Consider the following 66,132-nt stretch of genomic DNA (forward strand, 5'->3'; position numbering starts at 1 on the left):
GCATGGATCCGAGTTTGAAGAAGTATATGATTCGGATAGCCGTAGTTATATAATCTGGACCGAATGAACGGTTAATTAATAAATTGATTGAATTTCTGCCAAGGTTGATAAATAATTGTAATGATATAATTCTGATGCCGGACGAGGCATAAATAATTCGGATTACCTTAAAGTAATAAGATAATTCTGATGCGGAACGAGGCATAAATAATTGTAATGATATAATTCTGATGCCGGACGAGGCATAAATAATTCTGATGCCAAACGAGGCATAAATAATTTCGATTTCTGACCAAGGTTGGTGAATAACGTTGAAGTTATAATTCGTTATATATTCTGGCCGAATGAACGGTTAATGAATTAATAGATAATTAGGATGCCGGACGAGGCATAAATAATTCGGATTACCTTAAAGTAATAAGATAATTCTGATGCCGAACGAGGCATAAATAATTCTGATTACGCTAAAGTAATAAAATAATTCTGATTCCGGACGAGGCATAAATAATTCTGATTACATTAAAGTAATAAGATAATTCTGATGCCGGACGAGGCATAAATAATTCTGAATAATTCTGATGCCGAACGAGGCATAAATAATTTCGATTTCTGACCAAGTTTGGTGAATAACGTTGAAGTTATAATTCGTTATATATTCTGGCCGAACGAATGTTTAATGAATTAATAGATAACTAGGATTCCGGACGAGGCATAAATAATTCGGATTACCTTAAAGTAATAAGATAATTCTGATGCCGAACGAGGCATAAATAATTCTGATTACGCTAAAGTAATAAGATAATTCTGATGCCGGACGAGGCATAAATAATTCTGAATAATTCTAATGCCGAACGAGGCATAAATAATTTCGATTTCTGACCAAGGTTGGTGAATAACGTTGAAGTTATAATTCGTTATATATTCTGGCCGATCGGACGGTTAATGAATTAATAGATAATTCGGATGCCGGACGAGGCATAAATAATTCGGATTACCTTAAAGTAATAAGATAATTCTGATGCCGAACGAGGAATAAATAATTCTGATTACGCTAAAGTAATGATAATTCTGATGCCGGACGAGGTATAAATAATTCTGATTACCTTAAAGTAATAATATAATTCGGATGCCGAACGAGGCATAAATAATTTCGATTTCTGACCAAGGTTGGTGAATAACGTTGAAGTTATAATTCGTTATATATTCTGGCCGAACGGACAGTTAATGAATTAATAGATAATTCGGATGCCGGACGAGGCATAAATAATTCGGATTACCTTAAAGTAATAAGATAATTCTGATGCCGAACGAGGAATAAATAATTCTGATTACGCTAAAGTAATGATAATTCTGATGCCGGACGAGGTATAAATAATTCTGATTACCTTAAAGTAATAATATAATTCGGATGCCGAACGATGCATAAATAATTTCGATTTCTGACCAAGGTTGGTGAATAACGTTGAAGTTATAATTCGTTATATATTCTGGCCGAACGAACGGTTAATGAATTAATAGATAATTCGGATGCCGGACGAGGCATAAATAATTCGGATTACCTTAAAGTAATAAGATAATTCTGATGCCGAACGAGGAATAAATAATTCTGATTATGCTAAAGTAATGATAATTCTGATGCCGGACGAGGTATAAATAATTCTGATTACCTTAAAGTAATAAGATAATTCGGATGCCGAACGAGGCATAAATAATTTCGATTTCTGACCAAGGTTGGTGAATAACGTTGAAGTTATAATTCGTTATATATTCTGGCCGAATGAACGGTTAATGAATTAATAGATAATTCGGATGCCGGACGAGGCATAAATAATTCGGATTACCTTAAAGTAATAAGATAATTCTGATGCCGAACGAGGCATAAATAATTCTGATTACGCTAAAGTAATAAGATAATTCTGATGCCGGACGAGGCATAAATAATTCTGATTACATTAAAGTAATAAGATAATTCTGATGCCGGACGACGCATAAATAATTCTGAATAATTCTGATGCCGAACGAGGCATAAATAATTTCGATTTCTGACCAAGTTTTGTGAATAACGTTGAAGTTATAATTCGTTATATATTCTGGCCGAACGAATGGTTAATGAATTAATAGATAATTAGGATTGCGGACGAGGCATAAATAATTCGGATTACCTTAAAGTAATAAGATAATTCTGATGCCGAACGAGGCATAAATAATTCTGATTACGCTAAAGTAATAAGATAATTCTGATGCCGGACGAGGTATAAATAATTCTGATTACATTAAAGTAATAAGATAATTCTGATGCCGGACGAGGCATAAATAATTCTGAATAATTCTAATGCCGAACGAGGCATAAATAATTTCGATTTCTGACCAAGGTTGGTGAATAACGTTGAAGTTATAATTCGTTATATATTCTGGCCGAACGAAGGGTTAATGAATTAATAGATAATTCGGATGCCGGACGAGGCATAAATAATTCGGATTACCTTAAAGTAATAAGATAATTCTGATGCCGAACAAGGCATAAATAATTCTGATTACGCTAAAGTAATGATAATTCTGATGCCGGACGAGGTATAAATAATTCTGATTACCTTAAAGTAATAAGATAATTCGGATGCCGAACGAGGCATAAATAATTTCGATTTCTGACCAAGGTTGGTGAATAACGTTTAAGTTATAATTCGTTATATATTCTGGCCGAACGAACGGTTAATGAATTAATAGATAATTCTGATGCCGGACGAGGCATAAATAATTCGGATTACCTTAAAGTAATAAGATAATTCTGATGCCGAACGAGGCATAAATAATTCTGATTACGCTAAAGTAATGATAATTCTGATGCCGGACGAGGTTTAAATAATTCTGATTACCTTAAAGTAATAATATAATTCGGATGCCGAACGAGGCATAAATAATTTCGATTTCTGACCAAGGTTGGTGAATAACGTTGAAGTTATAATTCGTTATATATTCTGGCCGAACGAACGGTTAATGAATTAGTAGATAATTCGGATGTCGGACGAGGCATAAATAATTCGGATTACCTTAAAGTAATAAGATAATTCTGATGCCGAACGAGGCATAAATAATTTCGATTTCTGACCAAGGTTGGTAAATAACGTTTTTTTTTTTGCTCAGCAACGAATAAATATAATAAAGATGAACACTTCAGGGATGTCCAAACCCTTATACAAAGATAACATAAAAACAAAAAAAAAAAAACAACACAAAGACAAGGAGAAGCTATATAAAGGACAAGGAGAGCTCAAACCAAAAGGTACATACCTCCCTACACCAAAACTATGTGAAACATAGAAAGACCCACCTACGTGGTATAAGGCACCGGCAGAATGTGCTGACTCGCACATTCTAGGCTGCCACTTGTGCGCCATCCCAACACCCCACTTACCACATACCCCTAAGCCATATTAGCATTGAAAACTCTCCCCACTCCACCGCACTTCCATACAGAACAGAGAAGTCTCTCTCGTGATCTCCCTTTACGCCACGCCCTTGCTGCATTTTATGTAGCTCACCACAACCCTTCCATCCACACGCATTAACCAGAAAACAGAGGAGCAGTTTACCACCCCCCGTAACAGCTTGTGTGCACAGTAGTACTTCATGTTTGACCGCATAAATCACCGTGCCACAGCCTGGGGTACCTACATGATAACTATCCACCAGCACACCACACAAGCACTCCCGTGATGCTATAGTAGTCACCCTTCCACATTAAGTCTGCTAAGCATTGGACCCTCCGAGACAGAGTCGGCACCATACAAAGACCACACTGCTGATATCAGCCCTGGTTGACATAACAAGCACTCTAGGCAGTTGAGTCAGAATAAGTAGCACACATCGTGCATCCTCCTTGGCCCACACTAACACCCTAATCTAAGTATCCTTACTCCTTTGTAGTCATCTGCCCTTGACTCGCCTAACTCTTAAGGCACATAAAAGGATTTAGGTGCCATTCCGCCAGTGAATAGTTAAAGGAGCGCATTCTATGTTTCATCCACAACCACACTTTGATTTGGGCTAGGTGGAGAATTTCTTCCTCATCAGCTACCCCTTGCTGGAAAACTATTAAATTCCTTTGCTCCCAAATACACCTTACCACCGCCACCCACACTCCTTTCCACAGCAGGTTCTGTTTGTAGTTGATACCGAGAGTTTTGTAGACTTGGCCGAACGACAGAGATGTCGAGACCTTTGGAGACTTAACCAAACGACCGATAGGTTTGTAGACTTGGCCGAACGACAGAGATATCGAGACCTTTGGAGACTTGGCCGAACGACGGCCGACGGCCGAACCCCATTTCAATTTTTTATTTTTTTTTTGATCAGCAACGAATTAATAGAATTAAAAGAAACACTTTAGGGGTGTTCCAACCCTTATACATAGACCTCCTAGTTAAGCATTGAACGATTAAAACAAAGTTAAGCGGCTCACCACTTAGAACCCCATTTCAATTAACGCTCAAACCGAGATCAGTGAAGTTAATCCATCATTAAGAATTAGGTAATGCAACCCTAAGCGGTACCCACCTCGATAAACAAGCGGTACCCACTAGAATACTATAAATAGCGCACATCCCAGGGAGTAAGGTATGTCATTTATCACCCGCTTTACTGACTTGAGCGTCGGAGAACCTTCGCAGGTACCCCCACCATCCGGTGTTCAGCCGAGGCCGAGGGCCGAAGGAGAAGCAGGAGGGCGAAGAGAACCCCAGCTCACTACCCAGTCACCTGATCGACCGAAGGAAGGAGAAGAAGACTTCAATAGTTCTCTAGGTCCCATCTCCCTAGCAGGAACAATTACTATTTTAAGTCTTAATAGTGTTGGAAATTTCTTTTTTGTAATTTTTCATTTTTAAAACTTATAAACATAATATTTTGTATGTGTATGTTTCCTTCAATATTTTAATGTATTTTTTAAGTTAATGTTTCTATTCATTATTTTATATTTATAAATCTTCAAAATAGTATATTTTTAATAAATTAAAACAATGACCTTTTTTAAAAGATATTATGAAATTTATCATGGTAAACAGGTATTTCTTTCTTTGAAGGTTAAGAACTCAATGGTCATGATTTGCCACTAGGAATTGGCAAGGTATTTCACCTTCATTTGATGAAGCCATGACTATAATAATGGTATGTGTACCTGTATGGATATTGGGGACTGAGTAATGTTGATCCACGTCGATACAAGGTGTCTTCTTCACTCTTGGTTGTCCTATTCTTAAAGTCTTCTTTCTCTTCGCGTGCTGCGGTCTGCCGGCGGGGGTACCTGCGATTGCACTCCGACGCTCAAGTCAGCGATGGTGCTCAAGTGAGAATTCTCTGATAGTATGGAAACGTACCTTTCCCCCCTTTTCAGAATTCCTTTAGTAGGTTGACCTGGGCCTTTGCCATGTGTGCCAATCAGTTGATGGTTAGAGACATGCTTAGTGGTCTCTGGGTCGTGCCTGGTGGTTTCCTGAAAACCAGGAGAGTGGTCTAGAGAACGTGTTTTAACTTCGTCAATGGTTGTTATAACTGCTCTCTTCTACACGTGTAACCACGTTCTGGATTAAATTAGATTTATTCGACATAAACCATTCGAGGTCATGGAAGGACGAAGAGTCGTATGAGACGCAGGGGTTTTTGTGATAATTTTACTATGAGTATCCTGCGGTCGTCCGGTACCGACCGGTACACTTGCTCCCCAGGCTCGAGGTCATGGAAGGACGAAGAGTCGTATGAGACGCAGGGGTGTTTGTGATAATTTTACCATGAGTATCCTACGGATACTCAATGTCGCACCGATACAACTGCACACTAACTCGAGGGCGATTTAACAAGCCTTTCGAGTTATTTGTCAGATATTTGGACTCGTGTCGACTGCCGAAACATTTTTATATTATTGAAACACGTACCTGAGTATCCCGGTAGGTTGGTTGTCGTTATCCAGTCGTCCGGAGAACGTACGCTTTGCTGCTTTTACTGCCTTTTATAAGAATTTTAAGGATTACTTTTTTAAAGTGTTTGTCGAGCCGGACGGCCGGAAACTATTCTATAATGCCGCTGGAAGCACAAAATTTCCATTCTACTGGACGGAGAATTCGGATAATAGCGTATCTGTTTCTTACTTTCGTGTTTATGTTGCAGTTGTGAGCATGGATCCGAGTTTGAAGAAGTATATGATTCGGATAGCCGTAGTTATATAATCTGGACCGAATGAACGGTTAATTAATAAATTGATTGAATTTCTGCCAAGGTTGATAAATAATTGTAATGATATAATTCTGATGCCGGACGAGGCATAAATAATTCGGATTACCTTAAAGTAATAAGATAATTCTGATGCGGAACGAGGCATAAATAATTGTAATGATATAATTCTGATGCCGGACGAGGCATAAATAATTCTGATGCCAAACGAGGCATAAATAATTTCGATTTCTGACCAAGGTTGGTGAATAACGTTGAAGTTATAATTCGTTATATATTCTGGCCGAATGAACGGTTAATGAATTAATAGATAATTAGGATGCCGGACGAGGCATAAATAATTCGGATTACCTTAAAGTAATAAGATAATTCTGATGCCGAACGAGGCATAAATAATTCTGATTACGCTAAAGTAATAAAATAATTCTGATTCCGGACGAGGCATAAATAATTCTGATTACATTAAAGTAATAAGATAATTCTGATGCCGGACGAGGCATAAATAATTCTGAATAATTCTGATGCCGAACGAGGCATAAATAATTTCGATTTCTGACCAAGTTTGGTGAATAACGTTGAAGTTATAATTCGTTATATATTCTGGCCGAACGAATGTTTAATGAATTAATAGATAACTAGGATTCCGGACGAGGCATAAATAATTCGGATTACCTTAAAGTAATAAGATAATTCTGATGCCGAACGAGGCATAAATAATTCTGATTACGCTAAAGTAATAAGATAATTCTGATGCCGGACGAGGCATAAATAATTCTGAATAATTCTAATGCCGAACGAGGCATAAATAATTTCGATTTCTGACCAAGGTTGGTGAATAACGTTGAAGTTATAATTCGTTATATATTCTGGCCGATCGGACGGTTAATGAATTAATAGATAATTCGGATGCCGGACGAGGCATAAATAATTCGGATTACCTTAAAGTAATAAGATAATTCTGATGCCGAACGAGGAATAAATAATTCTGATTACGCTAAAGTAATGATAATTCTGATGCCGGACGAGGTATAAATAATTCTGATTACCTTAAAGTAATAATATAATTCGGATGCCGAACGAGGCATAAATAATTTCGATTTCTGACCAAGGTTGGTGAATAACGTTGAAGTTATAATTCGTTATATATTCTGGCCGAACGGACAGTTAATGAATTAATAGATAATTCGGATGCCGGACGAGGCATAAATAATTCGGATTACCTTAAAGTAATAAGATAATTCTGATGCCGAACGAGGAATAAATAATTCTGATTACGCTAAAGTAATGATAATTCTGATGCCGGACGAGGTATAAATAATTCTGATTACCTTAAAGTAATAATATAATTCGGATGCCGAACGATGCATAAATAATTTCGATTTCTGACCAAGGTTGGTGAATAACGTTGAAGTTATAATTCGTTATATATTCTGGCCGAACGAACGGTTAATGAATTAATAGATAATTCGGATGCCGGACGAGGCATAAATAATTCGGATTACCTTAAAGTAATAAGATAATTCTGATGCCGAACGAGGAATAAATAATTCTGATTATGCTAAAGTAATGATAATTCTGATGCCGGACGAGGTATAAATAATTCTGATTACCTTAAAGTAATAAGATAATTCGGATGCCGAACGAGGCATAAATAATTTCGATTTCTGACCAAGGTTGGTGAATAACGTTGAAGTTATAATTCGTTATATATTCTGGCCGAATGAACGGTTAATGAATTAATAGATAATTCGGATGCCGGACGAGGCATAAATAATTCGGATTACCTTAAAGTAATAAGATAATTCTGATGCCGAACGAGGCATAAATAATTCTGATTACGCTAAAGTAATAAGATAATTCTGATGCCGGACGAGGCATAAATAATTCTGATTACATTAAAGTAATAAGATAATTCTGATGCCGGACGACGCATAAATAATTCTGAATAATTCTGATGCCGAACGAGGCATAAATAATTTCGATTTCTGACCAAGTTTTGTGAATAACGTTGAAGTTATAATTCGTTATATATTCTGGCCGAACGAATGGTTAATGAATTAATAGATAATTAGGATTGCGGACGAGGCATAAATAATTCGGATTACCTTAAAGTAATAAGATAATTCTGATGCCGAACGAGGCATAAATAATTCTGATTACGCTAAAGTAATAAGATAATTCTGATGCCGGACGAGGTATAAATAATTCTGATTACATTAAAGTAATAAGATAATTCTGATGCCGGACGAGGCATAAATAATTCTGAATAATTCTAATGCCGAACGAGGCATAAATAATTTCGATTTCTGACCAAGGTTGGTGAATAACGTTGAAGTTATAATTCGTTATATATTCTGGCCGAACGAAGGGTTAATGAATTAATAGATAATTCGGATGCCGGACGAGGCATAAATAATTCGGATTACCTTAAAGTAATAAGATAATTCTGATGCCGAACAAGGCATAAATAATTCTGATTACGCTAAAGTAATGATAATTCTGATGCCGGACGAGGTATAAATAATTCTGATTACCTTAAAGTAATAAGATAATTCGGATGCCGAACGAGGCATAAATAATTTCGATTTCTGACCAAGGTTGGTGAATAACGTTTAAGTTATAATTCGTTATATATTCTGGCCGAACGAACGGTTAATGAATTAATAGATAATTCTGATGCCGGACGAGGCATAAATAATTCGGATTACCTTAAAGTAATAAGATAATTCTGATGCCGAACGAGGCATAAATAATTCTGATTACGCTAAAGTAATGATAATTCTGATGCCGGACGAGGTTTAAATAATTCTGATTACCTTAAAGTAATAATATAATTCGGATGCCGAACGAGGCATAAATAATTTCGATTTCTGACCAAGGTTGGTGAATAACGTTGAAGTTATAATTCGTTATATATTCTGGCCGAACGAACGGTTAATGAATTAGTAGATAATTCGGATGTCGGACGAGGCATAAATAATTCGGATTACCTTAAAGTAATAAGATAATTCTGATGCCGAACGAGGCATAAATAATTTCGATTTCTGACCAAGGTTGGTAAATAACGTTTTTTTTTTTGCTCAGCAACGAATAAATATAATAAAGATGAACACTTCAGGGATGTCCAAACCCTTATACAAAGATAACATAAAAACAAAAAAAAAAAAACAACACAAAGACAAGGAGAAGCTATATAAAGGACAAGGAGAGCTCAAACCAAAAGGTACATACCTCCCTACACCAAAACTATGTGAAACATAGAAAGACCCACCTACGTGGTATAAGGCACCGGCAGAATGTGCTGACTCGCACATTCTAGGCTGCCACTTGTGCGCCATCCCAACACCCCACTTACCACATACCCCTAAGCCATATTAGCATTGAAAACTCTCCCCACTCCACCGCACTTCCATACAGAACAGAGAAGTCTCTCTCGTGATCTCCCTTTACGCCACGCCCTTGCTGCATTTTATGTAGCTCACCACAACCCTTCCATCCACACGCATTAACCAGAAAACAGAGGAGCAGTTTACCACCCCCCGTAACAGCTTGTGTGCACAGTAGTACTTCATGTTTGACCGCATAAATCACCGTGCCACAGCCTGGGGTACCTACATGATAACTATCCACCAGCACACCACACAAGCACTCCCGTGATGCTATAGTAGTCACCCTTCCACATTAAGTCTGCTAAGCATTGGACCCTCCGAGACAGAGTCGGCACCATACAAAGACCACACTGCTGATATCAGCCCTGGTTGACATAACAAGCACTCTAGGCAGTTGAGTCAGAATAAGTAGCACACATCGTGCATCCTCCTTGGCCCACACTAACACCCTAATCTAAGTATCCTTACTCCTTTGTAGTCATCTGCCCTTGACTCGCCTAACTCTTAAGGCACATAAAAGGATTTAGGTGCCATTCCGCCAGTGAATAGTTAAAGGAGCGCATTCTATGTTTCATCCACAACCACACTTTGATTTGGGCTAGGTGGAGAATTTCTTCCTCATCAGCTACCCCTTGCTGGAAAACTATTAAATTCCTTTGCTCCCAAATACACCTTACCACCGCCACCCACACTCCTTTCCACAGCAGGTTCTGTTTGTAGTTGATACCGCACAAGGTGAACTGTTCAAAGTGACTATGTATATCTCTATGCTGGGTTGACAGTATACCCACCCATCTGAAACACCGATCCCATATGCGTTGTGCCACAACACACTCCACAAACAAATGTTGCGCTGATTCATTCTTACTGCAGCACATCACGCAGAGCGGTGATGTCATGACCACCCCTCTCCTCAGTAGGCACGTTTTTGTTGGTAGTCTATCCAATAAAGCCCTCCACGCTGTTGTCAGTACGTTGGGGAAAGCCTTGACCTGCCACAGAAGTTTAAACACTCGGTTTGGACTTCCCCTGGTGCGATTGCATAGGCGCTCATATGCTGACTTCACTGAGAACAAGCCTGAGCTATCGCCATCCCATAACTGGGCATCCGTGGACACCTTGCACAGGCGAGCACTGCCAACAAAGCTCAGCAATTCACTTTCTTGTTCAGCTTCCCATTGGAACCTAGCTCTTCTCCACTGCAGCCTCCAACTCCACACATCTTCCACCCACACGCCTACCTCGTTCACCTTTCTATCCTGATCCACAGATACAGAGAAGAGCCTGGGATATTTTACACTTAGTGGGACACTACCCAGCCATGCATCCTCCCAGAACCTCACCTTGTCACCCTTGCCTAGCTTCCATTTGGTTGCTTCATGGAACCAGCTACCCTCTTCCCCCTCTCCACAGCTAATACACAGGTCTTTCCACCACCATGAATGTAGCTTCGTCCTTCTGTTGTAACGTTCATTGCCTAGATTGTACTTAGACAATAGTATGTCCTTCCACAGCCCCTTTTCTTCAGACAAGAGCCTCCACTTCCATTTAGCCAGGAGAGCCTCGTTAAAATTCTTGACGTTTTTTATCCCCAGTCCACCCTCTTCCAACGGCTTACACACATTCTCCCAGCTTACCCATGGTATCTGTTTTTTCTCCCTCCCCCATCCCCATAGGAATCTTCTTTGTATACTAACCATTCTATCACACACCCCTCAGGGGGCCTTGAAGAACGAGAGATAGAAGAGTGGTATGGCTGTAAACACCGCCTTCACCAAGCAGATCCTCCCAGCCAGCGACATTAATTTTCCTTTCCAAATGCTAAGCTTAGCGCTTAGCCTTTCGATGATGGGTTCCCAAAAAGACTTCTTTCTAGGATTACCTCCAACTTCAAGTCCCAAGTACTTGAATGGTACCCTCATTAGAGTACAATGTAGCGTTTTTGCATATACTTCCAGCACCTCTCTTCTAACATTAACTCCTGCCAGCTTTGACTTAAGGAAGTTAATCTTCAGCCCCGAAGCTAGCTCAAAGCACCTGAGAATGACTTTAATAGTGAGGACGTTAGAATAGGAGTCTTCACACAGGAACAACGTGTCATCCGCAAATTGTAGAACGCTAGCCACGACCTCCTTCCTACCCACCTTGATGCCCCTTAGCAAGTTGGCTTTGACCGCTTGCCTCACAAGGCCCGACAGACCTTCTGCAACCACAATGAATAACGTTGAAGTTATAATTCGTTATATATTCTGGCCGAACGAACGGTTAATGAATTAATTAACTTCTGACCAAGGTAAGTAATTTAAAGTGCCTCGTTAAAACCTTCTCGGTAGAAAACCCTCCTTAGGGATAAAACTACCGAGCGAGGAAAGAGTGCACTGTGTTTATTCATCAACTGTAGTAGAATTTGAGATGCGTGGCATTCCACGTTCTCGGTATAGATTTTCCTGACAAATATTCTAAGTAATAAGCTCCTCCTGTTGCTGTGTCGGAGATTCAGAACGGTCCTTCCCAGTTGCTTGAAAACTTTCCTCCGTCCTTCCGAGCGTTGCTGCGCATGCGCCAAACTAGATCTCCTTTCTGATAGTTTCGTGGCTTCACTTTCGAGTTGTACCTTCGTGCGGCTCGTATCTTGCATGCTTCTTCCCTTATCTTGCATTTGTCCCTCAATTCATTGATGAGGTCGAGGCCGACTAGTAGACTTTCCTTGTTTAAGTCTAGGTCTAATGTCTGTCGGCGTAGTGAAGGCTCGCCGATCTCGACCGGAATCATGGCTTCTGTGCCGTACGTCAGGCTGTAAGGTGTTTCCTGAGTCGTTGATTAGGGAGTACAACGATAAGCCCACAGAACCTCCAACAATTCTTACGTCCAGTTTCCCTTGGAGGGGCCAAGTCTCTTCTTTAACTCATTGAGAATAACTTTGTTGGCCGCTTCTGCCTGCCCGTTGGTTTGAGGGTGTTCGACCGAACTCGTTATGTGTTTGATGTGAAGTTTCTCATAAAATTCAGCTAGCCCACGGTCGGTGAACTGTCGGCCGTTGTCTGTGATAACTATCTGGGGTAGGCCGAACCTGCAGACGATGTTTTTCCACACAAAGCTTTGGACGTTCCGGGCGGTGATGGCTGTTAGCGGTTCAGCCTCAATCCATTTAGTAAAGTAATCTATGCCAACCAACAAGAACTTGCATTGTCCCTTTCCAGGTGTGAAAGGTCCGATAATATCCATGCCCCACTTCACAAATGGCCAAGGGGATAGGATATAGTGTAGGTGTTCTGGCTTTTGGTGCGATAGGGTGCCGAACTCCTGACACTTTATACATCTTTGAACGTATTCGGTGCAGTCCCCTTGTACGGTCGGCCAGTAGTATCCGGCTCTTAAAATTTTAGCGGACATAGTTCGTGCCCCTGAATGGGTTCCGCATATCCCCTCGTGTAACTCGGTCATTACATATGTGACCTGTTCTGGACTAAGGCATTTTAGGAGGGGACTGGAGTACCCTCTCCTGTAGAGGTCTTGGCCAACGAGTATGTATCGGGCGGCTTGTAGTTTCATTGTCCTCTCTAAGTGTGGATCGCATGCTCCGTCGGTCAGATATTGTTTTATGGGAGTCATCCAATTTGGTTGAGTGTCGGTCGTCATACATTCTTCGGTACCAACACTTGGTTTAGAGAGGGTCACATGTATGGCCGACCGGTGGACACCTTTATTTTTTAAGGTAGCCAATCTTGATAGAGCGTCCGCCCTAGTGTTATTTTCCCTTCGTACGTGTTGGAATGAGATTTCTTCGAACCTGTTTAGAAGATTTTGCACAAAATGAAAATACTGCTGGAGTAAGGTTTCTCTTACCTCATATTCTCCTGTTATTTTCCCAATGACTATACGGGAGTCGCTCTTACAAATTATATTTGTTATCTCCAACTCACTCGCCAGATGCAGACCTGCGATTATAGCTTCGTATTCGGCCTGATTATTGGAAGTTTTGAATTCAAACTTCATGGCTTGTTCGACAACAATTTCCCCTGGTCCTTCAAGTACAACTCCTGCTCTGGACGAACGACTGTTTGATGATCCATCTACGTATAGTGTCCATCGGGGAGTTCGTTCGGTCGGATAGGGAGTGAGTTCTGCTGTGAAGTCGGCGAGGGCCCCACGGTGGGCGCCATTGTTCCGACCTCAAGTCGTTGGACAGCATCACTAGGGTCAATCACCGGCATCCGAGGTATTGTCCGCTTTGGAGGTCGGTGCTCCGTCACAGTTTTGTCCTTAAAAGGCGCCTCGAAGGGTGAAGGGAGGAAGGAGTATATAAACTGCCCTTGGCCTCGATTCCGGAGCGATGTGGGACTGTATTGGCATACGGGAACAATATATATATATATATATATATATATATATATATATATATTTGATATTTTAAAGATTATATACATCTGCATATTCATGTTGTATCACTATGTTAATGTCTCTCTTACATAGTATTAACAACGTATCAGTGTCTGAATTAATTAATGTGTGTACTAAATAATTTTAAAAAGGGTTATGATATTTTGACACTCATTGCTCCACCTTACATCCACAATAAATATTAATATTTGTAATAAAAAAAATTAAAAAAGAAATACCTTAATGAAAATACAAGTCAAATACAAAATATTTCAAAATTAAAAAAATTATAAATTTTTATAAATAATTAAAATATTAATATTTATTAGGGTGTAGCACGGAGTATGAATGCCAAATAAACATTTTTGTTTTAAAAACTGAAGAAAAAAAAAATAACCTATTTTATTTCATCTAGTGGAGCAAACTCTTCGAGCAAGGACACAACACTGGTCTATTAACTGCACTATCTGCTGTCACAATCCTCAACGTTTTTCAAGTAAAAAAAATAAAGTATTTATCAAGCCATATGATTGGCTTGGTTTTTAGTTAAAAAAAATGATTTAGTTTGATTTGAATATAAAAAAAAAATTGAATCAAACTTAATAAATTTTTGTGGTTTGATATGAATTGGTTTTTATAGTTACATAGCATAATTTTTTATTTATTAATACATGTATTTAGTTTTAAATTTCTAGTCTAATGTTATATTATAATAAATATTTGTTTCATTATACTTAAGTATTCCTGTTTTTAATATTATGTATAATATTAAATAATTTGTGACATAATAAAAAAAATTATTACTAAAAGAAACTATAATAAAATACAAGAACATAATGAATATGCTTTTATGACAAAGAAAATAAATAAAGAACAAATTATAACTTAAACATGCTGTGTTTTTCATCACAACTTTATAGGCATTAACTACATTATACATATTAAAATTTCTTTCAGCACACAGTTTTTGAATAATAGGTAATATAATAATGTTTAAATAATTAATTTCGGTTGGAATCGATTTTAATATAAAACTGTAAACCAAGCAACTCGATTTTGAAAAAAAAAATCTAAACTGATAAAAAAATTGATTTTAATATATTATCAACATTTTTAGATTGATTTTCAATTATGTTTTTTAATTGGTGATACCTAATATTTATGTATTTATATCAAGTTTTTTTTTCACTTTTTCCACTAAATATGTCACAATATCTTTTTAATTAATTAATATTATATATATATATATATATGTATTTCAATCATAAAATTAAATATGCTTTCATATTATATTTATTAATTGTTTTTTTTTATCTTTTACATAATATTTGGTTTTCTCTTTTTAATTTTTTTAATGTAAAAAAAAAATTTAAGTAAGAAAAAAAAATTGTTGTAAGCATGAAAAGTAACATGTCGTAAATGAATGTTAAGAAAAAATTTAGTATATTACAAATCAAACTATATATAAAAATAAATAAAAACACATTAAGCTCTTTAACAAATTACATTGAAAATGTTTTGTAGAATGATGTAATACTACACTTGTATTTATTTATTTTATTTCTTCTTGCACTTCAACTATATTCAATTGATGTTAAAAGTTATAATTTCTTTAAATATAATTAAGTGGAGTGGCAAAAGTAATCTTAATATATATATAAGATAATAGTTTCTGCAAAACTTAAAATCATATTAATTATATTATTTTTCATGTGACACGTGTTTGTTAACATAAATTTTATAAAAAAAATATTATAATAATATAATATTACTCTTTTAACCCATTAAAATAAAAGTTTAGTAGATATCAATTGTATAAAAACTATTATCATATATTTTTTTAACCAACTAAACTAAAATATTAGTCAATTATTCAATTAGAATAGTTATTACACAGTGTTTTCATAAATATTTTTTTTTTTACTTTTCTATAAAAAATGGTTTTGTGATGTGATTATAAGTCAGTAGGGTTAAGATGAAGTTTAAAATCATGAAAAACTCTCACAGAACAATTAAAATTATCTTATTCATCCATTTTTTTAAAAATTCACTTTAAATTTAATTTAATTTTATAAAATTAATTTATAAAGTGAGATTTATATCAAATTATATATTATTAAATGTTTTTATTTTTTAATGTTAAATTTTCAACATTTCCATAAACAATTTATTATTAGAAACAAAGTTAAAAAAACATGTGAGATGTTCAACATTCTTTTTTTTAATTTTTCTTTCATGTCATTTGAATGGTCTCATAGTTGATTATATATAATTATTGCAAATAAAAAATATTTTATACTTCATTTTTTACTTATTTATTTTACACTAAACAACACAATACAACATTTTATTTTATTATTTGATCCTTATGTAAGGTACTTTGAATATGATCATATGGATCAATAAAAACAAGTTAAATTTATTAATTTTTTTAGAAGGATGTTATCCGTGTACCAACTTAATGATTTTTAAAACTATATTCTCATTTTATAATACAAAACACACATTTTCGTAATATTTAATACAAGTCAAACTAATTTTAGCTTACTGAAATATAATATACTTTATTTTTTAAATGAATAAAAAATATTTTAATGATCTAATTTAGAAAGGTGGAATGCAATAAATAGTTGAATAAGACAAATTAGTTATGATATCATCACTCCTATACTATATTCATTAAGTCAAATCACACGTTTTATATAAACTCTTAATATCAATATTTATTTTTCTATAGCAAAAATTTACAATAAGTAAATACCTGTAGATAAATAATATTTATTATAATAAATAATATAAATTATATTTTATATATTTGAGACAATATTATAGTTACATTTTCTACATATAAAATAATATTTTATTACGTTGTCGGAGATAAATTGTCAGAGATTAGAAACAAATTTTCATAGTATATAAATAAATGCAAAACTCACTTCATAAATTAATTTTATAAGATTGAATTAAACTTAAAATACAATTTTTAAGATATCAAATTCATTTATAGTCTATTTTAACAAGAGTTTATTGGATTTATCAGATTATCTGTTTTTTGACTACCTATAATATATAGTCTTATGCACGAGTTAACATCTTTAAGGAGATATTGTATGTTGAAAATCTCACATCAATTATAAAAATACTTTTTTTTTAAACATATAAGTGAATATAAATATTATCTTATAAATAAATTTTATAAAATTAAATTAAACTTAAAATTTTTTAATAATATGTGTTATTAAAATTTTATAAAAAATAAAATGTAACATTTAGAAAATTAAAAAAAAGTAGAGTATATTGAAGATATGGTGTCTAAAATTGAATTTGTGGAATAATTGATAAGAGTGATGAAAGACAAATAACAAGTGATTGGCATTATCATGTCTCTTGTATTTTTTCTAATTCTTGTACTTTATGTATTTATTATCTTATCATTGTTTTGCCTTTTTCATTAATTAATGTTCTTATATCTTCCTTTTTCATTATTCAATTTTATATGATTTTTTATGCAGTCATGTCACATGTGTGAAGAAAAAAATCCACTGGAATTCTAATTCATTAATTTCTGCAACTTTCTTCTATTGGAAACTTCTACATAAAATGCAATGCTCTTCTATTTTTATAACTAACTATATTATTTATATTCAATGCTTTCTATTTCAACTAATTAATTACTCTATTCAACTATTACAAACGTCTAAGGAGTCAAAAACACTGTTGTTTAATTCAACATAATGATTTTTTTTTATTATCTAAGTTAAACAAATATTAAATACCGATCATCGTTTTTTATACATCAATTGCACAATTATTTATTTTTCCTCTTTGTTGCAAGAATCACTAGAAAACTTAATGAATTTTAGTAAAGAAAACAAAAATTTTAAGTTAAGTTCTTCCCTTGTGCTTGGAATTTGCATATTTGACATCATCAATCAATAGCTAAAAGTCAAAATTTGACATGTGGTTCATCTAATAACCATTTTATACATCGTTATAGGATAATTATTTAATTTAGTGGACCCAAATCATAATTTTAAATTTGCTACTTTGATGAACACCTTACTCTAAGTAATGTTGTTTAATTTTGAAATTATAATAGTAAAAGATAATAAATTACGTCATTCGATATTGTGAGTTTATTGACCAGATAAATTGATTACATTAATAAAAAGTAAAAAAAATATATGATAAATTTGATAAACATGTTATGTTATTTTAGCAAATACATGTATTAGATATTGTCCATAAACAAAATAGTCAACTTTAACACTATAAATAAAATATATTTTATCAATATATATCCATTCTAATACATAAAATTCAATTGATTGTCAAAAAAACATTTTTACAGTTCAAACAGAATACTAAAAAATAATACAAAAATAAGAAAAACAAAGTAAAAGCGACATAAACAATTGTTGAATCCGATAACATATAATATTATATAATATCCAAGTCCTATATAAATAAAACACTAACTACACTATAATGGTTCTAATAAAATTAAATCACAAAACTTAATAAAATAAAGATAAAATATACTCTACCAATCTATTAAAAAACTGATTACAACTTAAATGATACTTAAATCAATCAATACTTAGCTTTCTTAATCTATAAAAAGCATTTTTAAATGCTTTCTTATCATATTTATTTTCCAAAAGTTGTTAATAAAAACCTTTTAATGTGAAAACTTACAAGAAAAATAAATTACCACCAATTTTTTTGGCTTAAAATTCAGGGAAAACGTGGCAAAAAGTGACATTTAAAGAATTAAAAAAAAATAAAATTAGTTGGATTGTATATTTAAAAAAATAGTGTGACAGAAGGATGAGAAGTTCCCTAATAATAGTAATATCCCTGTTAATTAGGGCACCTTGAGAAGGACAGAATCACACGTGTATTATTGTTTTCAAGTCACCATCACCCACTTTCCACCCTTAATTACTTTTCAACCTTCTAAGATTTTGCAAACGTGCTTTTGCTACCATTAACTGCTTATTCACATTTTTTTAATCAAAATTTATTATACAAATTTAATTTTAAGTCTAACTAAACTTCATAGAACCGGTTCATTGAGGATTTATACTCATTTATATACAATGAAATGTCTTTATCTTTTTCGTCTATAAATAATATTGTTAGAATTAATCTTCCTATACAAGGGATTATCTACTTTCATATTCTGAATTTTATATTTGAAAGATTTTTTGGAATGTTAAAGAAGATAAATATATATAAATCCTTTTAATTTCAACTGTTAAATAATATAAAACTATTACATATTCAAAAATAAACAATTTTTTAACTTTTATAAATTTGTAAGGATGTTAACAGATATTGACAAGATATATTTAAGATTCTACAATTTTAATTTTTGATTTTTTTAGTTATTTTCATAATGTAAATTTTATTCTACAATACATCGTTTTATAAAGATCGATTTTTCTATTTAAATATTACAAATTAAAGCATATACACAATTTAGAAAATGAGATTTTTATTTTCCTCACCTGAATGTGATGTCATTAATATTTTATATCTTCATTTTATACGACCTTTGTCATTAATAAAATATTTTTTCTCTAACAATTATTTTAAACCGTGATTCTTTATATATTTGATTTTCTTTTAAACATTATTCTTCATCTTGTATACAATAACTTTTATTAGTGAGCGTCTTAAAAATATTTGTTAAAAATTAAAATAGTTTCGAGAACACAAAAAAATTAAATATATTATATAGTAAAGGCTTATATATTTTAATTGAATAGTTTGATTTTTAATAAATATAAACAGCCGTTATGATTTAGTGATAAGTCACTGTCCTTCATGGGCAACGACTTTGGGGCTATGCATCAGAAATTTGTGGCCAATAAAATTTGTGGTCAATAATAAAACTGCAATAAATGTTCTATAGCAAAGTAATACCTCACGTCACCTTTTTCTTTCACTTTTCCTTCCTTTTCTTTAATCTATTTTTTTATTTATTTATAATAAACCCATTCCATTCTATCTATTTTTTCAAAAATATATTTTATTTAACTAAATTCAGTTTCACATCTAATTTCAAAATTAATTTAATCAAATACATTGTTTTATTTTGAAAGTAATGTATAACTCGGTTGAATAATTAGACACACAAAGAATTTATGGCTCATACACGTCTCTTAAATAGTGTGTTCGTGTCCGATACACGTATCGGACATCGACACTTGCTTAACACTTATACGACATGTATTGGTGAAGTGTCAAATTCAAAAAAATATTTGTTGAATTTATGACAATTCTAATACGATTCTAACGTAATTTTAAAAAAGAGAAATACATTAATTTTATAAAATTTTATTATAATTATAAAAATAAAAAACAAATCCTTTTGAATTAATCATAAAAAACATTTTTTTACTACAAGTCTCCTCTTATCCTACATTTTAGAGATTATACACATTTATGTGACGGTGTCCATGTAGCATAGAATTAATATACTAATTAAGATTGTGATAATTATATTTTTAAGTTAACTTTCATTAAGACTATGATATAATTTTAGGGTTTTACAGTGAATTATAATTCAAACTGTTTCAATCAGATTAAACTAACTTTTTATGAATGAAACCATTTTTTTGAAAACTCAATCAAACCAAATAGTCAACATCTCTATCCACCAACCAAAACTAAACAGTGAAGACAGTTCTTCTCTTTGATTAATTGATTTCAGGTAACTACAGTAATAAGTATATTTTTAAGAGTGATTGAATAAGATTTGAAAGAGGAAGAAATAATAAAGAGAAATGAGAAATGAAATTGTGGAAAAGTAAAGAATAATGGTGGAGGCTAAGAGGAAAAGGTGAAGTGTTGTAGTACGAAGTCTAGTAGATTGTCCACCAAGTGTTTGTATATATATAAATTATGGAGAATGGTGGGATGCAAGATTTGAGTGTGTAGGAAGCACTAGGAGTGTAGGACACAGTAGATTTGGTTGAAAAAGGAAAAGAAGAAAGGGGTAATAATGGGTACCGTTATCCGCGAGTAGCATAGAAGAGGAGAGAATTGAATAGAGCATTGAAAAGGTGGGAGCAGAGTGCGGGCTACTCAAGTAGTACAAGAGAAGAGAAGAGATGAGATGAGATGCACATGAAATGAAAGTGAGTTTTTTTTGCAACTTCTCCACTTCAATGAAATGCCCTTTGTCCTATACTTGCATATCACTAAGGACAAACATTGGGTTTCCTTCAAATAGCAAAACTTGAAGACTCAAAGCAACCAACTTCTTCATTCTCTATGCCAAATTCACACCACTTCACCACAATCACCAAACTCATAACACCACCACCACTACTTTCATATGGGACTCCACTAAACACAAAAAACATATAGAGATAAGGAGGAGGAGGAGGAAGAAGAAAGAGAAAGCTAAGTTTTTTTGTGTGTGTTTTCCAGTCCCACCACCAAGTTCCCCTTTAATTTTCTCTCTGGGACTGGGAAGTGCCTGTGACCCTCTATTTTCTCAAGTGGGTCATGCTTTGTGGCCCCTACCATCTCCCACTTGCTCCTAGTCTCTGCTGTCTTAGCCTCTGCCCTTTAATGTTGTCTTCACAACTCTCTTGTCTCTTCCATTTTTGTGCTCTTATTCCTTCCACAAACAGAAACAAAGATCCATTCTTTCTCCATATGGGGGCTAAGTGATTTTGGTTTCCCTGCTTCCTAAAGGTGGTGAATGGTATCAAACATCTGTTTGTGTTTCTTTTGGAATATTTCAGTCTTGTCTGCTGAATAGGAGACTGCTCCAGTTCAATTCAACCATCTGGATCGCCTCGCTCGGAAGCTTGCAAGGCCTGTTGCTTGCGACTGTTTTGGATTTGATTGTCTTGGTTCGGGAGCTGTTTGCAAAAAAGGGGTTCTTTGAATGGTTTTCTAGATACCGAAGACCATACTTGGAGTCGAGAGATTCATGCTTGGTCAAAGAACAAAATGGAGAGGTTTCCACTTCTTTAGCATTTAGTACTCTAGAGAATAGATATGAAGAACATTCTTAAGAAGCTTCATATCATGTCTAACCAATCGGATGATCCACAGGGGGCTACTTCATCGAAGAGCACCAAGTCCAGTGATGGCTCATCTTCATCCACTGCCCCTAAGAAGCTATCCAATTGGTTGCATTCAGTTTCTAATAGGCAGAGTCCCAGTCCTCCATCTCCCAACCTGGCCAGAGGAGAAAGAATGGACCCTTCTGATTCAGTGAGCAGTGGTGGTTTGGATGTTGTGTCTGATTCAGCAAGGCGTGATTCGGAGTCCAGCACGTCTAGAGATCCTGAAGTGGAAGAGGAATATCAGATACAATTGGCTTTGGAGCTGAGTGCAAAAGAGGATCCTGAGGCTGTGCAGATTGAAGCTGTTAAGCAGATCAGTTTGGGATCTTGTGACCCTGATAATACACCAGCTGAAGTTGTGGCCTACCGGTACTGGGTAAGTCATTTTGTTAGGCCATTGACTTAAAGGTTGATGTCACATTCTTCTAGTTATGCTTATGAGGGTGCCACCAGAGCAAAAGTATAATCTATCATAAACAGAGAAATGCAAAGCTTTAAAGAACTTCTGATTGCTTCATTTTCATAACTTGAATCATGGAATTGTAATACGTGTAAAGCCTGAAGAAAGGGAGGGGGCGGATTTTGAAAGCAAAGGATCTGTGACTCTTTATATTGCATTTGACCTCACTTGTTTTTTTGTCTTTAAACTTTCTTATCTGTGTGAAATGACAAAGATAACAACTCATGATTGTTGGTAGAATTTTGCCATCATTAAATTTATCAATAGCACTCTGAACAGTGCTGTAGGGCTGGAACTTCCTATATCACTAAGCATATTTGCTCTTAGAAGTTGGAGTTTCATAATGGCTACGATTTCTACCATGTCATATATATTGAAAGAGGATGCTGAAGTTGTGCCTGAGGTGCATTAAGATCTTTCAATTTGGACTTATACCACATACTTCCAGGACATCAAACGATTTATAATAGTAATAGTTTGTTGACATCTTGGGAAAGTAAATTTAGAGTTAATGATGCTGAATTGATCAGGATGTTGATGCATGAACTGGTGAAAGCTAACTTCTTTCTGTAAATTACTTAACTGTAATATGTCCTACTTTATATTCCTTTCTGACTTATCTCATATCGTAGATTTATCCGTGCTTCACAGAATTACAATGCTCTTGGTTATGATGACAAGATCTCAGATGGTTTCTATGATCTGTATGGGATCTTGACTGAGTCAACGTCTGCAAGAATGCCTTCTCTTGTAGATCTGCAAGGAAAACCGACCTCAGATGATGTGACATGGGAAGCAGTCTTGGTCAATAGGGCTGGTGATTCCAACTTGTTGAAACTTGAACAAGAAGCCATGAAGATGGCTGCCAATTCAGGAAAAGATTTTGAAGTAGTTTTAAATAGTAATTTGGTACGCAAGCTTGCAATAATGGTGGCTGACTATATGGGTGGATCAGTGAAGGATCCTGAAAGCATGTCCAGAGCCTGGAAGAGTCTTAGTTACAGTCTAAAAGCAACCCTTGGCAGCATGGTTTTGCCACTTGGTTCGCTCACCATTGGATTGGCTCGGCATCGCGCATTGTTATTTAAGGTACTTTTCCCAATATTCTTCTTTCTGGTTTACATTTCAATGAAGAATGGTTTGGCACTAATTATGGTTAGATTTAATATAAACAATATCATTTCAATGAGCAGGTAGGACCCCTATTTGCTATGAGATTTTTGTTATACTCTTCTGGAAATTCTCATCATTCATCTAATAAAGTTATATTTATCTGTATTAAATCTTAGTAAGAGGGTTCTCCAACATTATATGTAGGTTTTAGCTGACAGTTTGGGCATTCCATGTCGATTAGTGAAAGGACTGCAGTATATGGGTTCCGATGATGTGGCAATGAACTTTGTCAAGATTGATGATGGAAGGTAAGCACCATTAATATCTATCCATGGTCATTGAAACAAGATTTTTATACTCATGTACAATAGTTGTACCTGTTTTATGTGTGTAATGCTAAATTTCAGTAGAATACGCAGGAAATCTTGGTTATTAATGCTTCCTTTGTCTGTTCTTAACTTTTTTTTATATAAAAGCTTTCATGTTAGGCATCACTTTGCAACTTGACATCTCAGTTAGGCTGACACCTCAAGTATTGTCTGTTCCTAACTTGAAAACGTGTTATATTACTATTACTAATACTGTTTACTAGTCTCTTTTGTTTGTCAGGTTTTCAATAAATCATTTAATATTGCCTAGAGCTGAATGTTCTCTCATTCTTTCTTTAACTTTCTTAAGTAGAAGTTGCAAACCCTTGTTAACATGTATCTGCAAGTTATGACTGATATGAATTTCAGGGAGTACATTGTGGACCTAATGGCAGCTCCTGGAGCACTTATTCCATCTGATGCTACTGGATCACACATTGAATGCGATGGATCTTCCTCTGTGGCCAGTCCTTCATCAAGAGAGCTAGATTCGTCCAATGTAGCATCATTCAGTAGCGGGGTTGGAAGTTCATCTGAAGAAACTTCAGACTGTGGAGGGAAAGAATCCGGTGTGAGTGGCCTTGCTGCAGTTAAGGAATATTTAAAGAAACCATCAATTGAATCCAAAAATACCCCCTATGCAGAGAAGATCAGAGTGAAGGAATCTTCCAGCAGACCTAACTATTCATACATGCATGGAAGATCTCCTTCTTGGACTGAAGGCATCAGTTCCCCTGCAGCACGTAGAATGAAAGTCAAAGATGTTTCTCAATACATGATTGATGCTGCTAAGGAGAATCCTAACTTGGCTCAAAAACTTCATGATGTTTTACTTGAAAGTGGTGTTGTTGCACCTCCTAACTTATTTTCTGAAATGTATCATGGGCAGTTAGGTACTTCAACTGGTACCAATTTTCTAACTGAACAAAAAGATGAAAATAAACAAGCAAGTGTGGAGCAAGAAATTAAGACTGATGACAGCCTAGTTCCTGCTCGATTTTTGCCTCCTTTGCCTTACCTCAAAATTCTTCGCAAATCAACTCCTGGCAGTCCTCTGGATTCTAGGCCTGTAGATGGCTTAGGAATTGGTCTTTCTCTTGATACAGGGGAAACTGCTGGACATGGCATACCATCTCAGGCAGAAGCAGCTCGGGTAAAGTATGGGAAGAATGTCCCAGTGGCAGCGGCTGCAGCTGCTGCTGCGGCTGTTGTTGCATCTTCTATGGTAGTTGCTGTGACAAAATCAAACACTGACTCAAATCTCGAGATTCCTGTAGCAGCAGCTGCTACTGCTACTGCTGCAGCTGTTGTAGCAACTACTGCTGCTGTCAGTAAGTATGAGCAGGGCAGTCGAAGTGATGGGGATACAGAGGGTGGTGGTTCTGAGTCAAAGGGTAGTGGTGATGGAGAGCCTAATGCTTTAGGAGAAAACTCAGAAGGTGAGAGAAAATCTGATAGATCTGTAAGTAATGACAGCACAAAATCTGATTCTGCACTGGACGAGGTTGCCGAGTATGACATTCCATGGGAGGAAATCAAAATGGGAGAGCGTATTGGACTAGGTATTAATTGTGCATTGTTCTATATCACTTGTACATTTTTCTGTTTGTTGTCCTTGTTCTGTAGAAAAATCTCAATTTGCAACTGTGTGGCTTGTGTTTCACATGCAGGATCATATGGGGAAGTTTACCGTGGTGAATGGCACGGAACTGTGAGTATCATACCATCATGAACCTTATCAATTGTATTATTTAGCGTACCACATAGGTTTTTCATCTTTCTTTTATTATTCATTTAGTCATTATTGTTTGCAATAAAATGTGAACCTTTTAAGCCTTCACTACTGCAATTGCACCTCTGTACATACAAGTACAACAGTTTATAAAATGTAATTTTGTTGCTGTATTGCCTACCTCATTGATGTTGCCACTTGTCAATATATATATATATAATCCTTTTACATTGCAGATTATATTTTTTATATATATATTTACAGTATGTTCCCTCTCTTTTCTTTATAGGAAGTTGCAGTAAAAAAGTTCTTATATCAGGATATCTCTGGTGAATTACTTGAAGAGTTCAAAAGTGAGGTAAGGCCATTGCTACCTAAGGTTTTTTTACTTATTTATGATTAATGATTCCATTGAGAGTAAATATTATAGCTTGGTCTGGTCAATAGAGGCTTTAGAGTTTTAGTGAGATAAGTGGATCAAATGGAACATAGTTTAATTTAGTCGTTTCTTTAATATTTCTAATTTAAGATTTACCAATTCAAAATTTGATGTGAAGTAATTTTTTCGTCAATTCTTCAGGTATTATGTAATATTGGTTGTTTTTGTTGTCCCACCATCTCATTTACATCTTTATATGGTTCCCTGTTCAATGATGGAGGTGATTGTTTAATTTATGTAAATTGCAATAGGTCCAAATAATGAAAAGACTGAGGCATCCAAATGTTGTTCTCTTCATGGGAGCAGTAACTCGGCCTCCAAATCTTTCAATTGTTTCTGAATTTCTTCCTAGGTAACTTGAATTTCTTCATTTCCTGAGCTTAATGAGACTGATATTGTGGATTTGCAATTTTTTAGAAGTTGATATTTGCTTGCACTACCAGCTTAATCAATTAAATAGACAAATAATTGTAACTGTTCTATGAGACAAGAGTAATGCTACATCTTCCAAAAATACTTTGTAAATTACTTTAGCGAATGATGTGGCATGTGCAGTAAGGAGAAAATCCTTATTGGATAGTATAATAGCATTTGGACCTCTCTCTTCTATCTTAATGACTCCTTGATTACATATACAAAATAGAAACACTTTTGAATGCATTCAGTGTATCCTTTTCATAAAACTATTTGTGACTGTGTTCAATACCATTTTCTAATAATATATGAATGCTGTGAACTGAAACTGTAGGCGTGTATTTGCAAATGTACCATTTACATGTTACTAATTCAAAGCCAACTTATGCTGATGTTTGTTAGGCTAGTGATGTAAGAAGTCAGAAATTATAGATAACCATACTCAAGGGTATTTATTATAGTTGATTAATGTCTTTCTGAGTTTGATTCTTTGAGTACTGATATGTTGATAATCTTTTGCAGAGGGAGTTTGTATAGATTAATTCACCGACCTAACAATCAATTAGATGAGCGGAGGCGGTTGCGGATGGCCCTTGATGCTGTAGGATCTTGTTGTCTTTAAGTGAATGCAGTTTCACTAAGTAAATTATTGCTGTAACAACCAGAGATCTCATGATATATAACCTTGTTCTCTTTTGATTATTCAGGCCCGAGGAATGAACTATCTGCACAGCAGTACTCCAGTGATAGTGCATCGTGATTTGAAGTCCCCAAATCTTCTTGTTGACAAAAACTGGGTTGTAAAGGTTATTATAATGAATCTTGTGATTTATGTTCCTTATAGTGTTGTGAGTGACTTTATTTGTTGATAGGCTATCACTTTTTTGCTGTTGAATAGGTATGTGATTTTGGCTTATCACGAATGAAGCATAGCACCTTCCTTTCTTCCAGATCAACTGCAGGAACAGTAAGCTATCATAATTTTTATTTCCTTTGACCACTAGCTGTTATAAAATCTGCCCCCTTTGTTAAATAATATCATGCTAATGAACATATGTTCGAACACAAATTAAAGACACTTCGTATATCTTTTAACTAATAATTTTGGCATTGTTTATGACATCCATTTTCTTGCATCATCATTCTTTTATCTGCAATGATGAAAGACGGCCCAGTAGAACTCATTGGAATTGGATATACAAGAAAATACTCATGTGTATAATATATGTTTCAGGCTGAATGGATGGCTCCAGAAGTGTTGAGAAATGAACTTTCAGATGAAAAGTAAGCTCTATTATTCTTGGTAGTCGTTGTTTTGCTTTAAGGACACAAAGGTGTTGTGAAAACCCTTCCAATCTGACCACTCTTCCTCTATTTAACATTGCCACAAATGTATGACTAGCATATTGTGCATGCAAATATTTATGTAGATTTCATTAGTTTAACAAGTAGGCAGGACAAACTGATTCTTTTAGCCTATTCTAAATATCAGTAGCTAAATTTATGAATTTATATTAAGTGCACGTTTGATTCAGCTTATTTGAAGAAATAATTGCTCATGTTTGTTAGCTTTCTGAAAGAGCTTTTGGAAAATTTATTATTTGCTACAATTTAAACCATCCCAAGCAAGCCAGGTATACCAAACAAGAACAAACTACATGTCATACTTGGTAATTAAAAAGTTGGATATATAACTACAGATGCTATATGTAAGGTTCTACAATGTTCAGTTCAGAAGCTATGGTTTTTAAGACTTTAAACTGAGGAAGAATATATCTAAGTTTGGAGCAATAAATCAGGATAGGGTATTGGACAGTCTGAGTTTCATGATTGGATATCACATGTTTGTCTTCTATAATTTGATCAATGCCAATCATGGGGAAATAGAAGCATCAGTTGATCTTGGATGCTACATCTTGCTCGTAGTAACGAGGAAGAAAAGGAAAATGAAGAAACTATTGATCATAAATCTCCAATGTGGTCCAATTCTCTTTTTATTTTTCTGAAGTGATATATTGATAAGAACATTCATGGGCTTGCACCTAACAACTAAAGCTTTTGGGAGAGTTGGTTCTTGATGCTAACCTTCCACATTTTTTCCCCAGGAGGACTGTGATAATCCCTTTTTTCTCTTTGTAATTAAAGATTATTCTTTTATCAACAAAAAATAAGCTTGGTTAACTTGCTGAATCCTCTGCAATCTACAGTTTTAGGGAAATCAAAACAAGGTTTTTCTTTTCTTGTGCACTAAACACTGTTCTATCATTGTCTTTATCACGAACCAATTTTCTCATTGCCTCAGCCACTTTTTAGAACTCAATGCTTTTATGATGACATGTTGCTATTCATGTTCTAGGTGCGACGTTTTCAGCTATGGCGTCATATTGTGGGAGCTCTCTACTTTGCAGCAACCCTGGGGAGGAATGAATCCAATGCAAGTTGTCGGTGCAGTGGGTTTCCAACATCGCCGTCTTGACATTCCAGATGATGTAGACCCTGCCATTGCAGATATTATCAGACAATGCTGGCAGACGTGAGTGTACTTTCAATCATTTTGTCCTTCCATTCTGAACTGTGACTCAAATATGTCATACCCTTCTATTTAACCAGATAGAATTGTGGCATATCACTCTGAGAAGTTGTTCTTCTCATTCTGTTTAGATTGTTTGACATTCTCCAACTGTAAGGATGAATTTCTGAGTTTAAATGGTGAAACAGTTGGAGATTATGTGTTTTCTTTGAATGTGATCTTTTAAAGGGCATAAACATGTTTTTAAGGTTGTAGATACGAGTTTGCAATAATATATATCAGTCATTGCATGTTTGAATGAAAGAATATTTTTGTTTTCTACAGTAAGAAATATGACCGGATATGCTACTTTTCTGAATTGCAGAGATCCAAAGTTGAGGCCCACATTTGCTGAAATCATGGCTACTCTGAAGCCATTGCAGAGGCCAATTACTGTTTCTCAAGTGCCTAGATCAAGTGCTCAGTCATCACGAGTTGCTGAATTTCGTGCAGGATAGGAGACAATTATACAACTAACATTTTGTTTTTCCTTTTATTGCTAAAAATGTGAGGGCAAATTGTAGAGTATTTACCGTTTGGGATTGACAAAAGTGATTGGTTCAGCTAACTTACATTCTCATTCAAGCTTTCCACCCCTCTAGTTCCTTCTCCTTTGTTTTCGTCCATTTCCTTGTCTTTTCTGTGTAATCCACAGTGCAGCAAGTGTCAGGTTGTACCATTTGTTTGTACAAAATTCTTTGGAAAATGTTGTAATCAGTGTCTAAATTTTGTTGTTCATAAATAGTTATGGAAAATTGCATCTGTAATTTGGACAGAAGAAAGGATTAACGATAATTGAAAGTTGCTTGCTTCTGTAATCAGTGACCATGTTAACTGGTTAAATGTGCTAAATTTTCTGTGATTCTTGCAATTCTCTCTTGGACTTGCATACTGTTACAGGAAATATCATGTTTTATATTAAAATTAATAATACTTTAAAAAGGAAACAAACATGTGATTTAATATTGATTGATAAGATAAAATAGATTATTATGCAAACGACTAGTAATGGCTAATTATATAAATAAAGTTTTTAATGGTAGAATAAAAAGATTAGTTTTAAATTTGAGGATCAAAAGTAAATTTATCTCAGACTTTATAGAGCAAGTATCTGAAAGTAACATTACATGAATATATATAGATAGATATAGATTACATGCATTGGGAAGAGAGAGTGGCATGATGTAGCTATAGTTGGCATTGGCAGGGAAACTTTTCCTTTTTCCCCTTTAACACAGAAAGAAAGAAAGAAAGAAACGTGTCATTCTTTGTTTTACTGCAAAAGCAGAGAATCAAGTCTGCATAATTTATACGTAACAGCTAAGGTTTTATAGTTTATGTTATCATTTGTGACATGTGTGCAACTAAAGGCTAAGATGAATGTTGTAAGGGATAAGGTGGGGACTTGTGAGATATTTCTTTTTACCTTTTCTATCTAAACCAACCAACCTTCTTTCATCATCAACATGGCTACTTTCTTTGGTTCCCCACCCATTTTCTCCCTTCCCCTTGCCAGAACTCATCACATTTCTTCATCATCAGGGACTCCACCACCAACACCTCCACCAACTCCTCCCCCACAATCTCAGCCCCCAACTTCCTCTCCACAGCTAAGAACAACAAACTTGAATGAGGAATCAGTGCAAGTGTTCACTGAAGCTAAGCAACAGAAGCCCATCAAACCAGTCACTTCATCCACTAAGGTTGATTCCACAGATTGGATAGCCACTTCCTTGACTAGACGGTTTGGGCTAGGAGCTGGTCTTGCATGGGTTGGTTTTCTTGCATTTGGTGTCATCTCAGAACAAATCAAGACTCGTCTTGAGGTGTCTCAGCAAGAGGCAAATACAAGGTCCGTGTTCCAAGTTTCTATACAAAAGTGTCTGTGAGTGTGTGTTTGAGAGAGAGAGTTTTTTGCTTCATCCTTAGGAAACTTCTTCAACCCCTACAGAAATTTATGACCTTGAAATATATATACTCTTCAAAAGAAAAATGTTAGTTTGATAACTGTAAATTGAAACAAAACAGTTTCAAACTGTGATTTTATCAATACAATTTTATAATTGTTCAATTTTAATAGAAAATTGTTTATCTTTCCAGTTGTTTTCCAGTTGTAATGCATTAGAGTTGTAATCCGGTACATAATTGTCAACATATCAACTCTCTTTTTAAAATCCACTGAACACCTCAGTTATGAATGTAACAAGTTCTCTCACAAAATGTGGCAAAAGTATATCATTTGGTGGCACCAGTAGGCCTCTTAGGCTATGATAAAAGTTAGAAAATTACTTATGTCATTCAAATACACAATTTCGACTTCCAATTCATGAAGGAAAAGAATATTTCTTTGAGAGTGAAAGTAGTTTTTATCTCCCAACTGAAATCTAAATATGCACTTACATATCTATCAATAACTTTCCGGCAATGTTTGAAAGTTACTAAAAGCATATTTTTTTCTTCTACTGAGGTCACTTCTTCAAGAAAATTTACAGTTCCTAGGATTTGGGTTTGTACAGTAAAAAGTCTTATAAGAACTACATTTGTCATATCTCTAAACACTACTTAGGTTTTACTTGGTCCTATTGGCTAGCCCTTCTATGAGTAGACCTTTTGAAGACCACTAACTCTAGGTTCCAATTAAGGCAGGTTAGAACTCATTGCAATTAAGATGAGTTTTCAACATTGACCCTCTTCTCTAATATATTAGTTAGTTCTTTAAGGATGACTGATGAGGTTCTTGTCTTGCATTGCATAGGAACGTTGAGAAGGTGGAAGAGGTGGTGCTGCCTAATGGCATAAGGTTCACTATCTTTTACACTCTATAATAAGCTAGGTAATTTCATACAGTTATATGCCTCATTTTCTGATGCTTTGAATTCAGGTACTATGAATTGAAAGTTGGTGGTGGCGCTTCACCAAGACAGGGTGATCTGATTGTGATTGATATTATGGGAAAAGTTGAAGACAATGGAGAAGTGTTTGTGAACACATTTGAGGGGGAGAAGAAACCATTGGCTCTAGTGATGGGATCAAGGCCATATAGCAAGGGACTGTGTGAAGGGATAGAATATGTGCTAAAAACTATGAAAGCAGGAGGCAAGAGGAAGGTAATAGTCCCTCCTCAATTGGGGTTTAGAGAGAATGGTGCTGACTTAGGCACTGGTGTGCAAATCCCTCCATTTGCAACCCTTGAATACATTGTAGAGGTGGACAAAGTCTCCATTGCTCCTGCTTAATGATTCAATGCAGATTTTCCTCTTGTAAGTCCTCATCATTGTTCATAATTCCTTGATCCAATAATGAATGTATCATATAAGATTATCCATTTGTTTTCTCATTCTCTTCAATGGGATTGAAAGGTAATATACATTTCAATAATCAACAAGTTTTCCTAACAGACTTTTGGAGGCCAGAGGCAACAATAGTATCAACAGTTATCAGTAATTTAATTTAAAATATTATTATAAAGAGTTGTGAAATGAAAATGTGTTACTGTTGGATGTGTGAAAGAATCTTTATTGTTTGTTTAGAAGAAGTCCATTGATGGCATTGGCAGCTGTAATGAAGAATCAAAAGAAATCAATTTTCACATATCAGTACGGGGTCAGGCTAAGACAGAAAAACCAGAAACTTGTGAGAAATTTGAATTAGGGTGAGTTAGAAAGTTTTCTTCTATTGGACCCTTACACTCACTCATGCATAGCTAAAACTTAAAAACAATATGTTACTTTGGCTGATTCTCTGTGTACCATGTCAATTCAAATCTATACCAAAAACATTGACTTAAAATATCCGTTTTGTTCTTAATGATTTAAAATTTTTGACCTCTAGATATTTATATCTGTAAGTTAAATTACACAGTTACAGATAAATAAATATTAAAAATCATATGATTTTGTAAGAAAATTGCTTGTTTTTTATGTTTAAATTTTATAATTTATAATTTTTATAAAGAACTATTTATTTCTTTGGTTTTTCTACATAAAGGGAAAATGGAGATGGGGAGAAGCAAATTCAAATTATATAATCTAAAAATTTAAAATGCAAAATATCACAAATGTTATTTTGATTGTTAATTCAGGAAGTTTTTAAATTCTAGATTTTAGAAATAAAGTAAACATCAATAAAATATAGATTAATTTCGATATTTTAAGAAGTATGGAAATAAAAAAGAAAGTATATGAAAGTGCGGTAAGAAAATATGAAGGTGCAGGAAGAAAATAACTTTTTAATGGACTTAATTTAAAAACAACTTTTTAATTAAGTAATGTTCTAATATTACTCTTGGATGAAAAAAAATGTTCTAGTAGAAAAGAACTATAGAATGAAGGAAAAAAATTTAAATTTTACTATTTGAAAAAAATGGTGGCGCGACTAACATAAAAATTAATAGTTTTCCTTAAGTTAGTGAAATAAATGGAAGGGAATCCTTTTTAAGTTTTTTTTTTTTTTAATTTTAATTTTTTTTAAAGTAACACTTAATTTTATGTTTGGAGAAAATACTAAAACAAAAGTTTACAATTTTTTATCTAAATTATTTTAAAAAATGACTATATAGTTTTTTTATTAAAATATTTTTTTTATTGTAATAATATTTCTATTATTTGAAAAATAACATATATTAATAATACAAAACACTTTATATTATAATTTAATAGCAAATCATATATACTAAGTTTGCTAAGTTTTATTTTAAGTTTAAAAACTTTACATCTTCAGGAAATCTTATTCGAAATGATCAGAAAGAAATAGGAAAAGGTGGTAGATTGACGAGTAACTCATTTTATAATATATGAGTTGTCTCTTAATGAATGATGAGTAAATAAAATGCAAAATATTAATGTATTTCGGATATAGAAATTTATAATTTAAAAAAACATTCCAATCCATTAAAATATTAATATATTTCGGATATAGAAATTCATAATTTAAAAAAACATTCTGATCCATCCATCAGTAATAGAAATTAGGTTTTTGAATTCAACAATTTATAAAAACTTTGCTACCAATATTTCAATTTTCGATAATCCAAAAAACTTCATATTTTTCAAATAAAAAATAAAGGTCAATTTTGGAATTTATAAAACTGTAGGGGTACAGGAAAAAAAGAAGCCTACCATTTTTAGTTGAATGAGAATGTAAAATATTTTATCTATTTATTTTTACGTTCAAGTGGAAAATATATTTATTTTGCTATTTTTCTTATATATAACTTTTTTAAAATTTTGCTTTCTCCGTATTCGTCTCTTGTGCCCTAACCCTATTTCCTTAGCACTCACAACACAACACAACACAAAACGTTACACTGCACTTAACTCAGCTTAGTATCAAAAACCCCTAATTCTTCTTCACCAACCTTAATTCACGCATCCATTCCAAATTTCCAAATCTCATTCAATCTCTCTCTTTTCCCTAATCCCTTCGTTCGCGTCGCAAATCGGTAGGCACGCTATTTTGATCTTCTTCTCTACGCTCACATTTCCCTCTTTCTGAATGCGTGTTTCGTTTTCTCTGCTCCATTTTTAGATTTAATTTGTTTCCTACTGTGCTTGTGTGAAACAAGGGGGTCTATTTGGGTGTCATTGCATCACCCAACGTTGTGAGTTTTTCTGATAATTGGTTTGTGTTGGTTGAGAATTTTGTTACGCTTAATTATTTTAATGTTAAATATTGAGTCCTGCTCATGGTTGTTGAAAGACCGACGTCGTCCTTGTGCTTTTCTGTTTGTTCTGTGAACTGGAAGAAGCTTCAATAGGATAGGGTTTCCCCCCTTTGTTGTGAGACGATTGATGTTGAAAAAATGGATTTTTTTTTATCTGATTTTATGCTTTCGTGATACAGCTACAATTTGATATTGTGTCTGTTTGCAGATTCTTGACGCTACTCACAACTTTTGACAAAGGATGGCCTCCAGATTCTGGACCCAGGTTTTTAACACATTCTTAATTATGTTTTGATTATTTGCTGTGTTGAGTTGAAGAAATATGTGATATCAAAGCGTTTTTTATTTACTGAATGGCAGGGTGGAAGTGATTCTGAGGAGGAGGAGAGTGATTATGACGAGGAGGTCGAAACGGCGGTTGGAGATTCTGCCAATCAAGCAGTGACAAGCAGGTACCTGCAGGACAATGCAAGTGACAGTGATGACTCCGATGGCCAGAAACGTGTTGTGAGGTCAGCAAAAGACAAGCGTTTTGAGGAGATGGTTTCCACTGTCGACCAGATGAAGAATGCCATGAAGATCAATGACTGGGTGAGCTTGCTAGAGAATTTTGACAAGATTAACAAACAGCTTGAGAAAGTCATGCGCATCACTGAGTCGGTGAAGGTCCCCAACCTTTACATCAAGGCACTTGTGATCTTGGAGGATTTCTTGGCTCAGGCTTTGGCTAATAAGGATGCCAAGAAGAAAATGAGTAGTAGCAATGCTAAAGCCTTGAACTCAATGAAGCAGAAGCTGAAGAAGAATAACAAGCAGTATGAGGAGTTGATTAATAAGTGCAGGGAGAACCCTGAGAGTGAGGAGGAGAAAGAAGAAGAGGAGAGTGAGGAAGATTATGAAAGTGATGATGAGATTATTGAGCCTGAGCAGCTTCGAAAACCAGAAGCCAAATCTGATTCGGAAGGCTCTCAATATGACGATGATAAGGCAGATGAAGGTCCTTGGGACCAAAAGCTTAGCAAGAAGGACAGACTTTTAGATAGACAGTTCATGAAAAACCCTAGTGAGATCACATGGGACACTGTTAACAAGAAGTTTAAAGAGGTTGTGTCTGCTAGGGGAAGGAAGGGAACTGGGAGGTTTGAGCAGGTTGAGCAGCTCACTTTCCTAACTAAAGTTGCTAAGACACCTGCACAGAAGCTGGAAATTCTTTTCAGTGTGGTTTCTGCTCAGTTTGATGTTAATCCAGGTCTGAATGGGTACATGCCCATAAATGTATGGAAAAAGTGTGTTCACAACATGCTGATCATTCTTGATATTTTAGTCCAGTACCCAAACATAGTGGTTGATGATTCTGTGGAACCAGATGAAAATGAGACTCAGAAAGGTATCGAACATAATGGACCAATTCGGGTTTGGGGTAACTTAGTTGCTTTCTTAGAAAGAATTGATGTTGAGTTTTTCAAGAGCTTGCAATGTATAGATCCTCATACACGTGACTATGTGGAGAGACTTAGGGATGAACCATTATTTCTGGTTCTTGCTCAGAATGTCCAGGAATATATTGAAAGAGTTGGAAATTTCAAAGCCGCTTCTAAGGTGGCCTTAAGGAGGGTTGAGCTCATTTACTACAAACCACAGGAGGTTTATGATGCTATGAGAAAATTGACTGAGTTGACAGAAGCTGGTGAGAATGCAGGGGAGGCAAGTGAGGAGTCAAAAGAATTTGAACCAAGAGTTCCAACTGCATTTGTTGTTACCCCAGAGGTTGTGGCACGGAAACCCACTTTCCCTGAGTATAGCAGGACCTTGATGGATGTATTGGTATCTTTGATATACAAATATGGAGATGAGCGAACTAAAGCACGAGCAATGCTCTGTGATATATATCAGCATGCACTTCTTGATGAGTTCTCAATTGCCCGTGATCTGCTGCTTATGAGCCATTTGCAAGATAGTGTTCAGCATTTAGACATTTCAACACAGATACTTTTTAACAGGGCTATGTCACAGTTAGGTTTATGTGCTTTTCGGGTTGGACTGATTTCTGAAGCACATGGCTGTCTGTCCGAACTCTACTCTGGTGGAAGGGTGAAGGAGTTGCTGGCACAAGGTGTGTCACAAAGTCGTTATCATGAGAAGACTCCAGAACAGGTATTGATCTCCTTTAATTGATTGATATGGTGGATGCTTATTAGGTGCTGGTCTTTGTTAAGAGTTCAATTCATTTATTGTTAAGGGAGTATTTGCTAGATATGTGTATGTATACATGTATGGTTATGCTATTTTTCTTATTGTAATATTTTCAAAATAGAATATATTTTAAAATGCCTAGATCCTCTTCAGCAAGGTTATCAAACTCGAGAGTCTGTGTAGACTCGTGGGAGTTCCGTAAACTAGATTCATAAACTCTTTCATATGAAAAAATATTTTAATAATAAAATAATCAAAGTACTTAAAAACAAAAGATCACAATACTATTAAAATAACTACATTTAGTAGTAAATGAAAATTATTTAAGTTCAAAGTACCCTAAATAAATAGGTTCATACAAATATTACAAAACATTATGTAATTGGGTTATGGAGAAATATTATCTTTTGGAGCATTTTTACTTGTACTTTGAATAGATGAGGATGCACTTAGTTTGCTTCCGAGTTAATTTGGAAAGAGTTAACGAGTTAACTTGCTAGTTTTATAACCATGCTCCTCAGTCATTTCGATCTCACCCTAGTCTCTCACTACCGAGATCAGGTAAGATGCTTCTCTGCCGTGAGGCATTAAGTGTTAAACTTCCTTTGTTTAGTGAAACTGTGCTTTTTTAATGTATGCATTGGATTGCAATTAATCAGAAAACTACATGGATTATTTAACTGCTTAGATGTACCATGTAAATCAGTACTGAAGAGCTAAACCTTTTTTATATGAAAAATGACATCATAGGGATAATTTATAGCCAAAGAACTGAAAGAAATTGAAGTAATGTGAAACTGATAATAATTTGGTCAGCATGCTGATACTCAGTTCGTCAAGAGAGGGTTGATCTGGCTTTTTTGCTTTTTTGTTGGTTCTGCAATTATCAGGTTGCTTCCCAGTAGACACTAACTTTTCATCTTGTGTATTTTAATAGTGATCTGTGATTGGACAACAGTATTGTTAATGCCTTTTAAATCAATTCTTTGTTTTAGAATTGGATAATAAATTACATTATAATGGTGCTGATAACTCTTTTTAATTATCTTTCAGGAAAGGTTGGAAAGAAGACGGCAGATGCCATATCATATGCACATCAATCTTGAGCTCCTGGAGGCCGTACATCTTGTATCTGCTATGCTGCTGGAAGTTCCCAACTTGGCAGCCAATGTTCATGATGCCAAACGGAAGGTCATTAGTAAAAATTTCCGTCGCTTGCTCGAGGTAAGCGAGAAACAAACATTTACTGGTCCACCGGAAAATGTGAGAGATCATGTTATGGCTGCTACAAGGGTTCTACGCAAGGGAGACTTCCAGAAGGCTTTTGACATTATTGTGTCTCTAGATGTATGGAAATTTGTGAGAAATCGAGACACTGTGCTTGAAATGCTGAAGGACAAAATCAAGGAGGAGGCATTGAGGACGTACCTCTTTACCTTCTCTTCATCTTATGAATCCTTGTGCTTGGATCAGCTCTCAAAAAATTTTGATCTATCTGTTTCTCGCACTCATAGCATTGTAAGTAGGATGATGATCAATGAGGAGCTTTATGCAAGCTGGGACCAGCCAACCAGGTGTATTCTTTTCCAAGATGTTGAACACTCTAGGCTGCAGGCATTGGCATTCCAGTTGACCGAGAAGTTATCTATTCTCGCAGAGAATAATGAAAAAGCAACAGAGGCAAGGATAGGTGGTAGTGGATTAGATCTGCCTCTAAGGCGGAGAGATGGCCAGGACTATGCTGCTGCCGCCGCAGGTGGTGGTGGAACATCTTCAGGTGGTAGATGGCAAGACATGTCCCTTTCTCAGCCAAGATCAGGCAGTGGGCGTACCGGATATGGTGGTGGTGGTGGAAGACCAATGGCATTAGGCCACACAGCTGGGAGTGGCTATTCAAGGGGACGAGGAACAGGTGCTTCATATGGAGGTTCAGGGAGGACTTCTCAAAGGGGTTCAGCATTAAGGGGATCCCATGGCGATGTATCTACTCGCATGGTTAGCCTCAAGGGAGCAGCTCGGGCTTGAACAAGTTTAAAATTATCTTCCCTATCAGTTTTGATAACTTGACTAAAGCACTATAGCATTCTGTTTTTCATTTTTTGTGGCATTCTATTTGGTTACAGATTTTATCTATAACTGCATTGAAATGTTTATACGGAGCTTGCTTTCATTTAATAATTTATGCGAATCACCTGAGTTTATTACAATGTTTGTGTAAGTGTAATTACTGTTAAAAGTTGTGGATTTTTGTGTTTATATTTTATTGGTACTCACTAAAATATGAGTGAAGAAAGGATATGGAATTTGAGATTGATTTTTCAAATGAGTTGAAGACAGTAAAAAGTTATTAGTTTTAGAATTTTGCTCTTGATTTAGCATGGAAGCAAATAGGTCAAAATAATTCTGTTTTGAGTTTTTTAAATTTTTATTTTATTATATGAAAAATTAATTTGAAAATTAAATCCGATTAGAAAAGTGACAGATATTTTGGTACAAATAATTTTAATATATATAATATTTTATTATTGTTGATTTGAACATATTTTAAAAAAAATTATTTTGATTTTTTTTGAAGTAGAAATGAAGTTAAGTTTAATTAAATATTAATTTGACATAAGTAAATTTGTTTCCTCATAAAATAAATTAAAATTGTATTTAGATTCATGGAATTTTTTAGAATGTTAATAACAAATTAAAATTGAAGCAATTTAACTTTCAATTTTTTTATGGAATTTTAAAATCTGAATTGAAACAAAGCTAACTTATATTTTTTATTTTGATTTTATTTTCTTGTAAAATAAATATTAATAAAAAATCAAAGTTATATATTCTATATAAAATTATATTAAAAAGTTAATTATTCTTTAAATTAATATAATTTTATGAAATATTATTATTAAAAAACTTGAATAATATTTCCAATTTTTTTAATTACTTACTTTATTATTAATCATCTTTCTATAAACAGCTTTATTATAATTTATTATATTAACTGATTGCTTTATTTCATTAGAATTTTTCATGTAATTTATAAAATAATTTTGTCAATTCAAATAATTACTCATAAGTGAAATTTACCTTGCTCCATTGAGTGAGTTACCAATTTCTTCATCTGCAGAGCAAAGTATCCATTCATGCAAAGTGCACATGTCAATTTGATACAGATAATTCATGTACCTTCCTCATTCCACATTATTATATTTATTTTAAATCTATAACAATAAATTAATAATTTAGATTAAATATATAACATTAAATCAATTACTAAACATTTTTAATCTACTTTTCCAAACTTAGTCAGTTTTCATAAAAGAAGTCAATTTTGTTGTTCTTTTGTTTTTATTACATCTTATTTATAATGTATTTTTGTAAGTAAACCAATACAATAGAGAAAAATTATATACTTTACTGTTAAAATTTGCAATATTTTTATTTACCTAATTTATTTATTCATTTTTAGCTGTGGTCCTAAACATTAACTGTAAAGAAATATACATTTCTCCCGCCAAAATTCATTAACAAAAATAAATAAATAAAATACTAAATCTTGATTTATTAATAAAAAATGATTAATTAATAATTGTGGTGGGTGTGGATAAGTCGCATGGGTTCATGGTGTGGTACCCATATATAAACACTGGTCATACATTTGCCATTGACGTTTCTTCTTCTTTCTTCTTTCTTCTTCCTTCCTAAGCAAAACCAAAACCAAAACCAAAGGCAATGGCTACTCTCATCGATTCTCATTTCTTAGCGTTCACCGCACTTATCACTGTAACCATTCTCAATTTCTTCTCTCTCTCTCTCGATTCCTATATTTATCATCATTTTTTTTCTCACAATTTTTTTTTTTTTTTACTTTTCTTTGTTTAATTTTTCAGATTGGATATCAGTTTCTGTTTTTCGTCGTCACTGCGCTCCTCAAATTCGACAAAGTCACTGATTTTGCCGGTATCACTATTCTCTACTGCACTTTGACCTTTTTTTCCACTTCAAAAAATAACTACTATTCTATTCTGTTATGGTAATAAACAAATAAGTAGCTAGTATATTTTATTGTTCTGTTCATGAATAAAACAAAGTGGTTGTTGAAATCTTCTGCCATGAATTTCTCCTTGAAGGAAGCACCAATTTCATTATAATTGCTGTGTTGACCCTCGTGATCAAAGGCTCCTGGTATTTTCGACAGGTGAGTCAACGTATCCTTTTCTTTTTGTGTATTTGGAATTATCAGGCTAAAAAGGAAATTGTAATTGAAGATTACAAAACAATCTTTATCCTCCTACCGTGAGTCCCGATCCATGTTGAATAAAATCACTCTTTTCAGATAATCCTGACTTTTTTTGTTGGGATATGGGGATTTCGCCTGGCGCTTTTCCTCTTGTTCAGGTATGTGTGTATATGTTTATGTTATATGACTGAATGATATCTTGTGTGGTTTTCTTGCGATTAAAGTGAATCGTGCACCTTGATGAATCTGTGGCCGTACCGTTGTAGTACTTCTATAGAGTATTGAGTATAACTTTGTTGAATTATGTGGTTTATTCCTTGTATCACATACCATTTGGACCAATTTCATTCCAAATACTTTTTCTTTTTATCTATTAGCTTTTACTTTGCCAGAACATGAATGTTTCATTTCATCTTCAGCTTTATATGCTTGAATTGAACGGGTTATTTTCTTTTTACTTTGCCAGACATGAATCTATGATATGATTACCATATTGTATTACTGATGTTTATTTTTGTGAAAATCCCCTTTCAATTGGAGCTCTTTTATATTTTATACTGCACTGTTTAGCATGTACCTGATTTGTGAGTAAAAAAAGTATCATAGCAAGGCACCATAATTGTTAAGAAAGTTTTACTTATTCAGGTTCTGTTAAATGCGTCAATTCTTCTAAATTCTCATGCTCAAGGTATATTTCCTTCAACATTAGGATGCAGCTTAATGTCAGGACTATTAGTTATCCAAGTGTCTTTATGAGTGTCTCATAGTTGATCTAATATCTAAATATGCTTGTCAGAATTTTGCAATGGGGAGAAGACCGACGCTTTGACGAAATGCGCAATAATTTGGGTAGACTGGCCATATTTTGGATATTTCAGGTTTCTTAGACTTGTATCATTTTTGTTTTAAGATTTAGCATGCTGATGTTTGTTTTTTCAGGAAATCTTCTCTTTTGATGTCTTGTAATGGTCAATTTACGTTGTCTTTTTACAGGCTGTTTGGGTGTGGGCTGTGAGTTTACCGGTTACACTGGTTAATGCAAGCGATAGAAATCCCTTTCTGCATGTTGTGGATATAATAGGGTGGATCTTGTGGGCTGTCGGTTTTATTGTGGAAGGTACAGCAGATCAACAAAAGCTGAATTTCAAAAGATCACCAGACAGTCGAGGGAGGTGGTGTAATGTTGGAGTCTGGAAATATTCTCGTCATCCTAACTATTTTGGTGAGGTATGTGCTATTATTGCTTTCAAGTGAAAATATTTTGGTATTGCAGGTTGTACATGGAAGAACGTACAATAAGTTTAGTTGAATTTGTGAATTCCCCTAGGGTTATTTTTATAAGCTCTTTATAGCTTGTTCCAACAAGTTTTATTGTGTAGCTTTTTTATATAAGTTTTTCTTTTTCAACTCATTCAGTAAGGTTCAAATCTAGTTTATGACAATATAATTTCTCATTTGATAAACTTATTGATTAATTGTTTATTAAATTATTTACCCTAACACTCTATTAGTGGCAGTTAGGGGTATGCTTAGGACAAGTTTATCATTGTCCTTAGTGGACTCAAAATTTGAAAGGGCCATCTATATGAATTTGAAACTGATCTAATAACATATCAATTTTAACATTATATATAATTGAATTGTAGGATAAAATAAATATAAATTTTAAATTAAATTATATTTTGAAATAAATAATATCAATATATGTATTAAATAACTTTTTTTTATTATACAGAGTGCTAGCAACACGTTTTCTAAAACACTCTCTACTATTGGTCAAAAAAATTTGGAAACTACAAAATCGTAAGTAGAGCTTATTAAATAAGAAATGAGACCTACAAAATTCTATAATTTCAAGTAAATTTCAACCAATAATAAATAGTGTGACTTGGTATATTGTATAGCTATTTCCATGAAAATGTGCATAGGGTTGCTGAGATATGCTAGAATAGGCTATTTATTTACATTCCTGCCTCTTTAAGATAAATTAAAGAGATAATTTTCCCCTTTTTGCTGCTTAGCTAATGGTTGGTTTTGGGGTTTCAATGTTCTAACAATATTTCTTATTTTATTTGAAAACTAACCTAAAACCTTCATGGGCCATGAATGCTTAACTTAGATATTGCTTTGGTGGGGGATTTTTGTGGCATCTACACCTGTACTGGAGGGTGCTGAATGGCTGGTAGTCATTGGACCGATCTTTCTCACATTGTTGCTTCTTTTTGTCAGTGGCATTCCACTGCTTGAGGTTTGCTTCTTACCTATTATTATTTGAAAATTCTGCTGTAATTTCATGGCTTTCCTGACGATGAATTGCATGATGGAGACAGGATTCGGCAGATAAGAAGTTTGGCAATGTAGATGGATATAGGATATACAAAAAAAGAACAAGGTTAATTTACCTCCTCCATGTTATTATTTATTTTCAGTTTTATTAAGGAGAAATATTTTTCTACCCAATGGAATGAGGCTATTGTTGTGTTGTCGTTTAGAAAAAATGACTTAGTCAAATCATTTTCAGCCCTTTAATCCCGTTGCCACCATCAGTCTATGGGAACTTACCGGCATGGTTCAAAACAGCCCTTCTCCTTGAGTTTCCATTCTACAGTCGTAATCTTCCACAAGAAGAGAACTGGTGAGATGCAATTTTAATTCCACTTGCATAATGTATTTGTGATTTTTTTATACTCTACCATTTTAGATTTCACGAGCGTTAGTATTTTATATCATATGAATTAATATTCAAAGTTTAATGATGTATATAAAGTATCATTTGTTGGAAAGAAGAGAAAGAGTAACTCGAGATTTGCACCTTGGATTTGATTCAAGTCTGCTCTATGAATTAGAACATCGTATGCCCTAGATTATATTGTAGGCATAAATTAATTCATTAAGAATAAGGTGACTATGTTGGAAAGATAAGTCATCTAAATTATGAACGGGAGTCAGAGCCACACATATATACTATCAACATATCTGCGAAATACAATATGTAATTCTTTAGGAAGGTCAGATGTTGTCTCCGAATGATCTGGAAATGCTTTAAAATTCCTTATTGCGTCGCTTAATTGTAGGTGAGATGATATTTAACTATTTACTGTCTGCTCAAGGTGCAGAGAAAGCAGTGGGAAAAGCAGTGATGATCTGAAAATTGGCTAGCACTTCGTTCTTTGAATTTGTTTGATTCCTTTTCACACGTCACGCTCAAGTTGCAGCTGCCATAGTCCATGGTTATGATGCAATTATTGCTCGTTCTCTCATATATGTATAATTCACCTTCGTGTACTGTATGTTTGTTTGCAAGTATAATGGCTTGTGCAGGTACTAATGGACCATCAACTCCGTTTCTCATATTATTTTATTTCAACTCTCATTATGGACCTGTAACTTGCCAACCTTAGCAGGTATTGAACACAAATGATTTGTTGACGCATTCGAATATTGTATTTAGCAAAATTCATTTTTTTTAATACAATGTAGTTATAAGAGAACGCTTTTGTCTGGTGAATGTTGAGAATGTAATCTGTCATTGGGCATCTAAAGGTTGAGTTTTAATTATGCATCTGTGGTGTTTGGAGAGAGCACACAACGAGATAGTGATCGAGAATAAATAGACAAAATAATTTTATTTTCTAAAAAAGTGAGAAATAAAAGTATTTAGTGTAAAAGTAAATAATATATAAATAGGTGAATGAAAAAGCAAGAAATAAGATAAAAGTAACTAAAAAATTCCAATTTCATAAAGTTAATTCACTTTAGACTAAGACCACTGATTAATTGTTTATTAAATACATGGTACATATCAACATAATATCACGTGAATATAAATTGAATTAAATCAAAGAGTATGAGATTCCAATAGACAGATGAATAAATATTTATTAATAATTGTATAATAAAAAAAATGGATTATTTTTTTTTTCTCTACAATATTCGAGATAATAATTTGGAAACTGCTTCTTTGATTTTTAATTCTATGGTGACAACAGAGGTCACATAAAAGCCCCTCCAACATCATCTGTTGCTAAACTGTACATACAAAATAGTTATTGCTACATTAATTGTCTCAACACTTATCAATTGTCATCATTAGATCTCAGCCATTGTGCGAATACAAATAGGACATTGCTCCTCTCATGGAGTCCCTTCCTTATCCAAATAGGAAGCTATGAAGTCCTGCATTTTTCTGGTCAAAAGTGTTGGGCATGCCTGCATGTCAAGTGCAGATGTTTGATATATTCTGGCGTAACAAAATATATCCAATATATTTAGAGCCTCCAATGACACATTGCAACACAATCATACTCCTCCAGTGTTATTAATGTTCTCCAACGAGATCTGGGCACCAGATCTACCCTCATTTGCGGGGCTAGAATGTGATAAAAGAATATAAAGCACCCAGAGATGAAGGCAAACAAGATATATCAAAGCCCACCATTTTGCAGTTGTGTTCCTTTTCAGAAAAAGTGCACCGGTCACAAAAATATAATCTAGTTGTTGAAGTAATGATCCAAGCTGTCTCTTGCCAGAATGAATTCTGGCCTTTAGCATAGGCTTCAACTTTGAATTGGAGAGCTCCCATAATCCTGATTCTAAGTCACTTGATGAAGAGGCAGGATTCATATTTGTTGCACCTGATGCTGACGTGTTCTCATCCAGCAACCTTGACACAGCCTGCCGAATTGATTATGAAAATTGAAAATCAAGTATATAGAGTTTCAAGAATTAGTATCATAGCATCAGTAAAAAGTATACCTCGATTCTGAATACAAGACTTGCCTTCTCTGAAGAGAGTGATTCCACCTGTTGACAGGCAGAACAATTTGCTTGAACATTCACACACATTACAGTCAACTAGATGTATTAAAAAAAAAACACACCTTTGCTTGTTTCTGTATTAAATGGTCAGTCATTTGTTGAAGCCTTTGCTTGAGCTCCACTTCAACTTCTGTTGGCTCTTCCATCTCTTTCCTTGTTATTTCAATGTCAGCTTCCAGCTTTCTTGCCTTTCATGTACAAATATATCAAACAATTCCACACAGCAAGAGGAAATCATATTAGCTTCACAGGCATAAAGCAATCTATAATAATGCAAGAACAAAAGATGCAGGTTAGAAATAATTCATGATAGCATAGTATATTTCATATTTTAATTTTCAAATTTGTATGGAAATTGACTTAAAAACTTGCAATATATTTAAAAGAAATTAAAAGGTTCCTTAGAAAAAGGAAATATGTCCAAGATTTGAGCGTTTGTAATTTATTTAAATAAAAGCATAACTGCTCACTTGGTAAAACATTTCAGCTTTTGCAAAAGTATAAAAAGGACACCAAATACCGAAATATTATTAATATTACAATTTCCAATCAACCAAACTTAGTTACTGAAGTAGTGGCTTTTAACAAGGTTTATCAGTGAGACTCGTTTTGATCCTTACAGTAGTTGCTTTTTAAAATATAACTAGAAAACACGAGAAAACCCTATTTAATACAAAGAAGAAGAAAAGAGAGACACCAAATTTCAAGATAGAAAAATCTATGCAAACTACTAAAAGTCATGAAATACATTGCATCTGAAATATCATAGCTCTTCAAGGAAAAAAAAGTTTAAAACCTTACCTTTTCCTCCAATTGAGTAACTTTATCATTAATTGAAGAGTGCTCTGCCTCAAGAATTTCCCGTTCAAACTCCACACCTTTCGAAGCTAGCTACAACAATATCAGCATAAACAAAACGAGATAGTGAGCATAGAAGTTTTAAAGGGAAATACAAGATCTAACAAAATAAGATACTAGAGACACCCTCTTAAAAGCCCCCCACTTGGAGAAAGTTAACAAAAGAAACCAATGGATCAATGTGTTACTCATTTCAGTAAATAATCAGATAACTTACTTGATTTTGTGAAGCTCCAGTTTGAGAAGGATTCTTCATTCTCCTTCTGAGCTCTACAAAAGGTTAAAGGATTAGCTCATTTCAACAACTCCCACACACTAGCCAACCCAATTTGACAAATTAATGATATCCGTAGCTATTATTAGCCAGGAACTGCAGAAAGAAAGACAGTAGTATTACATATTCTTTGTCAGACATATTCTTGGGCAAGAGAGAGGCACATCCCAAGTTTATTGGTTCCCGAAATCCCTATAGCAGCTGAGCACATAATTGCTTTGACTGCAAACCTATCCTTCGATCACATACTAAGTTTACTACTAACCACCTAATCACCAGTCCCTAGCATAATTGCATATGCTTAAATTAATAATTAATTCATTACACTTTTGTTAAAATATAGTGACTAATTGTTAAGGATAAAAATACATATTCAAAAGTAAAATGAGACAGCTATGACATATAAACCTAAGCAGTTAACCAGTCCCATGAAAAGACAACATTGCATCCTCCTTTGAAAATAAATAATGTACCAAACAATGTGAAAATACTTTGTAAAGATCCAGTACCTTCATGAAGCAACTCCTTTGATGAGATTTGCTGTCTAAGTTCTGCTACTTGTTTAACCTAATAAAACATATACGAAAAATTAATACACCTTTCCAGATATATACGAGGACAATCTGAGGATCAAGGAACCATGGGAATTGAAGCAGCACATACTGCTTGGCTCATTCAATTTCTGTTGAAAATTTCATCGACTAGAAATTAGGCCAATCCTGACTAGAGATTAAACAAATTTATAATATATAAATGAGGGAGAGTGTTGTAAATAGCAGATTATCAGGATAAAAAATATTCTTGATATCTCCATAATAATTAGGAAAAAATATCTTCAAAATCTTCCTATATATTTCAGCATATTTTTATTTCCTTTTTTTAAGTTTTGGTTATTACAAATAGAGATAATGAGAATGTAATTAGTGTGATTGATATCAATAAAATAATTCTTTATTTTTCAAGTTGGTATCAGAGTTCGCGATCTTGGGAACCTTGTTACCAAAGCCTTGCTAATCATCGTCATGTTATTGTCGTTGAGGTTAGTGGTGTGCCCCACCTGCTGCCGCCACATACAGGGTCTCTTCAGCACCAAGGGGTGGCATCTCATTTAACTCTAATTTGGTTCCCTTGTCAAACAGGTTTTTTTTGTTACGAATCAAAACAATAAATCTTTATTATCTCGTTGTTTGTGTGTTTGTCAATGTCTAGTGTGAAAGCTTTTACAGAGCAACAAAATCATTTGAAAATAATGATTGAATCAATGACTAAATTCTCTAGATCGTACACCCTACCCATGAAAGATAAGAGCACATTCAATATTATCAGCCCTTTGTTTCAGGGTGTTTGGATCCTTTATTCAGAAGCAATTGATCACTTGACTCCTTTTGTCAAAATGACCAGAGAACAACTCATTACAGTTGCAAATGGTGATAGTGTACCCATATTCTAATCCAAAAATATAACTTTAGAATAATCTATTGCATTAAAGGATGTTTTATATGTCCCACAACCACAACTAACCAATAACCTTATCTCTATACAAAAGCTAACAAAAGATTTGAATTATTCAGTAACTTTTTTCTCTTTTTATTGTGTATGGCAAGACCTTGCCACAAGGAAGACAATTTTAATTGCACGACCTTGAATTTCGAGCCCTTGCTCAAGGTGTGTGTGACGGACTCAAGATGAAGATCATACTCCATGACCTCAAAATTAAGGTTGACATCTCTGTACAATTGTATTGTGATAACATGTCACCCATGAGCATTGCCCATAATCCAGTCCAACATGATAGGACCAAACATTTTAAAATGGACAGACATTTCATCAAAGATAATCTTGACAGAGACTTAGGAGTTACAAAACTCATGTTCCTACAAGATCTGAGATATCAGACAGTTTCATCAAAGGGCTCCTCCAAGCAGATTAAAATATCTTGTGGGCAAGTTGGGAATGATTGACATTCATTTACTAACTTGAGGGAGAGTGTTGTAAATAGCCAAATATTAAAGATAAAAAGTATTTTCGATATCTCCATAGTAACTAGGAAAAAATATCTTCAAAATCTTCCTATTTAATACAACATATTTTTATTTCCTTTTTTTAAAGGTTTTGGTTATTACAAATAGAGATTATGAGAATGTAACATTTTGTGGGAATTGATTGGTTCATTCAGTTTAGGTTTTCATTTTTCAGTTCCAGCAATGTTTTGGAGATTTTTCTAGACACCGTCAGAGTCAGTAACAGGGTTAAGATCTTGAGATATATGACGCTGATCAGCTTCATTATGCTGTCAGATTAGTCATATTAAATTATTAATCATTTTATTTATTATGTCACCACTAATTTTAGGAAATCATAAGTCATCACGGAATTAGGACTAGAATCCAAATCGATGAAAGAGGTACTAGCAAGCAACTATATTTTTTCTATTCAATTATTATAGACCCACAAAGTTTATTTTCTGTGGATCATACGGAGGGAAGTCATCTAAGAATCTAAATATACCTCAATTTCAAGGTTCCACTGCACAGCCGCAAGAGATCTTGAAAGATCAGCATTGGCAGTCTGCAATCAATCCAAACATTTATCAACAAGCTTATCTCGATATATTTGTGCAAAAAAAAACATTATAAATTATTTATAGAAAGGTACAGTAAGTTATGCTACAATATAAAGTATAAACTAACGGTTTGAATAAGTTAAACCAGCATACCTCCAGTTTAGCTAAACGAGCAAGAAATTCCATTCTAGTATTATTATGTTTCTGCTTTTCTAACTCAACAGCGTCCATCGTTTCCATTGTAGTGCTCTGAAGCTGTGAAGCCTAAAGCAAGGAACAAAAAGGATTAGATAAATAACCCATTCTATACTACGGTAAGTAGCATTTCGTAGAAGTGTTAGAATAGGATATAACATAAAATGTGGTTTCCATTTCCTGTTTAGTGCATTTTAAAAACAAATCAGAACAGAACATTGGATTAAAAATAGTGGTCCATTTTGATTCTACTCAGAGGGTGAAACCAAAGCAGAACATAACCATTCCAGTTTGTTATATCTGCAACCAAAACAGTGCCTATGGAGTTTGACATTTTAATTTTTCCACCAAATCACCGCAAGCAGGAAAAAAAGTTAAGAAAATTGTCTAACATTACCTATATCCTACAGAAGACACCATGTTGAGTGTAACCAGTATACAAAAAAAGTGAAAAAGCAAACACAAAGATCAGTTCTTAAATTGTCATCATGTTACCTCTTGTGCTTGTTCTTTAGCTCGCTCCTCAAGTATTTTCTCTAGACTCTCCTTCTCCCCCTCTAATTTGGCCACCATATTTTCCCGTTCCTTGATAGCGTTTATAGCTTTAACTGCTGCTTTTTCAGCCAGAATCCTTTCCCTCCTCTTTCTTCTTTCCTCCCTCTCACGTTCACTTCCAGAATCAGATGTGGAACCGGAATCAGTATCCGAATCAGAAGTTCCATCACTGGCCATGGGAGAACCTCTTTTCAAATCATCAGATATAGAATTCCCAGAGATTGAATTAAACTCACGCCTCTCTTTTATCGAACTTCTTAATTGACTGTCATCATAATCTACCACAATCTTAGGTTCTTGCACCTTATCAATCCCCAATTCTGGTATCGTTTCTGCAGCCAAAGTTTGGTCGCCTTCCTGCAACGACTCCGGTGGAGAAATGTCCCTATAGTTAAACTGATGCTCATTTTCTTCATTTCCCTTTTCCTCGATCAAAAGCTTCTCGGAACTGTCCTTATCGGAATACTTCGGTTCTTTACCCCATTTACCATCAGTCTCTGATTCTACAGCCGAATTCCTCCCTGTTGAAGTCGAAGAGATAGATTCCTTCCCATCATCAGTGGCTTTTCCACTCAATTTATGATCTTTCACATAGTCAGACTTCTGGAAGGACCTCGAACCACTGTTTCCACTTCTTGCACTCCTCCTCACCTCGGACACCGACGAAGCTGAAGACAAACCCTTCAGCTTCCGACTATTATTTCTGCTCAAAACACGAGGTGCAGGTGACCCATTACCATGATTGCTCCCAGAAGCAGAAGCTGTAGACTGAGTAAGTGGAGGTGCACTAAGGAGTTCAGTCCAATCATCGTCTGTTAGGGTCGGGCCAAATTTGGGAGATAATTTGGGTGCACTGGCTGTCGCTTTAAGGCCATAAACATTAGGATCACTGCGCAATTTTCCACCATAATCACTGCTCTCCGAGGGTTTCTTCTTCAATTGATCCTTCAGAGACAAACTGCTTCCTGATTTCGCGGGAGCATCAATGCTGAGTTCCTCGGATCGAAAACCCTCGTTCTTGCGAAGAGATTCAGCCGCTTGTTGATCGAGCTGAACCGTCCATCACACAATTAACAGATTAATATATTTCAAGATAACATAAAGATAAAGATAACTAAAATAATTATAATCGCGCTATGCATTAAAATTGACGATGAGAATTACAACTCCTATCGCTAGGGATTCAGAAAACGCAAAAACAGAAAAGAAAATGTGAAGCATTGTAATAGTTGGACTTGCCTGGTGGAGAATGCTCTCTGCGGCTTTGAGTTTGGAGGAGATCCAATTCGCCATGGTTTGAGAGAACGAGATGAAAGGGAAAGAAAAGGTGGCGTATCCGCAATAGGCACATGTATATCGAAAAGGGAAGAGGTTACGCGCGTGGCGAAAAGATTATTGAAGAGGATGATGATTTTGTGAGCGCGAGATCCATGGTGGTGGTAATGATGAAGAAGAAGAGCGCCATGAAAGCTGCAAGGAAGAAGATCGAGTGAGAAAGTTAGAGTGACACGCGGGTCATGGAACATGCTTTGTTGGGCCAATCAATGTTGAGTGAATCGCACTGCTTTGCTTGGGTCCCACTCCGCGTACCAATGATTTCTGCCTCGCAACTACCAAACTGTCCAAACTGCCATATACCGGGCTTCAACGCTGGGTCTTTCGAGCCCATTAAAGTTTATACAGTCCAATATCCTTTATCTTGGGCTTTTACTTCATGCACCTATAACTTTTAAAGGAAGTTTCTTCCTGAACCCCTACATTTTCTTCATGCATCCTCAAAATGTTATGCAAAGACAAAACCGTCCCTATGCAAAAACTGTACATTTATTTTTTTTTATTTCGGATTACGAAATCCGGTAAATTTTGGGATTGACGCTTTCGATAAAATTTCGGATTGGCATGTTCAGTAACCTCCCGGATTGGTGTTTCCAATAGTACATGAATGACAGTATTAATCCAAAATAAAAAAATACAAAACATTCATAAATAAAAAAAAATATATTTTGAATTCGTCAATCCATAATTCAAAATATTCATTTCAGATTCAAAAATCCATAATTGAAAAGGATTATTCGAGATGCACCAATCCATAATAGAAATTAGGCTTCCATATTCAGCAATCCAGAAATCAACAATTTATGCAAACTTTACTTCCAAAACTCCCTCATCTGGAAAGCAACATGATCCACTTCCAGATTGATGAACCCGTAACACACTCCCAGATCCCGATTTCAAATAAAAGGTGAAGGATAGTTTCGGGATTATAAAATTATGGGGGTGCAGGAAAAAACTGCCACTTTTAAAATATACTTTTTACCCTCTTATGACTATTCCTTAGAGCTTGTGGCAGCAAGAAGCGCAGGTCCCGTTGTTGCAGCTTTCATCTTCAATTTATTCATTATTTGAAGCTCACTGTTTCTATTATCAATTTTGATGGTGATTATGACTTTTTGTACATTTTTATATAATATTGGAACAAAGTAATTCTATTCTAGTTGTTGAATTTCCATATACTTAATTTTTTTAAAATCATATAACCGTTATGTTGTACCCATTCACTTACATGGATTAAGATGAAGAAATTTTGTAAAGGGAAGCAGAGAAAATACGAAGAATGAATTACTGAAAGATTATCGCAAAAATTTTCCCAGAAAATGTCTCATCTTGAACAGCAGCTACTAGCTTGTTTGGTTGCAGTGACTTCATCAGTAACATGAATCTCCTTCCCATTGAGAAGATTAATCGGCTTGTCCTCCATTTTTGCTGCCAAATTTTTCTGCCTTGTCATCTCATAAATCCTTGTGATCATTTGCAAGAAGACTTGCTCAACGTTGAGATTCTTCAAAGCAGAGGTTTCCATGAAGCATAACCCTTCTGTTTCAGCATACCCTTTTCCTTCTTCTTTCTCAACCTCTCTTGATTGATCCAGATCGCATTTGTTTCCCACCAGAACAATCACCATGTCTTCTCCTCCAAACTCTCTCAGCTCCAACAACCACTTCCTCACATTCTCATAACTTGATCTCATGGTTATGTCATACACCAGCACTGCCCCTGAGGCTCCTCTGTAGTATGAACTTGTGATTGCTCTAAACCTGACACCACCAAGTTATAACCATGCTTTTTAGACTGGATTATATATATATACATTCAAAACTTTCATTTCAATGTATAAATTCTAATAAAAACAAATTATATTTTGAAATTCAACCAAATTTAAAAAATATAAGTAAACCGATAGACCGTCTATCTACATGTCGACTATTCGGATTCTCAATCAATCTAGTAAGACACGACTAAGTGTGATAATTAGAAAATAAAACCTAATTATGCATTAAAAGTATGATTAGATAAGTATTGGGTTTGGGCTAATTTTTTTTGCAGAGAAAAGTTCTTTAGAAAACTATGAATAGGAGAGGACAGATAATTACTGTTTTAATCATAAACTTACAAAACCAAATATAATTACTATTGACTTATGTGTCATAGTGTATTGCAAATGCCTCTATCATATAAGAGGATAGACAAAGACAAAGATCAAATAACGATTTTTTACTATGATGGGATTATTTTTTTTTTTTTTTACCAAAATGGGATCCGTTTAAAAAAATTACAAATTTAGGCAAGTCGTGCCAATTCGGCACGACTTCATATGCAGAAATCGTTCCAATTAGGCACGACTTCTGTATGACAAGGCAGAAATCGTACCAAGTTGGCACGATTTCAATATGACGGGGCAGAAGTCATGCCAAGTTGGCACGACTTCAGTATGACAGGGCAGAAGTCGTGTCTAATTGGGACGACTTCTGCATATGAAGTCGTCCCAAGCACGACTTGCCTAAATTTGTAATTTTTTTTAAACGGACTCCATTTTGGTAAAAAAAAAAAAAATAACTCCATCATGGTCAAAAAACCTCAAATAACCCTAAACTAAGGATTGAATAGCTTAGTGATCAAACATATACAAATTATATTTGATTTTGCACTTTGTATTTGTTGTTGTGATGCAAGATTTAGAATTATAAAAAAGCAGGATTCCAAAATGAATCAGTCTAATTAAGGTAAGAGTTGTGACATACCTTAAATAGAAATATTGTTTATGGGAAATGCATTGATAGGTAGGTAGAGTGGCTAAGAATGTGTAGATAATTAGAAAGAAGAAATGAAATGTTTGAGTATGTGATTGGGCACCAAAATGTTCACCATCTTACATTCATTTCCACACCAGACTCATTGATTGCTGTTTGTCTTTCTGCTCTTTCTCTCAGTCACTTTCATCATGTTTTCTCTCTGTAACAAAACTCGAACAAGTCCACGTCTTGGACCCGCATCGTCTAATAGTTACGCTATATAGATTGCATTGCATGATCAAACAAATAAAGAAAAGAAAACTTGGTTTCTACACTTGCACAACCTACACTCACCCTCACTTTTTTGGTTCACATCATTCAAACCCCATTTAATGGAACGTTGTGCTCATTATTCAACTCTGCTACATAATACTTCTGAATAATTCATCATGAGATAGTAAATTACTATTCCTTTTGTAAATTTGGAATACAACGAAAGTTACATGCAGTCACGGAAAAGGAGGAAATTACGGCAAGGTTTTCAATAAAGCACCTACTTTGGAGGGAGAACAAGTTTTGGATTTTTTAATTATATAATATAGTGTGCTCCTTACAACAAGAACTACAATAATCATTCAAGATCGAGACGTCTAAAGTTATTATGTCTAAACAGAAGATTAATAAAACACTAGGTAATACACTATTAATCATGATTTAAAATCTTAATTCGACTCACTAATAAAAGGTCCATGAAAATTTTATAAATAGACACAAATTTCAAGAATAATGTACATCATCATTCAATACTAATAACACCAAGTATCGAATACCGAAATCTTACTTGAACGTCGGAGTATTTTTTGCAGATACCATTACTATTTGGAGTTCACGAATATGAGAAATAAAGAAGTGAAAGAATAACGCGAAAACCAATTCAAGAAGAATGGAGACAAGATAGACCGACCGAGAAGAAAGATAATCGTTCTTTTGTTTCCAACTCCATTAAAAAAGATACTGTGAAAAAGATATAATGTTGGTTTTTGATTTGCCAAGTTTGTGTACTCAACTCAAACACATACAAATCAAGGCATGGAATTCAATCATGATAGTGTTAGGGTCCCACTGGTTGGATTCTAGAGTTATTCTTTTCTAATTTCATTCCCCCACGTAATTAAACCAGTACTCAATTGGCATTTGGCACCCATCACATTCTTTAATCATCAAATCTAAGAGATCATCACGGATGAACAGTTCAGCCCACAGAACTATTCTTGTTTAGTTAACAAAACAGAACCTAGAACTTCATTGTAATTTCAAATGTTAAAATCTTCTATATTAAGCAAATCCACTGAACACCCACTTAGAAATCGAAACCCCGGTTTATAAAGCCTCAATCTTTCATCAAAACAAGTTCCATGAACCTCTGATCTACCATATATGCAACTGAATTCTTAACTACAAACTCAAAATTTAACAACATTCTATAAATGTTATTCTTATGAGCTAATGAACTTGTTCACTTCTGAAACAGGACGAGTATGACCAAATCAAAACATTGAAAGTTAAAAGTGATGATCAAAACATTGAAGAGAGAACAAGGACTCATTCATTGGAAGGGATGAAAAGAAAAAGAAGGGACAGTGAGTTCCTTACCTCTCTTGGCCTGCAGTGTCCCATATTTGAGCTTTGATGAGTTTGTCTCCAACCTTGATGTTCCTGTAAGCAAATTCCACTCCTATGGTGGGTTTAGAATCCAACCGAAATTCATCTTTTGCAAACCTTGAGAGAAGATTTGATTTTCCAACTCCAGAGTCTCCAATCAGAACAGCCTTGAAGAGATAGTCACACTCTTCATCAAATGTATCAGCCATAAATATGACCCTTGTTTGTTAATCTCTATCTTCACCACTTGAGTTTTTTTTCCCCTGTGAGAAGAAACTCTAAGGGAAGAACAAACAAGAACAATGAGAGGAGAAAAAACTTAACCAAAAAGAAAATGTTGATGATGAGCCATTGGAGCAAGGAAGAGGGTTAAAATAGGGTGCAAGGTCATGATCATATTTATATAGTGGTAGAATGCAAAAGAAAAGGGGCACTAGACTACACAATTGTTTGGTATTTTATTTGGGAGGGTGCTGCTGAGTATTTATTTACATGTGAAACCATTGAAAAAGCCATTACCAGTAATAATCCTTGATGTTGTCTAAATCAGTGGAAGAGGCAGACATGGTTGGCTCCATCTTCAGAGAAGGTCCAATGGTATTGTTCCATCTGTCACCATCAGTTTTTTCAATATGAAACTTGCCCTTTTCATGCCTATGTGGCCTCTTCAGATTGGTTATGGAGTGACATTGTTTAGATCATAATCATCTCAAGGAGGTTAAAGAAGTGCACAGGGTAATCATTCCTAATTATATATCTCCTCTTTGGAAAATATAGTTTTACAAGGAATGATCATACATGTCTGTGGTTAGTACCTCTATAATCATCAAATTAAAAGGGATTTGGAATAATAATCAAAATAACTATCTATATCTTTCTACAACTATTTTTTTTTTTTAAGTAAATCTTTTCACTTTAAATTGATTTAAATTGATTGAGATAACATTACAAGTCTCAATTAGTGAATTTGAAGTATTGTTCATTTCAAAAGTCGATGTTCTACCATTTAAAAGAAGCTTCCATAAATTCATTAATTTCAATTTTTAAGTAATGTGTGATTTTAGGATATAAAAACTCACTCTCTGTTTATGACTATGAGTGAAGGTTCTTGTCATAACATTAAATAAACCACAATAAACCAAATAAATAGTTCCAACAAAATAAAATTTATCATACAAAACACCTAGTCATAATTGATTATGTAAAAATATACAGAGTTAAAATTAAAATAATTTTAAAAAAGTAATACAAAATAAGCTATTCTTGTGAAAACAAAAATGATAGAATTATAAAAAATAATGTGTGTTCATTAAATGTATTTTTCCGTATTTTTGAAAACTGTTTTCACGCTAGCTAATTTTGATAATTTAGTGTGAATTTGCTTTATTTTTTTTAAGAAAAAAAACACATTTTTAACGCAACAGTACCTTGATGCTTGTTTAAACTTAAAAAAACAAAAAATTGAAAAGTTTAAAACAATTTATTAAGTTACTTAGAGTATCTTATTAAAATAAACTCACGTTAAACTTATTTTTTAATAAGAAAACTATGTTTAATAGCAAATAGTTATCACGAAAGCAAGTGTACTTTTCAAAATTTGATAAACTACTTTTAGAATATGAAATTTTATAAAATGTAAAAATGTAATTAAGCCTCTGTTTTATGTTATGTTATTGGTTCTGGCTAGAAAATGCTAACTATTTGGAGGGCTCACTCGTACGTAAGACTGTGTTTAGAGGAAACATAGCCCAATTAATGTGTTAGTGATTAATAATTGGGCTGGGTGAGTGTAGGACTATCAATGGCAAATTCTCCTTCATCATATCATTTTAGATTGACTCAACATTTTTTTATTCCAAATTCAAAGCAATGCCTATAGTAACTTTTTCAAATTCCACCAATTCACCCGCCATTATTTCATCAAGATCATAAATACGAGCAATATCATCGCCTACTTGAAGTACGGTAGCTGTATTTACAATTTTGACTTCGGTATTATATTGCTCAATGCGTTCCCCAATATTAATGTGAATTGATTGTTTTAGCCTTAATGAAGTAGAAATTATGTTAACTTTAAGATGCATTCAACACCCAACACTGAAGCAGTAAATTTTGTCTTCCAGATATGTATGTCTGGAAATGTTTTTCTGTGTTTCGGATATGTATATCCATAAGTGTTTTTTGTATTCTGAAAGTGTATATCTGGAGGGGTTCTAGATGGTTATGTTCAAAAGGTTTTTTGTGATTTATTGTTTCTAGATATGAATATTCGTATGGGTTATGGATGAGAAAATTTGGAAGGTAATGTTAAAAAAAACCTTTAAAGTCAATTCAATATAGAAAAAGTCTTGATATGACTCTTGAAGGTTTAATTTGGAATGTTATAAGTATTGCTAACAAAAAAAATCTAAGTATGTTGCAGCACATTATTCCATATCACAAAATTTGTTTTGTTTTTGTTTTTTAACCTAAGATTAGTTACACAAATGTGCATGTTGCTTTATTTTATTAACTGAATTTTCGTCAGCCTAAGCCTTATATGAATAATAAAATGGTTGATTTGGACCGCAGGTTTTCAATCTCCAATTCAAAATATTGATGAACTGGGACAAGTGGGATTTGGTCATGGTGAGATTTTTTTCTAATAAGATTTTACAAAGATATGCTTATAATTTAAAACTAATGTATAATTTTTTTTTAAATTGACGATAAGGAAGTTACATGTCTATTGTGAGTGGCCCATACAGGTCAAACATTATAGAATACAATACGTTTTTTTTATAATATTACGATTAAACTATCTACATTTATTGTTAAAATTTTCAAAATTAGTATTTGAAGTTCCTAAGATATGGAGGGTTTAATATGGTTAGGATTTTATGCAAGGGATAACATGATTTCTACTATGCATATCTAAAAGTACCAAAAATGTCATTAAAAAAACCGAGGATTGATATGTATAACCAAAAGCATAATGATGTCTTATGGATAAAGATATTCGTAGCCAAATAGTACAATTCTGAATGATAATATTCGTAGGTAAACATGACACTTTCGAATATCAATATCCATAAATAAAAATGATACTTCTGGATGTCAATCAATATCCATAGGCAGATAGGTGACAAGAGATTTTAAAATTTACGTTGTGTTGTGTGCATATAAAAAATGATACGGTGCAGAAAGAAATTGCTCCAATCTTTATGGAAATTATTTATTTATTTATTTTTATTTTATATGTTTTTGACCCACATGGTAGAAAAATTAAAATAGATTAAGCATATGTTTGAATAAGAAATTTATTATTTTATTTTTTAAAATGTTTTAAAATAATTTATTTAGATAAAATAACTTACATTTATTGAATTTTAAGATAATTTTTTAGATTCATTTACATATGAATTCCTTTAACATTTATATCATCATATTTACCTTTTAGAAAGATTCAACTATTAGGATAGATAATTTTTTAATTCCTTTACACATAAATTCCTTTAACATTTATGTCTATGTGGCTTTTAGATAATAAAAAAAAGTTAAATTTAACGTCAAATTCTTAAAAAAATGTTAAATATACGTGTTAAACATTGAGAAGAAGACTTCAAATTATAATAAGAAATTATATATATATATATATATTTTAATACTTCTATTATTATTTTTTATAATTTTATTATTATAATTATTTTTTATGATTTTATTATTATTTTAATATATTATTATTCTATAAATTTATTTTGATTATTATTATTATTTTAAAATTTTGTTGTTATTATTTATTTTATAATTTTACTTTTATTATATTATAATCTATATGTTATAACATATAAGATAATGTATTATGCTGACATATATAATTGATTTTTTTTAAAGCATCACCATGTATTAAATCACGAATAACATATTTTTATACTGTTCATAATCAAAGCTAAACTGAGGAATCAAATTATGTGAAAGCAAAACATAACAACTATAAAAGAAAATCAGTATAGTAGTGGAAACGATAATGAAAAGGTTAAATTTGTTAGAGTTTCCTTTTGGGATTTTTGCTAATCCACCTTTCCTCGTGTCAAACCAAAAGTAGTTTCAATGGCCCATGACACATCTTTTCTATCCACTACCATTCAACTCTCTGCTACCAATTTCCATTACCCTGTTCTGTTCTGTTACCATCGTTTCCTTTTCCGTATACAAATATCTAATTCAAATCATTCTCTGCATCAAAAACAAGTCGGAATCAATTCACGGCGTGATTCCGCAGGCCACAATTTCCTCTTCACACCTTATTCCACAACCGCAAACACATGGAGATTGGCATTTTCGGACGAATCCGATCGTTTATCGCCGCCACTGACGACAAATTCATTGAAGAAAACGTAACAAATAAATTTAGGAGTAAAATAGAATTCACATTCCACTAAAACGGCAAGCATAGGAACATTTTTTCATTAATTTTCTAATTCTAATTCTACTCAGAGCGATTGAACACAAAATAAAAAAACGGAACAAGGAGAAAGTAAGGAAAGAGCACAAGAGGCGCAGATCCACAAGTCAGAGATTACGGAAAGAAAGTGCTAGCCATTCGAAGAAATCGCTAATCTATTATTCTTCAGCAGGTATTTTCGCGGTTGCACATCATGCGCTTAAACTCCTCGAAGTTGACGTCGCCGTCGCCGTCGGAATCGACGGATTTGATCATGCTGTGGCATTCGTCGATGGAGCATCTCATTCCGAGGCGGTTCAGCACCTGGCAGAGCTCGGTGGCGGAGATGAGGCCGTTCTTGTCCTGGTCGTACAGGTTGAAGGCGTCCTGGAGCTCCGTGTCACCGCCATCTGCGGTTTCGGCGCGGCAGAACGCGGCGAACTCAGAGAGGTTAATGAAGCCGTCGTGGTCGGTGTCGAGGTCGTCCATGACGTTCTGGAGCTCTTCCGGCGGCACGCCGGATCCGAGAGAACGGAGGACGTTGTCTAGCTCGCTGACGGAGATCTTGCCGTCGCCGTTGGTGTCGAAGCGACTGAAAACTCGCTTCATCTCGTCCATGTCCTGGAGGTACACGGAGGATTTGGCACCGGCGTCAGGGTTTGGTGCGGCGTCGCCATTTCCCGTTGCAATTGGATTCGTTGCCATCTTCTCCAATAAATGAGATTAAAGGATTTGGTTTTATCTGTTAACGAAAGAGAAGGTTATTGAAATTGTAAGGTGAATGGAGCGTGCCATTTTATACACTCGTTTCGTTTGGAAGTCGACGGAAAAACCGTTGATTTTTTAAGAAATTAATATTTATTATTTTTTTACATAAAATATTATGTCTTTTCAGTATTTTTGTTAGGAACTTTCTAAAAGTGTGCTTAGAGACGTAAGATAAGATCATAGAAATATGTTTTACTACAAAATCACAGAATCAAGAGTATTATTTTTGTTAGGTAATTCAAAAAATTTCTGTTATGTATTAATGTAACATAATAAAAATTAATTTTGATATCATAATAATTAGAGATTCAAATTTTGATTGCTTTTTTCCACTGGGATTCTATGTCATGCAACTGCAATTTAAAAGAAAATTAACCCACAAAAAAAAAAAAACAAAAACATAATATTACTTTTTTATTTTGAAGTGATTAAAAAAAACTCAAGATATATATAGTCAATATTCTGACCACAAACATAATCTTATTTGGCAAATTTATACTAATTTTCAAGAATAATACTTTTAAAGGAAAGTTAATAAACCCATTATACATATCTTTAAAAGAGTATTTAAATATAAAAGTGAAATTGTCATTTTTTATTAGGATTTTTAACATACTTTTAAGAAACGTTTATACCTTAATTATTTAATAAAAATATTTATTATCAATACAAAACATTTTTTATTTTCCATTTCATCAGTTGCATTGACTACATAACATAACTGTTACTAAGTAATTTAACGATTAAAAAAATAAATAAATAAATTACATAATTCTAAAGGTGAAGATAATGTCACACATAGAATATCCAAATAAAGAGGATAGGAAAAGACAACACTGGTAAATTACAAAAAATAAATTATGAAACTATCATAATGAAGACAAAATGATAGTTAGTGTTCTGTAACGTCATGTTAAAAGATGCTAATAATTAAACGTACTAAAAGTGTTACAAGAACTTGTTTATAAATTAAAAATAAAATTATTTAATAACTGCATGTCTCTGTAAAAGTAAAAATATTCGTTTTCTTAAAACTGTTAACAGATATTCTAAAAACACTTATTAGCATATTTGACTAATTCAAACAGATTTGAATAACTCAATTCTTAAAAAAAATAAAAAAATCAAATTGATATTTTTTTTTAATTTTATTCCACTGTCAGTTCTTTTATCAATTTGTAATTATTTTTATCAATGGAATACCACTACTTATTTTTAAGTATATTCATTAACTATAGTTACTTAAAGCTATAAATTCATAGTTTTTCTTTTGTTACAAAGTTTTCTATAAAAAATTTTATGTTTTTCACAAAATTATTTTCATAATAAAGTTTGAGTTTTATTAGTTAAACAATATCATTGTGATAAAAATATCGTATTAGTTTGATTAAACAGCTTAAGATGATAATAATTAAAATTTATAATTTAGCAAGTTACTCGATTATTTCATAAAACTCTTTTCTGGATCATCGTAAATATTATATAAATATTTTTAAAATATATTTTTTGTCAATAAATGTTATTTTTTAAATATATAATCAACTATATATATGTTTAGTAGACAATTAATTATTCTGTTGCATGATCTATTATTAATTTGGCCATTTAATCGATTATTAGAATCAAAATTAAGTTTCAGCATGCTTTTGCTTGTTTACTTGTTTTTATTTATTCATTATTAATGTACTTATATATATAATTATTAATGCTTGTGCACACCTAATTTAATGAAAAAATTTATAAATTCAATTCAAATGTTTCTGAAAATTCTTCTCATTATTCATTATTCTTATAAGTAAACATTTAAGACATATTCTTTTCTCCTTTTTACTAAGTGATGACATAAGCAGTATTTATTTACATCTTTCATATAAGTATAATTATGAATTATATAAATTTATAAATTTATAGTAAAAATTTATGTATATAATTATATTTTAGTTTTTTAAAATATAAGAATGTTTCTCATAATTAATTTAAAAGTATTTATTCTTTATTTTTATAATTATAAAAATAATTTATATATTAAATTTAAAATTTTAGAAAATTATATATTTTTCATTTCTAAAATTGTGGTAAAACTATTATAAAAAATCAAACAAATATTTTTGAATTAAATACTTCATATATACGTATTTTATGAGTGTTTTTCAAATATTGATATTCGATACACATCATTAAAAAAGCGTGTTCAAATCTTAAAATAGGAAATCACAATATAATTTTTTTTCATTGTGGTAATATTTTAGTCAATTTTTGTTTTATAAAAAAACTCAGTGTGTTATATTAATTAATTACAATTTAATGATATTTTGACTAAGATATTTGGCAACCGACAGACAGATAGCCGACGAGACTGCTTGTGGTTCGTGCTAATCTAGAAAAACGTGTGACGTGTTCAATGATCTCGTTACGTGTGCAACTATTTTTTTATTTTCTATTATTATTATATTTATTTATTTGTGGCTAATTCTGACAGTAAATAAAAAAAATCATTCGTGGCTACCCTTCAAATAGGACACGCCACTTATCAACACGGCTTCAACACGCATGTAACTTTAATACGTGAAAAGGATATGAAGATAAATTATTTTTTATTGTCCTCTTTTTATAAAATAAATAAATAGGACTATTTGCCAACTACTATTTTAGGAAAATATACATCAAAGCTAACAAGTAATCAAAAAACAAATACAAGTTTGGGATTTTTAGAAAAACTATTTCAGGATAAGCATTTTATTTTTTAATTATATCCTTTCTACCGTGTTAAATAATACTAATTCAGAAAATTTAATTAAAAAGTAATATATTTTTAAATAAAAGGTAACAAATAATAATTTGAAAAACAAATTATACATGAAATTAAGAATGATTGTCATGATATTGGTTTTGTTAATCACAAAATCTCATATGACTTATATATCAAAACTATTTTAAAATATATTGTCATTTGATGCCTTCAAAACCTAAATATAATTAAAAAAAAAGTCATTCAAGAACATATGATTTTACCTTTACTAAATAAAAAAAAGTAACATTTAAAAAAAATTGAAGTAGTCATCCATTTGACAACTTTGTCAAAAATATTTTAAACAAAACACGATAATTCAAAAAACTTGAAACACTATGGAGAACTTAAAAAAATTATATTTGGAAGCAAGATTCTATTATTTCAAATCGTGCTTCCAAGCCTCATTTACACATTTATGTAAATTTTCAAAATTTATTCATATTCATAAATTTTTAAGAAAATTAAATTATCCTAAGATGCTCACTCAATCTACATACCCAATAATCAATTGTTACCACATTACAAATTAAATTATGCTTCTTGATAATCTCTGAAAATCAAATACTAATAATAAAATATCCCACACTATACTCAAAATTACCAAAATATGGAAGTTGAATAAGTAAAGGGTAAGAGAAAAGTTTACTTAAGGTAGAATTTGTGGCTATCTTGAAAAAGAAAAAGAAAAGTTGGAATGAAGAATAAGGTGTTTGTATTCTAGAAGAGAAGGAATAATAGAAAGGGAATGATGAAAGGAGAGAAGTTATTGGCTTTGAGAAGAATTACATGTTTTTGAAGTTTCTAAGTGTAACTCCTATGTTACTACTCATTTGACCCCTATCTGTTTTTAATTTTTATTATGTTGCAGTCCAAAAGCAAAATTCAACAACAAGGCCCATACCCGCTTCTACTTTTTACACCCCTCTAAAATGCTATTTTCAAATGAAATTTTAACCAACAACCTCACATGCATTCTTTAAATAAAAATTAAAATATATAATAAATTTAACTACCCCTTTTTAATTAATTTCAAACAACTGTATTATCACATAGAAATAAATCCTTATTGTTCCTGCCGAAAATAAGTTTTGGGAGTGCAACTCGATGAAGATGGTATATTTCTTAAAGAATGAGTTTTTTAATTAGTCTCCAATGAGAGTGAGATATCCAAATGAAAATGACTATTCGATGCTTAAGTCACTAGGAGCACACAAAAATGACAAGTTCTTAATAATATGAGAGTTGGGAGTATGAGATAAAATAGATTGTACTTTATAGATAGTAAATATTTATAGATTAATAAGATAATATCCTCTGACTTGATCGAGTAATTTGGATTAACCACATAATTTATTATTTTATAATAGTTGTTCATCATTTAAGATTAATTGATCAAATCATTTTATTCATGATGATCATCGTTAAAAATATAAACTCGGTTAAAAAAGTTGTGTAGTGACTCAAAGCTCTTAAATATTCTTGATCTTAACATTTACACAATTAATACTTCATATATTTAACCATGATTGATAGGTATGAAAGGATTAAATAAGTGGCAATCGAAATGCTTGGAAATGTTATTTTCGTAATAAAAAAGTTTCACATTCTTTAGAACATTGTTGAACATAGTATGTTCATCACTATAGTATTTATCAACAATTAAATTTCATTTAAAAATGTGGTTTAAGATTCCCATTTTTGTCTTTGTAAAAGTTAATAACTTTCTCAAAATAAATCTCAAAAACTCAAACTTTTTTAGTCTTCGGCTCTACTAATATATAGATAACCAAAAAAATAAGGAAGTTATAACTTTCATTTGTAAATGCTATTAGAAACGAGGGTAGCAACCTCCCAAAATAATTTTTGAGTCTAAAAATACTTCCGAATGAA

The 66,132-nt window shown here is 33.5% G+C and overlaps 7 protein-coding genes across 11 annotated transcripts; 4 read left to right on the top strand and 3 right to left on the bottom strand.

The window, feature by feature from the left end:
- Positions 1 to 21,030: 21,030 nt before the first annotated feature.
- LOC137813031 (putative serine/threonine-protein kinase SIS8) lies at positions 21,031 to 30,000 on the top strand. 3 transcript variants are annotated; one of them, XM_068615311.2, is made up of 14 exons: positions 21,031 to 21,973; positions 22,071 to 22,460; positions 23,196 to 23,633; positions 23,862 to 23,965; positions 24,395 to 25,587; positions 25,696 to 25,736; positions 26,047 to 26,115; positions 26,448 to 26,548; positions 27,133 to 27,211; positions 27,318 to 27,416; positions 27,509 to 27,577; positions 27,845 to 27,894; positions 28,967 to 29,143; positions 29,505 to 30,000. In XM_068615311.2, the coding sequence occupies exons 2-14, from the start codon at positions 22,215 to 22,217 to the stop codon at positions 29,635 to 29,637; spliced, it is 2,799 nt and encodes a 932-aa protein (XP_068471412.1). In that variant the 5' UTR covers positions 21,031 to 21,973; positions 22,071 to 22,214; the 3' UTR covers positions 29,638 to 30,000. The 3 variants fall into 3 exon arrangements, with proteins under 3 accessions (XP_068471412.1, XP_068471411.1, XP_068471413.1); XM_068615310.2 differs by having other exon boundaries at positions 21,873 to 22,460; XM_068615312.2 differs by lacking the exon at positions 21,031 to 21,973 and having other exon boundaries at positions 22,320 to 22,460; positions 23,177 to 23,633.
- A 571-nt stretch (positions 30,001 to 30,571) lies between these two features.
- Positions 30,572 to 32,968, top strand: LOC137813032 (FKBP-like peptidyl-prolyl cis-trans isomerase family protein). Of its 2 annotated transcripts, XM_068615313.2 has the most exons (4): positions 30,608 to 31,031; positions 31,935 to 31,979; positions 32,061 to 32,439; positions 32,710 to 32,968. In XM_068615313.2, the coding sequence occupies exons 1-3, from the start codon at positions 30,646 to 30,648 to the stop codon at positions 32,413 to 32,415; spliced, it is 786 nt and encodes a 261-aa protein (XP_068471414.2). In that variant the 5' UTR covers positions 30,608 to 30,645; the 3' UTR covers positions 32,416 to 32,439; positions 32,710 to 32,968. The 2 variants fall into 2 exon arrangements, with proteins under 2 accessions (XP_090155453.1, XP_068471414.2); XM_090299327.1 differs by lacking the exon at positions 32,710 to 32,968 and having other exon boundaries at positions 30,572 to 31,031; positions 32,061 to 32,574.
- A 1,395-nt stretch (positions 32,969 to 34,363) lies between these two features.
- On the top strand, positions 34,364 to 39,241 carry LOC137813033 (eukaryotic translation initiation factor 3 subunit C). The gene is made up of 4 exons (XM_068615315.2): positions 34,364 to 34,619; positions 35,050 to 35,106; positions 35,202 to 36,995; positions 38,088 to 39,241. The coding sequence occupies exons 2-4, from the start codon at positions 35,083 to 35,085 to the stop codon at positions 39,057 to 39,059; spliced, it is 2,790 nt and encodes a 929-aa protein (XP_068471416.1). The 5' UTR covers positions 34,364 to 34,619; positions 35,050 to 35,082; the 3' UTR covers positions 39,060 to 39,241.
- A 1,397-nt stretch (positions 39,242 to 40,638) lies between these two features.
- Positions 40,639 to 44,757, top strand: LOC137813039 (uncharacterized). The gene is made up of 10 exons (XM_068615322.2): positions 40,639 to 40,808; positions 40,916 to 40,985; positions 41,156 to 41,223; positions 41,362 to 41,423; positions 42,062 to 42,143; positions 42,259 to 42,492; positions 43,385 to 43,513; positions 43,596 to 43,657; positions 43,787 to 43,900; positions 44,376 to 44,757. The coding sequence occupies exons 1-10, from the start codon at positions 40,758 to 40,760 to the stop codon at positions 44,422 to 44,424; spliced, it is 921 nt and encodes a 306-aa protein (XP_068471423.1). The 5' UTR covers positions 40,639 to 40,757; the 3' UTR covers positions 44,425 to 44,757.
- Positions 44,758 to 45,126: 369 nt separating this feature from the next.
- GC2 (golgin Putative 2) lies at positions 45,127 to 52,156 on the bottom strand. 2 transcript variants are annotated; one of them, XM_068615321.2, is made up of 10 exons: positions 51,768 to 52,156; positions 50,469 to 51,578; positions 49,932 to 50,042; positions 49,724 to 49,783; positions 47,725 to 47,782; positions 47,159 to 47,211; positions 46,885 to 46,974; positions 46,146 to 46,271; positions 46,021 to 46,068; positions 45,127 to 45,939 (listed from the first exon to the last, which is right to left on the bottom strand). In XM_068615321.2, the coding sequence occupies exons 1-10, from the start codon at positions 51,819 to 51,821 to the stop codon at positions 45,565 to 45,567; spliced, it is 2,085 nt and encodes a 694-aa protein (XP_068471422.2). In that variant the 5' UTR covers positions 51,822 to 52,156; the 3' UTR covers positions 45,127 to 45,564. The 2 variants fall into 2 exon arrangements, with proteins under 2 accessions (XP_068471422.2, XP_090155454.1); XM_090299328.1 differs by lacking the exons at positions 45,127 to 45,939; positions 46,021 to 46,068; positions 46,146 to 46,271; positions 46,885 to 46,974; positions 47,159 to 47,211 and adding an exon at positions 47,224 to 47,311 and having other exon boundaries at positions 51,768 to 52,045.
- Positions 52,157 to 53,009: 853 nt separating this feature from the next.
- LOC137813040 (ras-related protein RABA6a) lies at positions 53,010 to 56,720 on the bottom strand. Its single transcript, XM_068615325.2, has 2 exons — positions 56,252 to 56,720; positions 53,010 to 53,623 (listed from the first exon to the last, which is right to left on the bottom strand). The coding sequence occupies exons 1-2, from the start codon at positions 56,467 to 56,469 to the stop codon at positions 53,188 to 53,190; spliced, it is 654 nt and encodes a 217-aa protein (XP_068471426.1). The 5' UTR covers positions 56,470 to 56,720; the 3' UTR covers positions 53,010 to 53,187.
- Positions 56,721 to 60,648: 3,928 nt separating this feature from the next.
- On the bottom strand, positions 60,649 to 61,457 carry LOC137813036 (putative calcium-binding protein CML26). Its single transcript, XM_068615318.1, has one exon. The coding sequence runs from the start codon at positions 61,386 to 61,388 to the stop codon at positions 60,870 to 60,872; it is 519 nt and encodes a 172-aa protein (XP_068471419.1). The 5' UTR covers positions 61,389 to 61,457; the 3' UTR covers positions 60,649 to 60,869.
- Between the last annotated feature and the right edge of the window lie 4,675 nt (positions 61,458 to 66,132).

The sequence above is a fragment of the Phaseolus vulgaris genome, chromosome 2 (genome assembly GCF_051622355.1).
Source record: "Phaseolus vulgaris cultivar YP4 chromosome 2, ASM5162235v1, whole genome shotgun sequence".
In the NCBI taxonomy this organism is placed as follows: domain Eukaryota; kingdom Viridiplantae; phylum Streptophyta; class Magnoliopsida; order Fabales; family Fabaceae; genus Phaseolus; species Phaseolus vulgaris.

Coding starts and splice junctions, on each gene's coding strand:
- LOC137813031 (XM_068615310.2), top strand. CDS start 22,014: ATGAAGAACATTCTTAAGAAGCTTCATATCATGTCTAACCAATCGGAT. Junction 27,212..27,317: donor TGCGGATGGCCCTTGATGCT/GTAGGATCTTGT, acceptor TTGATTATTCAG/GCCCGAGGAATGAACTATCT. Junction 27,895..28,966: donor AATGAACTTTCAGATGAAAA/GTAAGCTCTATT, acceptor TTCATGTTCTAG/GTGCGACGTTTTCAGCTATG.
- LOC137813032 (XM_090299327.1), top strand. CDS start 30,646: ATGGCTACTTTCTTTGGTTCCCCACCCATTTTCTCCCTTCCCCTTGCC. Junction 31,032..31,934: donor CAGCAAGAGGCAAATACAAG/GTCCGTGTTCCA, acceptor TGCATTGCATAG/GAACGTTGAGAAGGTGGAAG. Junction 31,980..32,060: donor GTGCTGCCTAATGGCATAAG/GTTCACTATCTT, acceptor CTTTGAATTCAG/GTACTATGAATTGAAAGTTG.
- LOC137813033 (XM_068615315.2), top strand. CDS start 35,083: ATGGCCTCCAGATTCTGGACCCAG. Junction 35,107..35,201: donor CCTCCAGATTCTGGACCCAG/GTTTTTAACACA, acceptor ACTGAATGGCAG/GGTGGAAGTGATTCTGAGGA. Junction 36,996..38,087: donor ATGAGAAGACTCCAGAACAG/GTATTGATCTCC, acceptor ATTATCTTTCAG/GAAAGGTTGGAAAGAAGACG.
- LOC137813039 (XM_068615322.2), top strand. CDS start 40,758: ATGGCTACTCTCATCGATTCTCATTTCTTAGCGTTCACCGCACTTATC. Junction 41,224..41,361: donor GCTCCTGGTATTTTCGACAG/GTGAGTCAACGT, acceptor CACTCTTTTCAG/ATAATCCTGACTTTTTTTGT. Junction 42,493..43,384: donor ATCCTAACTATTTTGGTGAG/GTATGTGCTATT, acceptor TGCTTAACTTAG/ATATTGCTTTGGTGGGGGAT.
- GC2 (XM_068615321.2), bottom strand. CDS start 51,821: ATGGCGAATTGGATCTCCTCCAAACTCAAAGCCGCAGAGAGCATTCTC. Junction 47,783..49,723: donor AGTGGAACCTTGAAATTGAG/GTATATTTAGAT, acceptor ATGTTTTATTAG/GTTAAACAAGTAGCAGAACT. Junction 46,272..46,884: donor TTACTCAATTGGAGGAAAAG/GTAAGGTTTTAA, acceptor TGTACATGAAAG/GCAAGAAAGCTGGAAGCTGA.
- LOC137813040 (XM_068615325.2), bottom strand. CDS start 56,469: ATGGCTGATACATTTGATGAAGAGTGTGACTATCTCTTCAAGGCTGTT. Junction 53,624..56,251: donor GACACTGCAGGCCAAGAGAG/GTAAGGAACTCA, acceptor TGGTGGTGTCAG/GTTTAGAGCAATCACAAGTT.
- LOC137813036 (XM_068615318.1), bottom strand. CDS start 61,388: ATGGCAACGAATCCAATTGCAACGGGAAATGGCGACGCCGCACCAAAC.